At 39.6% G+C, this 72,089-nt stretch overlaps 1 protein-coding gene across 2 annotated transcripts; it reads left to right on the top strand.

The window, feature by feature from the left end:
* Positions 1-52,554: 52,554 nt before the first annotated feature.
* Positions 52,555-70,105, top strand: LRIF1 (ligand dependent nuclear receptor interacting factor 1; the record flags this gene model as incomplete). Of its 2 annotated transcripts, none has more annotated exons than XM_080690679.1 (4): positions 52,555-52,622; positions 65,726-67,199; positions 68,594-68,863; positions 69,674-70,105. In XM_080690679.1, the coding sequence occupies 4 exons, from the start codon at positions 52,555-52,557 to the stop codon at positions 70,103-70,105; spliced, it is 2,244 nt and encodes a 747-aa protein (XP_080546805.1). The 2 variants fall into 2 exon arrangements, with proteins under 2 accessions (XP_080546805.1, XP_080546804.1); XM_080690678.1 differs by having other exon boundaries at positions 69,659-70,105.
* Positions 70,106-72,089: the final 1,984 nt, after the last annotated feature.

The raw sequence follows: 72,089 nt of genomic DNA, 5'->3' as shown, positions 1-72,089 counted from the left end.
GAATAGCCCCCCGCATATACATAGGAAAAAAACTAACTAAAGAGGCAAGAGAGCTCTTTAAGGAAGTGGGAGAATTCTGCAATTAAAATTATAGAACACTGAAAAATAAATTTGTAGAGACTTTAAAGATGGAAAGACTTTTTTTCATGGTTTTGGATAAGCAGAATAAATATCATCAAAGTGGCCATACTACCATAATGGATGTACAGATTCAATGCAATCCCATATAAATAACAACATCACTCTTTAAAGGACAAGAGAAGCCAAGTATGATGGTACATGCTTGTAATTCCAGCCTTTGGAAGGCTGAGACAGGAGGATTGTGGTTTGTGGCCAGCCTCAGCTACTTTGTGAGACTGGGGGTGTACCTCAGAGGTAGAATGCTCCTGGGTTCCATTTCCAGAGAGAGAGAGAGAGAGAGAGAGAGAGAGAGAGAGAGAGAGAGAGAGAACAGTTCTTCCATATTCATATGGAAGAACAAAATACTGAGAATATTCAAAGCAATTCTGAGCAATATGAACCATGTTGGAGTCATCACAATGTCTGATTTGAAATACTATACAGTATATTTTAATACCATACAGTACCATACAGTATATTTTTATATAATAACAAAACATCATTGTATTGACATAAAAACAGGTATGTAGACCAGTAGAATAAGAAAGAAGATACAGCGACAAATCTTTACACTTATAGTCAGTTGATATTTTACAAAAGAGCCAAAAAATATGCTGTAGAAAAGAGAGCCTTCCAACAAATGCTGGGGAATGAAATGTCAACACAAAGAGGAATGAAAGTTAGACTCTGTAATGGTTTGGATCTCTAATGCCTCCCTAGCCCTCACAGAAACAAGGTAGCAGTGCTGGAATTGGGGCTTGGTTGCTGAGGATGACTCTCTGGAGTATGGACTTGGGGATTATATAAAGTCCTTTCCCCTCCATGTTCTCTGTTTGCTTCTGATCTGTGAGAAACAGAGCCCTTGGGATCTCTCTCTCTCTCTCTCTCTCTCTCTCTCTCTCTCTCTCTCTCTCTCTCTCTCTCCTCTCTCTCCCTCTCTCTCTCTTTATTTTGCAGGTGTGGGGATGGAACCCAGGGGCATTCGACCTCTGAGCTATACCACCTGTCCTATTTCCTATTCTTTACTTTGAAATAGGGTCTCACTAATTTTCAAAGGACCTCACTAAGTAGCTGAGGCTGTCTGCAAACCCCAATCTTCTGGTCTCAGCCTCCTGAATGCTGGGATTACAAGCATGCGCCACCATGTCCAGCCTCTCTCTGCTTCATGCCACCATGCCCTGCTCTTCAGTCTAAGCCTGACATGGACTGAAATTACAAAATCTCCAAAAACTGTGAGCAAGTAAATGTTCTTTCCTCTAGATTGTATAGTCAAGCTTTTTGGATCCTAGCAGTGAGAATGTTGACTGAGACAGAAATTGGTAGCAAGGGATTGGGCTCACTACTATAACTAAGTCTGACCATGTGATGTGGAGTCTCTGGAACTGGTTTGTGAAAGGAAGTTGGAAGAGCCAGAATATGGCTAGAATGTGGACAGAGGAGACTGTGCTCATGATATTTCAAAGGGCAAGGAGGAAAATAGGATAAAGGCCACACATTTTTACAATCTGGCATAGAATTTATCAACATTTTGCTCATGTCTTAAAACTGCCTGAGGCCAAATTTAAATAGGATAGACTGATTAAACTGGCAGAGGAAATCTCAAGACAGCAAAGTATCCAAATTGGATTATGAATATTGATGTCTGTGGCCAGCAAATTGAACACCAAATTTTGAGAGCAGAAAGTTACAGTGGAAAGGATGTACAGATTTGCAGGTTGGCCAGAAAAGGATGTGTAAAATTGGGGCCCAGAGAGTTGATACTGTAGAAGAAAGTAAGATATATGAAAGGGAGGAGAAATAACCAGCCATGATGCAGGTGAGTCCAGCAGTGGCCCAGATGGTAATGGGCCCAGGGGTGGCATGGATTGAGGCAGGCCCATGGCTGGGACTGAAGAGGTCTCATCAGCAGTGATTAAAGAAGGTGTGATTATCTTTACTGCTGGTGATTTTTCTATCACACCATTTCTCCCCTTGAAATGCTGGTTTTGCTGGAAAAAGGGGGTTATAGAGACCTTATCCAGATTTCAAAGGAAGACCTGGGAAGCCAGGCAATGAGTGGCATGGTTGGAATCCCTGAAAGCAAGGTCAAATGGGGCATTTTGTGAAGCTGTTATGGTGAAATCAAGGGTTACAAAGTTATAAAACTCCTGAAATTTAGAGATGCCAGAAATATGGACCAGCAACAAGAAAAGACTGCTAGTTGTGAGCTATGGAGTTGGGCTAGAAGAGCCATTATTCTGCCCATTGCAATCAACCAGGCCATTGGGGCAGCCAAGACCCCAATGCGATTACTTCCTACCATCATGTGTCTCTGATGCTAAATTAGAGCTGCAGGATCAAATGCTTGCCCCGCTGGATTTCAGTACTGTTTTGGCCCCATTCATTCTTTTTATGGCCCTTTCTCTCCCCTTTGAAATGCAAATGTTTATTCTGTTCCATTGTACATTGTACATATGTAACTTGCTTTTTGTTTTTACAGGGGCTCCCCAAAATTCAAGAGTTTACAAGGATCAGAGAACATTTTGAACCTTGTAGTTTTGCGTGATGCTGGAACTTTATTTATTTATTTACTTATTTATTTATTTATTGCAGTACTGGGATTGGAACCCAGGGGCATTATACCTCTGAGCTACACCTGCAGCCCTAGTTTTTAGTCTTTTATTTTTGAAAAAGAATCTCACTGAACTGCAAAAGGCCTTGATAAGTAGCTGAGACTATCCTTGAACTGCAATCCTCCAGTTTTAGCTTTCCAAATGCCAGTATTACAAGCATTGGCACTGTAACTTTTATGACTGGGAATTCTTGGAGATAAACTCAAAATGCATCAAAGGCATAGAAATTAGACCAGAAATCTTGTTATTGGTGAGAAAATACATAGAACCAACTTTCCAACATATAAGTTCTGGTAGAGATTTTCTCAATATCACCCCCAAACTTCAGGAAATAAAACCAAAATCGATAGATGGAATTTATCAAATTAAAAAGCTGTGTAGTAAAGCAGTAATCAAGGAAATCTTTGCCAGCTACTAATCTGATAGAGGATTAATATGTAGACTATACAAAGAACTTTAAAAACTTAATAGTAGCTTCTTCTCGTGGTTCCAGTAGGGAGTGAAAGGGGAAGCAGAAATGGGGTAGCCTGTAGGCAGAAATTAGCTGGGCGTGGTGGTGCACAGTTGTAATCCCCATGCTTAGGAGGTGGAGACAGGAGGATCACGCAGGTTCAAAGCTAGCCTTGCTGGCTTAAGAGACCCTGTTTCCAAATGAAAAGATAAAAAAAATAGGTGTCTGGGAGTGTAGCCCAGAGGTAGAAGGGTTTCCAGGAACCCCAGTAGCACCAAAATAAAAAAATAAATTATAGAAACAATACTGTTGTATATAAATAACTGATTATCCTTTCTTTGGCCTACATTTTTATTCTGTGGTGAAGTTGAGGCTTATAAGTCAAAACAAAGGAACTAACTTGCTATCCACCAGTTTGTATAGAACTCAAAGTATCTATGAATGTTTTTAAAAAATTAAGATCTGTTAAAAAGAAATCTGTTTCAGCAGATGACCAATGTCAATGCCATGTGGTGAAAATGAATTCTGACTTATTAAATGATGAACTTGTTTAAAAAAAACTTAATAGTAAAAAATGGGCAATTGATGCCAGGCATGGTGGCACATGCTTGTAATCCCAGTACTCAGGAGACTGAGCCTGGAGGATCACAGATTGATGACCCTTTGCATCTTAGTGAAACCCTATTTCAAAATAAATAATAAAATAGGCCTGGGAGTGTAGCTCAGAGGTAGAATGCCCCTGAGTTCAATTCCTAGTATCACAGGAAAAGGCATTGAACTGAATAGACACTTTTCAAAAGAAGAAATATGTATGGTCAATAAATATATAAAAAATGTTCAAAATCATTATCAGTCAGGCAAATTAAAATAAAAACTACAGCAAGAGTCAATCTAACTCTGTTAGAATGTTAATTATCAAGAATACAAGCAATATTTAAATGTTGGAGAGGATATAGGGACATAAGAACTTTTAAACACATTTGATAGAGTAAATTAATACAATTATGAAAGTTATTCAAAAGATTATAAATAAAACCACTGTAAGGCTCAGTTATCAACTCCTCAGTATCTTTTCAAAAGAATTAAAGTCAGAATACTATAGCAATACAGGCATATCCATGTTAATAGCAGCACAATTCACAATAGCCAATATGGATGACTGGATATAGAAAAAATTAATCTATTCACAAAAAATTGAACCTTAGTAATAAAGAACAAGATTATGTCAATTGTAGATGAATGGATGGAACTGGAGGATATTATGCTTAGTGAAATGAGCCAATCTCAGAAAATCAAGGGTCATATGTTTCTCTCATATGTGGAAGCTAGAGAGAAAATAGGGAACAAAGGGACTTTGTATAAATGAGAGACAAGTATCATAGTGGAAGGGGCTTGGGGGAGGAATTTAAGGAGTGTAAAAGGAGGTTTGAGGGAAGAAACAGCTCAAATAATGCAATGTTTCATATATGAACATTGAATATCACTACCAATTTTACTAATATGTATGGGAAGTGGGAAGGAGAGAAAAGTGTGATGGGATCTTGGGGAAATCACACCAAGTGTTGTGTGCATGTATGTTTTAACCACAGATATGTTGAAGGTGAAAGGACAGAAAAGAGTACTCTATAAATTGTAGTAAAAAGAAAGCAGAGGTGCCTACACTAATATCAGACATAATAGACTAAATAAAATTATTTTATAAGGAAAAATATATTAATAAAAAATTCAATGGGGAAACATACATTAATCATAAACATTTATGCACTGTTGTGGTTTAGATTTAAAATATCCTAGCCAGGCATGGGGATGCATTCTTATAATTCTAGAACTTGTGAGGCTGATACAGGAAGATTGCTGGTTTGCAGTCAACTTCAGCAACTTAGTGAAGACACCCACAACTTAGTGAGACCATTTCAAAAATTAAAATTAAAATAGGGCTGGGGGTATAGCTGAGAGGTAGAATGCCCTTGAGATCAATCCCCAGTACCACAAAAATGTCCCTATAAGCTCACATGTTAGACAATGCAGCCATACTTGAGGCGGGGCATTACTGGGTAATATGGCCATGAGGCTAGGGCCTTGGGTACCATATTTTTCCCTGGTGTCCTTAACTCACTGTATCTACTTTCAGTGGTCATGTTTTGAGGGTAATATCTCCTTGTCACACTCCCTTACACTGCAGTATTGGACAACCATGGCTGAAACCTATGAAAGCTCTGATAATATAAGACCCATTAAGACTTTCTTCCTCTGAATTATACCTGTCAGGTATTTTGGTCATAGTGATGAGAAAAGCTGACTGAAACATGGAGCTAATGCTAGAACACCAAATCACAAAGTGGAAAAAAATCAATAGAATTAATGGGAGAAATAATTCTAGAATAACAGTTGGAGACATCAATATTTTCATCCCTTCATAGCAGAAAGAACAATCAGAGATGAGTAATATAAGGCTTGAAAAACATAATAAAACAATGAGATCTTACAGACATACACAGAACAGTACTCCACATCAATGGTGTACACATCTCTCTCAAGTGTATGTTGAATATTTTTCAGGATAAACATATTAGGACACAGAGTCAATTTATTTAAAAACATTGATATCACACAAAGTACCTTCTCTAAATTCATGTGACAAAATTAGGAGTTACAATGTTTTGAATTTAGAATATATTCCTACATTTAGTGGACATAAGGTAGCAATGTTGGAAGAGGAGCTTGGTTGTTAAGGAGGGGTCCCTGGAGGTCTGGCCTTGGGGATTATATATAGTTCTCTTCTCTCTTTGCTCTCCCTCTGCTTCCAGCCTCAGTGATATGAGAGGGAAGCCTAGTGCTCTCTTCCTCTCTACATTGCCATGCCCTGAGCTCTGCAGACCCAGCATGACATGGACTGAAACTCAAAAACCTCAGCAAATTGTACACCAAATTTCAGAAAAAGAAAGTAAAGCAGAGAGATTATGGATTTGCAATTTGGCCAGAAAGGCATGTATAAAATTTGGGCCCAGAGAGGTGATGTGTGGAAGAAAGTAAGATGGATGAAAGGAAGGAGGAAGCAGTGGCCTTGATTTAGGTGGGACTAGCATTGGCCATGATGAAGATAAGACCAGTGGCAGCCCCGATGGAGCCCTGGGCCCAATGCTGGGCCAGATGAAGACTGGCCCAGAGACTGTGATTAAAGAGGGCATGCTGAAGTGGTTTCAAGAAGGCATAGAGGAGAGAGGTAAAGCCTGGAAACTCTGTAAGAAAATCACTCTAAAGAAATTTCCCCTATTATTTCTGAGATAAGAAAGCCAACATGGGAACAACTAACAATTACAGAATTATTAAGGACCTCAAGATCAAGCACCCCAAGTGGGGATAAGACCAGAGGCAGGACCCAAGACCTAGGGGCTCCAGTGACCAGGAATCACTGGCAGGCTTTCCCAGCAGAACAGAACAGCTCCCCTATAGACCCAGCAGTAGCAGCAGCATGGACCTAAGTGAAAAGGTTGGTATCTTAGGTTGGGGAGAGACAAAGGGCCCTGCACCAAAGAGGCCCAATGTTTACAACATAACCAAACCTGGTGTTTAACCATGCCAGAGACATCATAATACCTAATCTCCATTTATAGTACAAAGCAATAGTAATAAAAACAGTATAGTGTTGGCACAAAACCAAACACATAGACCAAAGGAAAAAAGACTCAGAAACAAAGCCTCATATATATAACTGGTTGTTTTTTTATAAAGGTGCCAAAAGCATATAATGGAAAAGAGACAGCCTTTTATACAAATAATGTTGGAAAAACTGGTTATCTATATGTGGATGAATGGAATTAAATCTCAACCATTTACCTTGCACAAGGTTCAACCCAAGATGAATCAAAAACCTATAAATTATACTAGAAACTTTGAAATTGGTAAAAGAAGACATAGGACCAATAATCCAACAAATGGGTACCAGTAAAAAGTTCCTCAATAAAAACCCAAAAGAAATTAAAACAATAATGAATAAATGAAATGGCATTAAATAAAAAAAGCTTCTGTGCCACAAAGGTAACCATCAAATGTCTACAGACAGAGACCCTACAAAATGGGGGAAGATATTTGCCACTTAACCCTCTGATAAAGGAGTAATACCTAGAATATACAAAGAACTTAAAGACTTAACATTAAAATATAATAACCCAATAAAAATAAACAAAACTGAATAAACACTTTTGAAAAGAAGAAATACAAAAGGCCAATAAATATATTTTTTTAAATGTTCACACTTGTAATCCAGCATTTATGAAGCTGAGATAGGAGGATTGTGGTTCATGGCCAGCCTCAGATACTTAGTGAGGCCTTTTGAAATTCAGTGAGATACTGTTTAAAAATAAAGAATAAAAAATAGGTCTGGGAGTGTGTCTTGGAGGTAGAATGCCCCTGGGTTCCATCCCCAGTACCGAAAAAAAATGTTCAACATCATTAGCAATCAAGGAAATGAAAATCAAAACTACACTGAGATTCCATCTAACTCTGGGTAGAATAGCAATGATCAAGAATATAAACAATAATAAATTTTGGCAAGGATATGGGGAAATTAGAATTCTAATACACTGTGGGACTGCAAACTAGTATAGCCATTATAAAGATTGATGTGGAGGTTTCTCAGAAGAGTAGGAATGGAACCACCATATTACCGACTGATAGCACTAAAGGAATTGAAATCAAACTATTTTAGTTATACTTGCATATCCATGTTTAGAGTAGCATAATTTACAATAGCCAAATTATGGAATCAGCCTAAGTGTCCATCAACAGATGAGTGGATCAAAAAACTGGTATAGACACACAATGGACTTTCACTCAGCCATAAAAGAGAACAAAATCATGTATTTGTAGGAACATGGATAGAAGTCAAGAATATAAGTAAAATTAACCAGCCTTACAAATGAATAGACATATGAATAGATATATGTTTTATCTTATATGTGGAAGCTAGAGAAAAATTTGAAAATAAGGATAATATCTGGTAGGAGAGCAGATATTCCAATAAAGTGTTAGAGAAGTTTTATGTAAGAAAAGAGGGGGCCAAAGATGTGTACTGTGTAACAGTTGAAATAATGCTATGTAGGTATACAAAATTACCAATTCTAATTTTTTTGTGGGTCTGGGGATGGAACCCAGGGGAATTAAACTTCTGAGCTATACCCCCTGCCCTATTTTTTATTTTTTATTTTGAAACTGGGTCTCACTGAGTTGCAGAGGGTCTCACTAAGTAGCTGAGGCTGTCCGTGAACCACAACCCTCCAGTCTCAGCCTCCTGAATGCTGGGATTACAAGCGTGCACCACCACGCCTGGCTACCAGTTCTAATCTTAAAGATATATATGGGGAAGTGGAGGAAGGGTGAAGCCTGGAGGAAAGTAATTCAAGAGTTGTGTGCATAAATGTTTATATGACTCTATATCTCAATGCATCACATAAAAGTACGTAAGAAAAGAATAGTAAGAAAAAAAAATTTTTTAAAGAAAACATGGATACCTTTCCTGATGGCAGTCAACCTTGACACTCATGTAATGCTGGTTTTGTTGGGAAAAAGGGGTCATGGAGGTCAAAGGAAGGCCTGGGAAGCTAGGCAACATGTAACAGGGCCATAATCATTGAAAGCAGGCCCAAGTAATCCAATTTGTGAAGCTGTGAGGGTAAAGACATGGTTATAAGAAAAATCCCTGAAATTTAGAAACACCAGAAATGCGGAATGACCAAAAAGAAAAGCTTCAAGCTGAGAGCTGCAAAGTCCGGCTAGTAGAACCAATATGCTGTCCACTGAAATCAACCAGGCCATAGGGGTGGGGCTCTCAAGGCCCTGTGGAGAGTGCATCTAACTATCATGTGCCCCTGATGCCATAATTGGATGTGCAGGATCTAATTCTTGTCCTGCTGGATTTCGATAGTACTTTGGTCATATTCCTTCTCCCTATAGTCCTATTTCTCTCCCTTTTGGAACAAAAATATGCCATTGTATATTGTATGCATCACTTGCTTTTTGGTTTTACGGCTCACAGTCAAGAGTTTACTTTGAGTCTAAGAGGAGAATTTGAAATTTGAGCATTTTTTTTTTCTTTGCGGGTCTGGGAGTGGAACCCAGGGACATTCGACCTCCGAGCTACATCCTCTGCCCTATTTTTTATTCTTTTTTTGAAACCAGGTCTCACTAAGTTGCAGAGGGCCTCACTAAGTAGCTGAGGCTGTCCACGAACCACGATTCTCTGGTCTCAGCCTCCTGAATGCTGGGATTACAAGCGTGTGCCACCATGCCCAGCTGAAATTTGAGCATTTAAGTGATGCTAAAATTTTCTCTCCTTCCCTTGCTTGCTCTTTGCTTCTAATAAAGTCAAGTCTGTCACTCTCCATATTTCCACTTTTCACGTACATGCCCTGAGCTCTGCAGACACAGCCAGATATAGGCTAAAACTCAAAAATCTCCAAGACATATGTGCAAATAAATATTCCTTCCTCTATGTTGTATACTTAGTCATTTTTGGACTATGGCAGTGAGAATGTTGACTGAGAAAGACGTTAATGAGAAAAAAGCTAAAAAAAAAAACATAAGAAAACTGATAGATTATCATGAAGTCACTGCAAAGAGGAAATTCTATAACTGATCACATCAAAATAAATCTTTATAAATGATTACATTAAATTGTGGAAGATTTAAATTTACTAACCTAATTTTCTTACCTAAGGTACAGTAAAAAGAAGAAATAACTAACCGGGAAGATGGCGACCGAGAAAAGCGGGGCTTAAGAGTCCCGCTAACAACCAATCTCCATTACCACAAAAAGAGTGCCTTTCATAGCCAGAAAACACCATCACCAGAAAAACAAAAAAAACCACCAGGCTCCAGAGAGAAAGCGGACTGAGAACAGAGCTCAGGGCCACAGAGGAGACACACGCGCCCGAGGACGCGGCAGCAGCGCCATACTGCCGGAGGCAGCGGCGAACTCAACAGACGGCTACAGCAAGCCAGGTGAGCCGCTGCGGAACAGCCAGGCGGGATCTTTCGGTGCAGACAGCATTTAAAGCTCCCAGTGGCTGAGCTCAGCACACGCTGCAGGGATTCAGAGTGGAAAACGAAACCAGAGAAGAAAAAATACGCCAGCCTCATGGCCAAGGGCGTGGCAGAGGCGCCATATTGCCACCGGCGGCGGCAGCAGCAGTGAATTCACCGAGTCCAGTACAGCTACATCTGCGTACTCAAGAACAGTGAGTCAAATTGCGGGCCACAGAGGAGAAATCCCAGTATTGTGCCTCCTGGGACTTGACCCAGTGAGGGAGTGGTGGTGGCAGAGATATCACACCATAGGAGAACGTGCAACCTGGCACCCCCCATAGTTTAAAGCAGCCTCTATCGACTCCCTGGGTCGGAGACTCTGTGATACAACACAGTAAAGAAGTAGTGGGGTCTGAGATAATACAGACTCGAGATCCAGAGCACCTTAAGTGAAGCCATAGTGACCCAAGGGAAGAACCCAGAGAAGGCACAAACCTCCGAAATCATGGGAAAGAGGAATAACACTGGAGTAATGAATGTGCACAACCCCACAACATCAGAACCTGATAAAACAGAAAATCAGAGATTTCTAGAAGATCAAATCAGGAAAATAACTGTAGAAATAATAGAGGTGCTTCGAAAAGAACTCAGAGAGAGCCAAAAAGAGATAAAGGATGCAATTAATGAAGTAAAGGCCTCAATTCAAAGCACAAACAACCGATTAGACCACATGGAGAACAGAATCTCGCTCTTAGAAGATGAGCAATCCAAAAATGAATGCATAGTTTCTAATCTAGAAAAAAATTTCCAACAGCAGGAATCTGACATTGAAGAAATATGGGCCCATCTTAAGAGAGCTAACCTAAGAATAATTGGAATAGAGGAGGGAAAAGAAAGTGATACCAAAGGGATCAACAATCTCTTCAAGGAAGTAATAGCAGAAAATTTTCCAAATATAGAGCAAGAGGTTGATACACAGATCCAGGAAACTTATAGAACTCCCTTTAGACAGGATCGGAGAAGAGGATCCCCACGCCATATAATTGTCAAAATGACCAATGTGGAAGCCAAGCAGAAAATCTTAAAGGCAACAAAAACAAAGGGCCAAGTGACATTCAGAGGCAAACCAATTAGAATCACTCCAGACTTCCCAAACCAAGTCATGAGAGCCAGAAGGGCTTGGAGTAACATATTCCAAACTCTGAAAGAAAACAACTTCCAGCCAAAAATTTCCTATCCAGCAAAACTTTCTATCAAATTCGATGGAGAAATAAGAAGCTTCCATGACAAACAGAAACTGAAGGAATTTATGTCTTCAAAACCAGCGCTAGAGAAAATACTCAAAGAGATTAACTACAAAGAAGAAATAGGTAACACTCACCAGAACCAGAGAAACAAGAGTTTCCATCCAACAGACAACTAAGATTGGTTATCTGTGGAGATTCATTATTTATGTTAGTCTTTTACCTATCTCTAAGTTGTATTGTTTGCCTTTATTGTTGTTAATTTTTAGGATTTCTAGTTGGAATATTAATATACCTTCAGATACAGCAATTGGAAATATTTTATCCTATTCTATTAGTAACTTTTAACTCTGTTTACATTGTCTTTGGATATACAATATTTTTTTAATTTATTTTTTAGGGAGTTTGTATATTCTTCTGTTGCCTGTGCCATTGAAATCATATCCAAGAAATCACTGCCAATTTCAATGTTGTGAGGTTTTATGACCCGGATTTTCTCCTAAAAGTTTATAGTCTTAAGATTTATATTTAGGTCTTTTATCTATTTTGAGTTAATACTTGTATGTGGGATTAGGTAAAGGTCCAATTTTATTCTTTTCCATGTAATTATTATTTTTCAACAATATTTAGTTAAAAGATTATTATTTCCACCACCAAATGTTCGTGGAAACCTTGTCAAAAATAACTTGACAATATAGGGAAGAATTTAGCTCTAGGCTTGTATTTAACTCCAATGGTCTATATATCTGCCTTTAGAACAGTACTACACTGTTTCAATTATTGTAGCTTTATATGGTTTGAAATCAGAAAATATATATCTGCTAGCTTTGTTCTTTTTCAAGATCGTTTTGGGTATCTAGAATTCATACTCCATATTAGGATAGATTTTTTCTGAAAAATAAATATATAAATATATGATAGTTTCACCTAAAAAAAACAGAAAAAAATATGCTCTAGTAAGAAAGAAAGCAAAAAGAAATATTGAAATGCTATCTTTAAATCATCAAACGCTTGGTATCAGACAAATGAAACTGTTATGTGAGATTATCATTTTTAATTTTGGATAAATTGCTATAATACTAGATGTCAACCACTAAGCCAAGCATGGGAAGGAGGGATGGGGAGAGAATGGGGTGGGGATCGGGTGGGGGCTGACTGGGCGATATGTGCATGTATGTCTACAAAAGTTTGTATCCCACTATGATGTATGAATACAGTGCACCAATAAAATAAAATTAAAAAAAAAAAAAAAGAAAACTGATAGATTATCATGAAGTCACTGCAAAGAGGAAATTCTATAACTGATCACATCAAAATAAATCTTTATAAATGATTACATTAAATTGTGGAAGATTTAAATTTACTAACCTAATTTTCTTACCTAAGGTACAGTAAAAAGAAGAAATAACTAACCCAAAACTATCAAAAATAGAAAACTTACTAAGGTTAGGGCCAAGGTAAATAAAGTATAGAATAAAAAAATAATAGATAAGCAAATTCAAATTTTTTTTGAAATGATCCACAAATTGTCAAACCTATATTTAGAAGGATTAAGAAGAAAAAAGACAAGACTCAAGTTACCAAAATTAGTAAATGAAAATTAAATTAAAATAGAAATATTACTACTAGTTCTGTAGAAATAAGAAAGTTCTTTTAGTAAAAACATTTTTTAAAATTTTTTATTAGTGCACTGTATTCATACATCATAGTGGGATACAAAAAACTTTTGTAGGCATACATGCACACATCGCCCAGTCAGCCCCCACCCAATCCCCACCCCATTCTCTCCCCATCTTTCCTTCCCATGCTTGGCTTAGTAGTTGACATCTAGTATTATAGCAATTTATCCAAATTAAAAATGATAATCTCACATAACAGTTTCATTTGTCTGATACCAAGCTTTTGATGACTTAAAGATAACATTTCAATATTTCTTTTTGCTTTATTTCTTACCAGAGAATATTTTTTTCTTTTTTTTAGGTGAAACTATCATATATTTATATATTTATTATTCAGAAAAAATATGTCCTAATATGGAATATGGACTCTAGATACCCAAAACGATCTCAAAAAAGAACAAAGATAGAAGATATATATTTTCTAATTTCAAACCATATAAAGCTACAATAATTGAAACAGTGTAGTACTGTTCTAAAGGCAGATATATAAACCACTGGAGTTAAATAAAAGCCTAGAAATACATTCTTCCATATATTGTCAAGTTATTTTTGACAAGGTTTCCACGAATATTTGGTGGAGGAAAAAATAATCTTTTAACTAAATATTGTTGAAAAATAATAATTACATGAAAAAGAATAAAATTGGACCCTTACCTAATCCCATATACAAATATTAACTCAAAATAGATAAAAGACCTAAATATAAATCTTAAGACTATAAATTTTAGAAGAAAATCTGGGTCATAAAACCTCACAACATTGAAACTGGTAGTGATTTCTTGGATATGATTTCAATGGCACAGGCAACAAAAGGGTATACAAATTCCCTAAAAAATAAAATATTGTATATCCAAAGACAATGTAAACAGAGTTAAAAGTTACTGATAGAATGGGATAAAATATTTCCAAATGCTATATCTGAAGGTATATTAACATTCCAACTAGAAATCCTAAAAATTAACAATAAAAGCAAACAATACAATTTAGAGATAGGTAAAAGACTAACATAAATAATGAATCTCCACAGATAACCAATCTTAGTTGTCTGTTGGATGGAAAATCTTGTTTCTCTGGTTCTGGTGTGTGTTACCTATTTCTTCTTTGTAGTTAATCTCTTTGAGAATTTTCTCTAGCGCTGGTTTTGAAGACATAAATTCCTTCAGTTTCTGTTTGTCATGGAAGCTTCTTATTTCTCCATATAATTTGATAAAAAGTTTTGCTGGGTAGGAAACTTTTGGCTGGATGTTGTTTTTTTTCAGAGTTTGGAATATGTTACTCCAAGCCCTTCTGGCTCTCATGACTTGGTTTGGGAAGTTTGGAGTGATTCTAATTGGTTTGCCTCTGAATGTCACTTGGCCCTTTGTTTTTGTTGCCTTTAAGATTCTCTGCTTGGCTTCCACATTGGTCATTTTGACAATTATGTGGCATAGAGATCCTCTTTCCCGATCCTGTCTAAAGGGAGTTCTATAAGTTTCCTGGACCTGTGTATTGAACTCTTGCTCTATGTTTGGAAAATTTTACTTCCTTGAAGATATTGTTGATCCCTTTGGTTTCACCTTCTTTTCCCTCCTCTATTCCAATTATTCTTAGGTTAGCTCTCCTAAAATGGGCCCATATTTCTTCAATGTCAGATTCCTGCTGTCGGATATTTTTTTCTAGATTAGAAACTATGCGTTCATTTTTGGAGTGATCATCTTCTAAGAGCGAGATTCTATTCTCTATGTGGTCTAATCGGTTGTTTGTGCTTTGAATTGAGGCCTTTACTTCATTAATTGCATGCTTTATCTCTTTTTGGCTCTCTCTGAATTCTTTTCGAAACACCTCTATTATTTCTAAAGTTATTTTCCTGATTTGATCTTCTATAAATCTCTGAATTTCTGTTTTATCGGGTTCTGATGTTGTGGGATTGTTGGCATTCATTGCTCTATTGTTATTCCTCTTTCCCATGATTTCGGAAGTTTGTGCCTTCTCTGGGTTCTTCCCTTCAGTCACTATGACTTCACTTAAGGTGCTCTGGATCTCGAGTCTGTGGTATCTCAGTCCCCACTACTCCTTTACTGGGTTGTATCACAAAGTCTCAGACCCAGGAGTCAATAGAGGCTGCTTTAGACTATGGGGGATGCCAGGTTGCATGTTCTTCTATGGTGTGATATCTCTGCCACCGCTACTCCCCCACTGGGTCAAGTCCCTGGGAGTACAGTACTGGGATTTCTCCTCTGGAGCCCGCAATTTGACTCACTGTTGTTGAATACGCAGATGGAGCTATAGTAGACTCTGTGAATTCGCTGCTGCTGCTGCTGCTGCTGCTGGCAATATGGGTCCGCTGCCACACCCTCGGCCGTGAGGCTGGCATATTTCTTCTCTGTTTTTGAGCTCTGCTCTGAGTCCCTGCAGCATGTGCTGAGCCCAGCCACTGGGAGCTTTACATGCTCCCTGCGCTGAAAAATCTGCCGAATCCCGCCGGGCTCTTCCGCAGTGGCTCACCTCGGCTCGCTGTCCGGGCTCTTCCACAGCAGCTCACCTCAGCTCGCTGTCTGGGCTCTTCTGCAGTGGCTCACCTCGGCTCGCTGTCCGCCACTCCTCTCTGGAAACTGGTGGGCTGTTGAGTACATTGGTCTGGTGCCGTCCGGTGAGATTGCCGCTGCCGCCGGCAGTAACGCACTGCTGCCAAGTCCTCAGCCATGAGGCTGGCATGTCTCCTCTGTGGTCTGAGCTCCGTTATGAGACCCCTCCTCACTGGGCTGGTGATTTTTTTGTTTGTCTGGTGATGGTGTTTTCTGGCTATGAAAGGCGCTGATTTTGTGGTAATAGAGATTGGTTGTTAGCGGGGCTCATAAGTCCCGCTTTCTCAGTCTCCATCTTCCCGGAAGTCCAGTCCAAATAGCTTTTTTTTTTTTTTTTTTTTTTAGTAAAAACAATTTATGCCGGGCGTGGTGGTGCACACTTGTAATCCCCGCGTTTGGGAGGCAGAGACAGGAGGATAGCGCATGTTCAAAGCTAGCCGCGCTGGCTTAAGAGACCCTGTTTCCAAATAAAAAAAAGTATAAAAATAGGTCTGGGAGTGTAGCCTGGAGGTAGAAGGGTTTCCAAGAATCCCAGTACCACCAAAAAAACAAAAATAAAAACAAAAACAAAAACAAAACAAAATGATTTTATTATTAATAGGTAGACAAGAAATAAATAAGCATGTTAATGACGGTTATTTTTTTTTGTTTGTTAAATAAACTTTTACTGGTGCATTGTAGTCATACATCTTAATGGGATAAAAAACTTGTGGAGATATACACGCACATATCACCCAGTCACCCTGTATCCAATCCCTAACCCTTCCTTCCCCCTCCATCCTTCCCATGCTTGGTTTCCTGATTAACTTTGATGTTTTTTTCTTCCATATATGGTCAAGTTATTATTTTTTTAAACTTTTTTATTGGTGCATTATATTCAAACATCATATTGGGGTAAAAAACTTGTGTGTACAAACATTTAAACATCGCTGATTTAACCCCTACCCAATTCCCACCCCATTCCCTCCCCGTCCCTCCTTCCCTTGCTTGGCTTAGTGATTGACTTCGATATGTTTAAGTACATTGTGTGTTTTAGAGATTTTCCTCTTCCCCCCTTCTTTCTCCTCCTTTAGGTTGTCTTGTTTGCTCCTCTATAGGATTTCCTCTTTCAAGAGTTCCTTCTATGGCCCATTTCTCCCTAACTCTCACATATTAGGGAAAGCATCTGATCTCTTATTTTTTGTTACTGACTAATCTCACTTAGCATAATGTCCTTCAGTTCCATCCATTTCCCTGAAAATGATGTAATTGAGTTTTTTTTATGGCTGAGTAAAATTCCATTGTGTACATATCCCACAGTTTTGTAATCCATTTATCTGTTGATGGACATCTTGGCTGGTTCCCATAGTTTGGCTATGGTGAATTGTGCAGCTATGAACATAGATACACATGCATTAGTTTGGTAGTTTGGTTTCCTATCTTTTGGGTAGATACCCAGAAGTGGTATTGCTGGATCAAATGGTAGATTTGTTCCCATTCTTCTGAGGATCTACTCCTTTGAGTTCTATTTCTTGCCTTATTTCTCTGCTAGAGTCTCTAGAACTATATATTTTTTTAAATTTTTTACTGGTGCATTATATTCATACATCATATTGGGGTAAAAAAAATTGTGAGTACATATGTGTACACATCACTGATTTAACCCTACCCAATTCCCACCCCATTTCCTCCCCGTCCCTCCTTCCTTGCTTGGCTTAGTGATTGACTTCAATATGTTTAAGTACATTGTGTGTTTTAGAGATTTTCCTCTTCCCCCCTCCTTTAGGTTGTCTTGTTTGCTCCTCTATAGGATTTCCTCTTTCAAGAGTTCCTTCTATGGCCCATTTCTCCCTAACTCTCACATATAGGGAAAGCATCTGATTTCTTACTTTTTGTGACTGACTAATCTCACTTAGCATAATGTCCTCCAGTTCCACCCATTTACCTGAAAATGATGGAATTGAGTCTTTTTTAATGGCTGAATAAAATTCCATTTTGTACATATCCCACAGTTTTGTAATCCATTCATCTGTTGATGGACATCTTGGCTGGTTCCATAGTTGGGCTATGCTGAATTGTGCAGCGATGAACATAGATACACATGTATTAGTTTGGTAGTTTGGCTTCCTATCTTTTGGGTAGATAACCAGAAGTGGTATTGCTGAATCAAATGGTAGATTTGTTCCCATTCTTCTGAGGATTCTCCATACTGTTTTCCAAAGTGGTTGCACTAATTTGCAATCCCACCAACAACGTCTTAGAGTTCCCACTTCTCCACATCCTCGCCAGCATCTGTTGTTTGTGTTTTGAATGATTACCATTCTAGTTGGAGTTGGGTGAAATCTCAGGGCAGTTTTAATTTGCATCTCTCTGATTGTTAGTGATGTTGAGCATTTTTTCATGCATTTATTGGCCATTTGAATTTCTTCCTTTGTGAAGTGTCTATTTAATTTATTTGCCCATTTTGTTATTGGATGCTTTGTTTTCTTAGTGTTGAGTTTCTTGAGTTCTCTGTATATTCTAGATATTAGTCCTCTATCGGTGGTGTAGGTGGCAAAAATCTTCTCCCATTCTGTTTGCTCTCGATTGAGGTTCTTGACAGTTTCCGTTGCTGAACAGAAGCTCTTCAGTTTCATGAAATCCCATGTATTGATTCTCCTTTAAATTTGTTGTGCCTTTAGGGTCTTGTTGAGAAAGTGTTTATCTGTGCCTATGTGTTGCAGTGTTGGACCTATGTCCTCTTCAAGGAGCTTCAAGGTGTCTGGTTTGATTTCCAAGTCTTTGATCCATCTTGAGTTGACTTTTGTACAGGGTGAGAAAGTGGGATTAATTTCCACTATTCTGCATATGGTTAACCAGTTTTGCCAACACCATTTGTTGAAGAGGCTATCTTTTTTCCAGTGTATGTTTTGGGCCCCTTTGTAAAAAATCAATTGGCTGAAATTGTATGGACTTGTTTCTGGGTTTCTATTCTTCTCCACTGGTCTATATATCTGTTCTTTTGCCATTACCATGCTGTTTTTATTACAATGGCTTCGTAGTATTGTTTAAAGTCAGGTATTGTGATTCCTCCTGCATGGTTTTTTGTTGTTGAGAACTACCTTGGAAATTCTGGGATTTTTGTTATTCCAGATAAATTTAAGGACTGATTTGTCTATGTCTGTGAGGAATGATCTTGGTAGTTGAATGGGCATTGTTTTAAATCTGTAGATCACTTTTGGGAGGATGGCCATTTTAATGATATTTATTCTGCCAATCCATGAACATTGAAGATCCTTCCATCTGCTAAGATCCTCTTTGATTTCTTTTCTCAGTGTTTTATAATTTTCTTTGTAGAGATCTTTTACCTCCTTGGTCAAGTTTATTCCTAGGTATTTTATTTTTTTGTGGGAGATCCTGAGTGGAAGTGTTTTATGAATTTATTTTTCAGTGGATTTATGGTTGGTGTACAGGAAAGCTTCTGATTTTTTAAGATTGATTTTGTATCCAGAGACTTTGCTGAATTTGTTGATCAGTTCGATAAGCCTTTTGGTTGAGTTTGTTGGATTTTCTAAATAAAGTATCATGTCATCTGCAAATAGTGAAGGCTTGAGTTCTTCTTTTCCTTTTGTATGCCTTTAATTTCCTTTTCTTGCCTTATTGCTCTGGCTAGAGTCTCTAGTACTATATTGAAGAGAAGTGGTGATGATGGACATCCTTGTCTTGTTCCTGTTTTTAAGGGGAAATCTTGAAGTTTTTTTCCATTTCATATGATGTTGGCAGTGGGCTTACTGTAGATTGCCTTAATAATGTTGTGATATGTTCCTTCTATTCCAATTCTCTGCAGTGTTTTTTTTTTATCATAAATGGATGTTGAATTTTATCAATCTATTGAAATGGTCATGTGATTTTTGTCTTTGATTCTGTTTATATGATGAATTACATGGATTGATTTTCATATATTGAACCAGCCTTGCATCCCTGGGATGAACTCTACCTGGTCATGGTGTATGATTTTCTTGATGTGGTTTTGAATGCATGTTGCTAGTATTTTGTTTAATAGTTTTGCATTCAAGTTAATTAGAGATATAGGCCTGTAGTTTTCCTTCCTTGAACTGTCTTTATTCGGTTTGGGTATTAGTGTGATGTTGGCTTCATAGAATGTATTTGGGAGAGTCCCGGTTTTTTCTATTTCATGAAATAGTTTGAGTAATATTGGGGTTAGCTCTTCTATAAAGATTTTATAGAATTCACTTGGGAAACCATCTGGTCCTGGGTTTTTCTTTGATGGTAAGCTCTTTATTGCCGTTTCAATCTCTTTGATTCTTATTAGTTAGTTTATGTGTTCGATATCTTTTTGACTCAGTTTAGGAAGGTTGTATTTATCTAGGAAGTTGTCAATTTCCTCCAGATTTTCCATTTTGTTGGAGTATCGTTTTTCAAAGTAGTTTCTGATAATCCTCTGGATTTCTACACTGTCAGTAGTAATGTCTCCTTTTTCATATCTTATCTTCATAAATTGGGTTTATTCTGTCTTTTTGTCAGTAAAGTTGGCTAGTGGTTTGTCTATCTTGTTAATTTTTTGAAGAAACCAGCTGTAGGTTTTGTTGAATTTCTATATTGCTCTTTATTCTCTATTTCGTTAATTTCTGCTCTAACTGTAATAATTTCCCATCTTCTGCTGGCTTAGGGGTTCAATTGTTCCTGCTTTTTAAGGGCTTTGAGGTGTGTCATTAGGTTATTTATTTGAAGATTTTCTGTTTTTTTTTTTATGTGAGCACTCAGTGCTATAAATTTTCCTCTTAATACTGCCTACAAAGTGTCCCAGAGGTTTTGATATGTTGTATCTTTATTTTCATTTGTTTCTAGAAATTTCTTGATTTCACCTCTTATATCTTCTATGACTCATTCCTCATTCAGAAGTGTGGTGTTCAGTCTCCACATGTTTAAGTTGTTTCTTTGGGTCTTCTTATAGTTGATTTCTAGTTTAATTCCATTATGGTCTGAAATGACACAGGGAAGTATGTAACATTTTTTAAATTTGCTAGTGCTCATTTTGTGTCCCAGGATGTGACCTATTTTGCAGAAGGTTCTGTGAACAGCTGAGAAAAATGTGAACTCCATTGTAGTTGGGTGAAATACTCTATATGTGTCCAACAGGTCCATTTGGTTAATGGTGTTCTTTAGTTCTGAGGCATCTTTACTGACCCTTTGTGTGGAAGATTAGTCTAGTGTTGTGAGAGGTTTTTGAAGTCCCAGTATTATTGTGTTGGGATTTATGTGTGACTTCATGTCACAAAGAGTTTGATTTATGAAAGTAGCTGCCCCTATGTTTGGGGCATAGATGTTGATTATTGTTATTTCCTCTTGCTGGATTATTCCTTTTACCAGTAAAATATGACCTTCTTTGTCTCTTCTAATAAGTTTGAGTTTGAAGTCTAACTTGTCTGATATCATAGTTGCTACTCCTGCTTGTCATCGAGTACCATTAGCATGGATTAACTTGCTCCAGCCCTTTACCTTGAGTTTTCCTATCTTTACTTGTAAGGTGTGTTTCTTTTAAGCAGCAGATGGATGGATTCTGGCTTTTAATCCATTTTGCCACTTTATGTCTTTTTATTGGGGAGTTGAGGCCATTTAAATTCAGCGTGATTATAGAGAGATAATTTTAATTCCCAACATATTAAGATCTTATTTCTGTTTGAGATACTGTTTGTTCTTCTTTGCTTAGTTGTCTGCTGGATGGGAATTCTTGTTTCTTTGGATCTGGTGTGTATTATTTTTTCTTCTTTGCAGTTAATCTCGTGGAATATTTTCTCTAGCTCTGGTTTTGAAGATATAAATTCCTTCAGTTTCTGTTTGTCATGATAGCTTCTTATTTCCCCATCTAATTTGATAGAAAGTTTTGCTGGGTAGGAAATTTTTGGCTGGAAGTTGTTTTCTTTCAGAGTTTGGAATATGTTACTCCAAGCCCTTCTGGCTTTCTTGACTTGGTTTGGGAAGTCTGGATTGATTCTAATTGGTTTGCCTCTGAATGTCACTTGGCTTTTTGTTTTTTATACCTTTAAGATTCTCTCCTTGCTGAGCGTAGTGGCGCATGCTTGTAATCCCCATGCTTGGGAGGTGGAGACAGGAGGATCACGCAGGTTCAAAGCCAGCCGCGTGCGCTGGCTTAGGAGACCCTGTTTCTAAATAAAAATATAAAATAGGTCTGGGAGTGTAGCCCGGAGGTAGAACGGCTTCCAGGAACCCCAGTACCACCAAAAAAAAAAAAAAAAAAAAGATTCTCTCCTTGGCTTCCACATTAGTCATTTTGACAATTATGTAGCGTGGGGATCCTCTTTTCTGATCCTCTCTAAAGGGAGTTATATAAGTTTCCTGGACCTGTGTATCGAACTCTTGCTCTATGTTTGGAAAATTTTCTGCTATTACTTCCTTGAAGAGATTGCTGATCCCTTTGGTTTCACCTTCTTTTCCCTCCTCTATTCCAATTATTCTTAGGTTAGCTCTCTTAAAATGGGCCCATATTTCTTCAATGTCAGAGTCCTGCTGTTGGATTTTTTTTGTAAATTAGAAACTATGCGTTCATTTTTGGAGTGATAATCTTCTAGAAGCGAGATTCTATTCTCCATGTGGTCTAATCGGTTATTTATACTTTTAATTGAGGCCTTTACTTCATTAATTGCATCCTTTATATCTTTTGGCTCTCTGAATTTTTCGAACGTCCTCTATTATTTCTACAGTTATTTTCCTGATTTGATCTTTTTGAGATCTCTGGATTTCTGTTTTATCAGGTTCTGATGTTGTGGGGTTATGGGCATTCATTGCTCCATTGTTATTCCTTTTTCCATGATTTCGGAAGTTTGTGCCTTCTCTGGGTTCTTCCCTGGGTGTCTACGACTTTACTTAAGGTGCTCTGGATCTTGAGTTTGTGTTATCTCAGTCACCACTACTCCTTTACTGGGTTGTATCGCAAAGACTCAGACCCAGGGAGTCAATCGAGGCTGCTTAGACCATGGGGGGGTTGCCAGGTTGGACGTTCTCCCATGGGGAGTTGTTACTATAGTGTGATATCTCTGCCACTGACACTTCCCCACTGGGTTGGACTGCAAATATTTTTGACCCAGGAGACTATCTGCGGAAGTCCCTGGGTGTGCAGTACTGGGATTTCTCCTCTAGGGGCTGCAATTTGACTCACGGTTGTTGAGTACGCTGATGGAGCTGTAGTGGACTCACTAAATTCCTGCTGCTGCTGCTGACAATATGGCAGTGCTGCCACACCCTCGGCTGTGAGGCTGGCGTATTTCTTCTCTGTTTTTGAGCTCCGCTCTGATTCCCTGCCAGGTGAGCTAAGTCTGGCCTTTTGAAGCTTTAGATGCTCCTTGCGCTGAAAAAAACTGCTTACTGCCATCCAGCTGTTCAGCAGCTGCTCACCTTGGCTCATTGTTCACCCCTTCTCTCTGGAGCCTGGTGGCTGGTTGAATGCATTGGTCTGGATCCATCCGGTGAACTCGCCGCTTTTGCGGGCAGTAAGGCGCTGCTGCCACGTTCTCGACCATGAGGGTGCCGTATTTCTTCTCTGGTTTTGAGCACGCTCTGAGCCTCTGCAGAGTGTGGTGAGCCCAGCTATTGGGAGCTTTAGACGCTCCTTGAGCTGAGAAAACTGCTGAATGCCACCCGGCTGTTCAGCAACCGCTCAACTTGGCTTGTAGTCCGCCCCTTCTCTCTGAAGTCTGGTGGCTGGTTGAGTGTGTTGGTCTGGAGCCTCTGGTGAACTCGCTGCTGCCGCCAGCAGTAAGGCGCTGCTGCTGCATCATTGGCTGTGAGGCCGGCTTATCTTCTCTCTGGATTTGAGCTATGTTCTGAGTCTTCCTCCTCCCTGGAGTCTGGTGCTGTGAGGAAAGATGGAGCCTGTGCTGCTCTATGCCACTGCTCTGGCTGAGGCACTGCGGACTGGTTTCTTTCTGGTGTCTCACTTTTCCAGCCCTCTTTTCCTCTATCTCTTGTATTTACAGTTTTAATTTCTTTGCTGATGGGTGTTTTCTCGCTCTGAAATGCGCTGGTTTTCTGGTAATAGAGATGATTGTTAGTGGGACTCGTAAGCACCACTTTTCTCCGTCACAATCTTCCAGGTCAAGTTATTTTTGACAAGGTTTCCAAGAACATTTGGTGAAGGAATAATAATCTTTTCACTAAATATTGTTGGCAGCTAATAACTACATGAAAAATAATAAAATTGGGCTATTACCTAACCATATACAAATATTAACTCAAAATAGATAAAAGACCTAAATGTAAATCTTAAGACTATAAACTTTTAGAAGAAAACCAGGGTTATAAAACTTAACATTGAAATTGGCAGTGATTTCATGGATATGATTCCAAAGGCACAGGCAACAAAAGAATAAACAAACAAACTTCATAAAAAATAGAAAAATATTGTAAATCCAAAGACAATGTAAACAGAATTAAAAGTTATTGATAGAACGGGTTAAATATTTCCAAATGCTATCTCTGAAGGTATATTAATATTCCAAATAGAAACCCTAAAAATTAGCAACAATAAAAGCAAACAATAAAATTTAGAAATAGGTAAAAGACTAAAATAGTTATTGAGACTTCTGGGAAGATGGCGACGGAGAAAAGCGGGGTTTACAAGCCCTGCTAACAACCAATCTCTATTACCACAAAATCAGCACCTTTCATAGCCAGAAAACATCATCAGCAGAGAAACAAAAAAATGTAATTAAAAGGGACATGGAAAAAGAGGGCTGGAAAAACAAGACAACAGAAAGAAACCAGACCACAGTGCTGCAGCCGGAGCCACAGCATGAAGCAGCTAGCGCCATTTTCCCGTGCAGCACCAGCTCCAGAGAGGAGGGAACTCAGAACGGAGCTCAGAGCCAGAGAGGAGATATGCCGGCCTCAAGCCCGAGGACGCAGAAGCAGCGCCTTACTGCCAGCGGCAGCCTCGAGCTCACCGGATGGCACCAGACCAATGCATCAACAGCCCACCAGGCTCCAGAGAGGAGCGGCGGACAGCGAGCAGAGGTGAGCTGCTGCGGTTCAGCCGGGAGGAATTCTGCAGATTTCTCGGTTCAGGGAGCATCTAAAGCTTCCAGAGGCTGGGCTCAGCACACCCTTCAGGGACTCAGAGAGGAGCTCAAAAACAGAGAAGAAATACACAAGCCTCACGGCCGAGGGCATGGCAGCGGCGCCATATTGCTACCGGTGGCAGCAGCAGAGGATTCACTATAGCTCCATCTGCACACTCAACAACAGTGAGTCAAATTGTGGCCCCTAGAGGAGAAATCCCAGTACTGTACTCCCAGGAACTTGACCTAGTGGGGGAGTGGTGGTGACAGTGATATCAAACCACAGGAGAACACCCAACCTGACACCCCTCGTTGTCTAAAGCAGCCTCGATTGACTCCCTGGGTCTGAGACTCTGCGATACAACCCAGTAAAGGAGTAGTGGTGACTGAGATACCACAGACTTGAGATCCAGAGCACCTTAAGTGAAGTCGTAGTGACCCAAGGGAAGAACCCAGAGAAGGCACAAACTTCCGAAATCATGGGAAAGAGGAATAACAATGGAGCAATGAATACCCACAATCCCACAACATCAGAACCTGATAAAACAGAAATCCAGAGATTTCTAGAATATCAAATCAGGAAAATAACTGTAGAAATAATAGAGGTGTTTCAAAAAGAACTGAGAGGGCCCCGGCCGAACTGCGCGTAGCACGCCAGACCCCTGGAGAAACCAGACCCAGTAAGACGCTGGGTTCTGGGCGGGGGTCGCGGGCTGGGCACGCCAGATGGGGCCCGGGTCGCGGGACTCTGGGCCCCAGACTGAACTGCGCATAGCACGCCAGACCCCTGGAGAAACCAGGCCCAGTAAGACGCTGGGTTCTGGGCTGGGGTCGCGGGCTGGGCACGCCAGATGGGGCCCAGGTCGCGGGACTCTGGGCCCCAGGCAGAACTGCGAGTAGCACGCCAGATCCCTGGAGAAACCAGGCCCAGTAAGACGCTGGGTTCTGGGCAGGGGTCGCGCGCGGCGCACAAAAGCCGGGGCCTGGGTCGCGGGACCCTGGGCCCCGGGCCGAACTGCACGTAGCACGCCAGACCCCTGGAGAAACCAGGCCCAGTAAGACGCTGGGTTCTGGGCGGGGGTCGCGGGCGGGGCACGCCTAATGGGGCCCGGGTCGCAGGACTCTGGGCCCCGGCCGAACTGTGCGTAGCACGCCAGACCCCTGGAGAAACCAGGCCCAGTAAGACGCTGGGTTCTGGGCGGGGGTCGCGGGCGGGGCACGCCTAATGGGGCCCGGGTCGCGGGACTCTGGGCCCTGGCCGAACTGCGCGTAGCACGCCAGACCCCTGGAGAAACCAGACCCAGTAAGACGCTGGGTTCTGGGCGGGGGTCGCGGGCTGGGCACGCCAGATGGGGCCCGGGTCGCGGGACTCTGGGCCCCAGACTGAACTGCGCATAGCACGCCAGACCCCTGGAGAAACAAGGCCCAGTAAGACGCTGGGTTCTGGGCGGGGGTCGAGCACAGGGCACGCCAGCTGGGGCCCGGATCGCGGGACTCTGGGTCCCGGCCGAACTGCAAGTAGCACGCCAGACCCCTGGAGAAACCGGGCCCAGAACAGAAAAAGATAAAGAAAAATATCTGAGAGGTGGTAAGAAAGCCGTTATGGATGCCAGGACACTGGAGATGCAGACAAAACTTATCTAAATGCACTGGAACTTATGGAAAAATTCGCCGTGAAAGAGGACTGCTATTTCTCTATATTGTTAAGAATCTCAGACATCACATATAAGGAGAGAGTTTAGCGGAGACCAAGGAAAAATGCAGTGTTGAAAGAGTTCTTCGCGATGGTGGTAGAGACTTGTATTCAGGAGAAGCAGAAACCGGATCTTACCAACTTTATTTTTTTGGAGAAATTACACCAAATGTCGAATGCTACCATCACGCATGCTTAGAAACACTGGACAACATTCAGAGTGGAAAAAGAGCCTGGGAAGGATTTGAAACGGTGGAGGCAGTGGCAATGCCAGTGGCCAATATTCGGGGGAGGCAGAGATCTGATACATTACAACTGGAACCTTTGAAATACTAACCACAGAGACAGTGATCGGAACCTGCTGAGGGGTTAGGCGGGCGCCGGGGCCAGTGGCCGACATCGGAGCTTGCTGTGAGGCAAGGCCACTACTGAGGCCTCCGTGGCCGGGATTGGAACCTGCAGAGGGGTTAGAACGATGCTGGGGCCAGCGAGCCCGGCATTGGAGCCTGCCATGATGCAAGGCTTGTGCTAGGGCCTCCGAGGTCGGGTCCGGAACTTGCTGAGGGGTTAGGCCGGTGCTGGGGTCAGCGAGGCCGGCATCGGAGCCTGCCGTGAGGCAAGGCCGGTACTGGGGCCTCCGAGGCCAGGATAAGAGCTTGCCGAGGGGTTAGGCCGGTGCTGGGGCCAACGAGGCCGGCAGCGGAGCCTGCCGTGAGGCATGACCAGTGCTGGGGCCTCCGAGGCCGGGATCGGAGCATGCCGAGGGGTTAGGCCAGTGCTGGGGCCAGCGAGGCCGGCATCGGAGCCTGCCTTGAGGCAAGGCCGGTACTTGGGCCTCCGAGGCCAGGATAAGAGCCTGCCGAGGGGTTAGGCCGGTGCTGGGGCCTCCGAGGCCAGGATAAGAGCCTGCTGAGGGGTTAGGCCGGTGCTGGGGCCAGCGAGGCCGGCATCGGAGCCTGCCTTGAGGCATGACCAGTGCTGGGGCCTCCGAGGCCAGGATCGGAGCATGCCGAGGGGTTAGGCCGCTGCTGGGGCCAGCGAGGCCGGCATCGGAGCCTGCCTTGAGGCAAGGCCGGTACTGGGGCCTCCGAGGCCAGGACAAGAGCCTGCCGAGGGGTTAGGCCAGTGCTGGGGCCAGCGAGGCCGGCATCGGAGCCTGCCTTGAGGCATGACCAGTGCTGGGGCCTCCGAGGCCGGGATCGGAGCCTGCCGAGGGGTTAGGCCGCTGCTGGGGCCAGCGAGGCCGGCATCGGAGCCTGCCTTGAGGCAAGGCCGGTACTAGGGCCTCTGAGGCCGGGATCGGAGCCTGCCGAGGGGTTAGGCCGGTGCTGGGGCCAGCGAGGCCGGCATCGGAGCCTGCTGTGAGGCAAGGCCGGTACTGGGGCCTCCGAGGCCAGGATAAGAGCTTGCCGAGGGGTTAGGCCAGTGCTGGGGCCAGCGAGGCCGGCATCGGAGCCTGCTGTGAGGCAAGGCCAGTACTGGGGCCTCCGAGGCCAGGATAAGAGCTTGCCGAGGGGTTAGGCCAGTGCTGGGGCCAGCGAGGTCGGCATCGGAGCCTGCCGTGAGGCAAGGCCGGTACTGGGGCCTCCGAGGCCAGGATAAGAGCCTGCCAAGGGGCTAGGCCGGTGCTGGAGCCAGCGAGGCCGGCATCGGAGCCTGCCTTGAGGCATGACCAGTGCTGGGGCCTCCGAGGCCGGGAGCGGAGCCTGCCGAGGGGTTAGGCCGCTGCTGGGGCCAGCGAGGCCGGCATCGGAGCCTGCCTTGAGGCAAGGCCGGTACTGGGGCCTCTGAGGCCGGGATCGGAGCCTGCCGAGGGGTTAGGCCGCTGCTGGGGCCAGTGAGGCCGGCATCGGAGCCTGCCGTGAGGCAAGGCCGGTACTGGGGCCTCCGAGGCCAGGATAAGAGCCTGCTGATGGGTTAGGCCGGTGCTGGGGCCAGCGAGGCCGGCATCGGAGCCTGCCTTGAGGCAAGGCCGGTACTGGGGCCTCGAGGCCAGGATAAAAGCCTGCCGAGGGGTTAGGCCGGTGCTGGGGCCAGCGAGGCCGGCATCGGAGCCTGCCTTGAGGCATGACCAGTGCTGGGGCCTCCAAGGCCGGGATCGGAGCTTGCCGAGGGGTTAGGCCGCTGCTGGGGCCAGCGAGGCCGGCATCGGAGCCTGCCTTGAGGCAAGGCCGGTACTGGGGCCTCTGAGGCCGGGATCGGAGCCTGCCGAGGGGTTAGGCCGCTGCTGGGGCCAGCGAGGCCGGCATCGGAGCCTGCCTTGAGGCAAGGCCGGTACTGGGGCCTCTGAGGCCGGGATCGGAGCCTGCCGAGGGGTTAGGCCGCTGCTGGGGCCAGTGAGGCCGGCATCGGAGCCTGCCGTGAGGCAAGGCCGGTACTGGGGCCTCCGAGGCCAGGATAAGAGCCTGCTGAGGGGTTAGGCCGGTGCTGGGGCCAGCGAGGCCGGCATCGGAGCCTGCCTTGAGGCAAGGCCGGTACTGGGGCCTCCGAGGCCAGGATAAGAGCTTGCCGAGGGGTTAGGCCGGTGCTGGGGCCAACGAGGCCGGCAGCGGAGCCTGCCGTGAGGCATGACCAGTGCTGGGGCCTCCGAGGCCAGGATCGGAGCATGCCGAGGGGTTAGGCCGGTGCTGGGGCCAGCGAGGCCGGCATCGGAGCCTGCTGTGAGGCAAGGCCGGTACTGGGGCCTCCGAGGCCAGGATAAGAGCTTGCCGAGGGGTTAGGCCGGTGCTGGGGCCAACGAGGCCGGCAGCGGAGCCTGCCGTGAGGCATGACCAGTGCTGGGGCCTCCGAGGCCAGGATCGGAGCATGCCGAGGGATTAGGCCGGTGCTGGGGCCAGCGAGGCTGGCATCGGAGCCTGCTGTGAGGCAAGGCCGGTACTGGGGCCTCCGAGGCCAGGATAAGAGCCTGCTGAGGGGTTAGGCCGGTGCTGGGGCCAGCGAGGCCGGCATCGGAGCCTGCCTTGAGGCATGACCGGTGCTGGGGCCTCAAGGCCGGGATCGGAGCCTGCCGAGGGGTTAGGCCGCTGCTGGGGCCAGCGAGGCCGGCATCGGAGCCTGCCGTGAGGCAAGGCCGGTACCGGGGCCTCCGAGGCCAGGATAAGAGCCTGCCGAGGGGTTAGGCCGGTGCTGGGGCCAGCGAGGCCGGCATCGGAGCCTGCCTTGAGGCAAGGCCGGTACTGGGGCCTCTGAGGCTGGGATCGGAGCCTGCCGAGGGGTTAGGCCGCTGCTGGGGCCAGTGAGGCCGGCATCGGAGCCTGCCGTGAGGCAAGGCCGGTACTGGGGCCTCCGAGGCCAGGATAAGAGCCTGCTGAGGGGTTAGGCCGGTGCTGGGGCCAGCGAGGCTGGCATCGGAGCCTGCCGTGAGGCAAGGCTGGTACTGGGGCCTCCGAGGCCAGGATAAGAGCCTGCTGAGGGGTTAGGCCGGTGCTGGGGCCAGCGAGGCCAGCATCGGAGCCTGCCTTGAGGCAAGGCCGGTACTGGGGCCTCGAGGCCAGGATAAGAGCCTGCCGAGGGGTTAGGCCGGTGCTGGGGCCAGCGAGGCCGGCATCGGAGCCTACCGTGAGGCAAGGCCGTTACTGGGGCCTCCGAGGCCAGGATAAGAGCTTGCCAAGAGGTTAGGCCGGTGCTGGGGCCAACGAGGCCGGCAGCGGAGCCTGCCGTGAGGCATGACCAGTGCTGGGGCCTCCATGGCCGGGATCGGAGCATGCCGAGGTGTTAGGCCGGTGCTGGGGCCAGCAAGGCCGGCATCGGAACCTGCCGTGAGGCAAGGCCGGTACTTGGGCCTCCGAGGCCAGGATAAGAGCCTGCCGAGAGGTTAGGCCGGTGCTGGGGCCAGCGAGGCCGGCATCGGAGCCTGCCGTGAGGCAAGGCCCGTACTGGGGCCTCTGAGGCCAGGATAAGAGCCTGTCAAGGGGTTAGGCCGGTGCTGGGGCCAGTGAGGCCGGCATCGGAGCCTGCCGTGAGGCATTACCAGTGTTGGGGCCTCCGAGGCCAGGATTGGAATCCCTCCAAGGGGTTAGACCGGTGCAGGGGCCAATGGCCAGCATCGGAGCCTGGCGTGAGGCAAGTTCACTCCTGCGGCCTCCAAGGTCGGGACCAAAGTCAGCTTAGGGGTTTGACCGGTTCAGGGGCCAGCGAGACCAGAACTGGGTCCTCCCATGAGGCAAGGCCGCTGCGTGAGCCAGCGAGGTCTGGATCAGTCCACTGAGTAGCCAGGCCACTACTGGGACCATCAAGAGTGGGATTGGTACTTGCAACGCAGCATGCACAGAGAAATATCGCAGAAAATATAAATCAGACGCTTCTCTTAATCAGCAATAACTAGGAGGAAAAGGGCAACAGGAAGAGGTTGAGCTATAGAAAGGGCCCTATAGTGAAGCAACTAATGTGACCAATCAGAGGGTATGTAATACTGGAGGACGGAGCCTCTTTAAAATGCAGGAGGTACATAAACAAATGTATCAAAGTAAATCACCAAAGATGTGTGGGATGGAGGGAGGGGGAGGGAATGGGACGGGGGGCTGGAGGAGGGCTAATTGGATGATGTGTGCTTGTATATCCCCTCAAGTCTTGTACTCCAATGTGATTGATATATGACTACAATGCACCAATTTAAAAAATAAATTAATTAAAAAAAAAAAAAACAAAAAGAACTGAGAGAGAGCCAAAAAAAGATAAAGGATGCAATTAATGACGTAAAGGCCTCAATTAAAAGTATAAATAACCGATTAGACCACATGGAGAATAGAATCTCGCTTCTAGAAGATTATCACTCCAAAAATGAACGCATAGTTTCTAATTTACAAAAAAAAATCCAACAGTAGGAATCTGACATTGAAGAAATATGGGCCCATTTTGAGAGAGCTAACCTAAGAATCATTGGAATAGAGGAGGGAAAAGAAGGTGAAACCAAAGGGATCAGCAATCTCTTCAAGGAAGTAATAGCAGAAAAATTTCCAAACATAGAGCAAGAGTTCGATACACAGGTCCAGTAAACTTATAGAACTCCCTTTAGAGAGGATCAGAGAAGAGGATCCCCACGCCACATAATTGTCAAAATGACCAATGTGGAAGCCAAGGAGAGAATCTTAAAGGCAACAAAAACAAAAAGCCAAGTGACATTCAGAGGCAAACCAATTAGAATCACTCCAGACTTCCCAAACCAAGTCAAGAAAGCCAGAAGGGCTTGGAGTAACATATTCCAAACTCTGAAAGAAAACAACTTCCAGCCAAAAATTTCCTACCCAGCAAAACTATCTATCAAATTAGATGGGGAAATAAGAAGCTATCATGACAAACAGAAACTGAAGAAATTTATGTCTTCAAAACCAGCACTAGAGAAAATACTCAAAGAGATTAACTATAAAGAAGAAATAGGTAACACATACCAGAACCAGAGAAACAAGATTTTCCATCCAACAGACAACTAAGATTGGTTATCTGTGGAGATTCATTATTTATGTTAGTCTTTTACCCATCTCTAAATTGTATTGTTTGCTTTTATTGTTGCTAATTTTTAGGATTTCTATTTGGAATATTAATATACCTTCAGATATAGCATTTGGAAATATTTTATCTCATTCTATCAGTAACTTTTAACTCTGTTTACATTGTCTTTGGATATACAATATGTTTTTATTTTGGGGGGAGTTTGTTTACCCTTTTGTTGCCTGTGCCATTGAAATCATATCCAAGAAATCACTGCCAATTTCAATGTTGTGAGGTTTTATGACCCAGATTTTCTTCTAAAAGTTTATAGTCTTAAGATTTATATTTAGGTCTTTTATCTATTTTGAGTTAATATTTGTATATGGTGTTAGGTAAGGGTCCAATTTTATTCTTTTTCATGTAATTATTATTTTTCAACAATATTTAGTGAAAAGATTATTATTCCTTCATCAAATGTTCTTTGAAACCTTGTCAAAAATAACATATTTAGTTAAAATATTATTATTTCCTCCACCAAATGTTTGTGGAAATCTTGTCAAAATATTTTGACATTATATGGAAGAATTTATCTCTAGGCTTTTAACTACAATGGTTTATATATCTGCCTTTAGAACAGTACTACACTGTTTCAATTATTGTAGCTTTATATGGTTTGAAATCAGAAAATATACACCTTCTAGCTTTGTTCTTCTTTGAGATTGTTTTGGGTATCTAGAGTCTATATTCCATATCAGTATAGATTTTTTCTGAAAAATAAATAAATAAATGAGCGATAGCTTCACCTAAAAAAAGAAAAGAAAAATATTCTCTGGTAAGAAAGAAAGCAAAAAGAAATATTGAAATGTTATCTTTAAGTTATCAAAAGCTTTGTATCAGACAAATGAAACTGTTATGTGAGATTATCATCGTTAATATTGGATAAATTGCTATAATACTAGATGTCAACCAGTAAGCCAAGCATGGGAAGGAGGGATGGTGAGGGAACGGGGTGGGGATTGGGTAGGGGCTAACTGGGCATTGTGTGCATGTATGTCTACAAAAGTATTATCTTTATACCATTATGATGTATGAATACAGTGCACCAATAAAAAAATCTGAGGAAGGAAGGAAAAAAATAAAAAAATAAAATAATGAATCTCCAAAGATTTTTATATGACCAATAAACACATGAATATCACTCATCATTATCATAATATAACTAATCATTAAGGAAATGCAAATAAATCCTATAGTGAAATACTACTTCACATTTGTTAGAATGGCTACTTAACATGAATTACCTTGCTCCAGCCCTTTACCTTGAGTCTACTACTATCTTTACTTGTAAAGTGTGTTTCTTGTAAGCAGAGATGGATGGATTCTGGTTTTTAATCCATTTTGCCATTTTATGTCTTTTTATTGGGGAATTGAGCTCATTTACATTCAGTGTGATTATTGAGAGATTACTTATAATTCCTAACATGTTAATATTTTATTTCTGTTTGAAATACTGTTTATTCTTCTTTGCTTGTCTGCTGGATAGAAAATCTTGTTTCTCTGGTTCTGGTATGTGTTACCTATTTCTTCTTCGTAGTTCATCTCTTTGAGTATTTTCTCTAGTGCTGGTTTTGAAGACATAATTTCCTTCAGTTTATGTTTGTCATGAAAGCTTCTTATTTCCCCATCTAATTTGATAGATAGTTTTGCTGGGTAGGAAATTTTTGGCTGGAAGTTGTTTTCTTTCAGAGTTTGGAATATGTTACTCCAAGCCCTTCTGGCTTTCTTGACTTGGTTTGGGAAGTCTGGAGTGATTTTAATTGGTTTGCCTCTGAATGTCACTTGGCCTTTTGTTTATCTTGCCTTTAAGATTCTTTCCTTGGCTTCCACATTGGTCATTTTGACAATTACGTGGCGTGGGGAAGCTTTTCTCTGATCCTGTCTAAAGAGAGTTCTATAAGTTTCCTGGACCTGTGTATCAACTTCTTGCTCTATGTTTAAAAAATCTTCTGCTATCCCTTCCTTGAATTGATTATTTATCCCTTTGGTTTCATCTTCTTTTTCCTCCTCTATTCCAATTATTCTTAGGTTAGCTCTCTCAAAATGGGCCCATATTTCTTCAATGTCAGATTCCTGCTGTGATTTTTTTCTAAGTTATAAATTATGCATTTGTTTTTGGAGTGATCATCTTCTAGGAGTGAGATTCTATTTTCCATGTGGTCTAATCAATTGTTTATAGTTTGAATTGATGGCTTTACTTCAATGACTGCATCCTTTATTTCTTTTAGACTCTCTGTAAATTCTTTTCAAAAGTCCTGTATTAGTTCTACAGTAATATTTCTGATTTGATATTCTGGAGATCTCTGAATTTCTGTGTTATCAGTTTCTGATGTTATGGGATTGTGGGCATTCATTTCTTTATTGTTGTTCCTCTCTCCCATGATTTCAGAAGTTTGTGCCTTCTCTGGGTTCTTCCCCAGGTCAATATGACTTCACTTAGGATGCCCTGGATCTCGAGTTTTTTGAGATCCAGGGCATCCTAAGTGATTTTAATTTGGTACAAAATGGTAGGGACATATATGCATCCACTACTCCTTTAGTTGGTTTTATTGTAATGTCTCAGACCCAGGGAGTTAATCGAGGCTTCGTGAGACTGTGGGGATGCTGAGCGGGACATTTTCCTATGGGGAGCTGCAACTAAGGTGTAGTATCTTTGTCACCACTACATCTTCACTGGGTTGGACTGCAGAATATCTGACCCAGGGAGATTATCAAAACTGTGCAAGTCACTGGGAGTGCAGTGCTGGGATTTCTCCTGTAGGGGCCGCAATTTCACTTATAGTTATTGTTTGTGCTGATCTGTAGTCCTTGCAGGTGTGGTGAACTCACTGCTGCTGCTGGCAATATGGCGCCACTTTCACACCCTCGGCCGTGAGGCTGGCTTATTTCTTTTCTGGTTTTGAGCTTTGTTCTGAGTCCTTGGAAGGCGTGATAATCTTGTCTACTGGGAGTTTTAGATGTTCTTTGCACTGAAAGAACTGCTGAATTACACTCAAATGATCTGCAGCTTCTTACTTCAGCTCCTTGTTTACTTTTTTTCTCTGGAGCCTGGTGCTGTGAGGCATGATGGAACTGGTGCGGCTCTGCAATGCAGACTGGTTTCTTTTCTGGTCTCTGGTTGTTCTACTACTCTTCTTTTTCTCTGTCCCTTGTTTTACATTTTTTTATTTCTCTGCTGATAGTGTTTTCTGGCTATGAAAAGTGCTGATTTTGTGGCAATAGAGATCGAGTGTTAACAGGACTTGTAATTGCTGATTTTCTCGGTCACCATCTTCCTAGAAGTCCTACATGAGAGTTATTTTTGCATGGTGAGATTGTGTATGACTTTAATATTTTGTGTGTTTTTGAATTTTTTATTTTTTTATTTTTTATTTTTTTTATTTTTTATTTTTTATTTTTTATTGGTGCATTATATTCATACAACTTATTGGGGTAAAAAACTTGTGTGTACAAACATGTACTCATTGCTGATTTAACCCCTACCCAAATACCACCCCATTCCCTCCCCGTCCCTCCCTTCCTTGCTTGGCTTAGTGATTGACTTCGATATGTTTAAGTACATTGTGTGCTTTAGAGATTTTTCTCTTCCCCCTCCTTTCTCTTCCTTTAGGTTATCTTGTTTGCTCCTCTTTTCTCCCTAACTCTCACATATTAGGGAAAGCATCTGATTTCTTATTTTTTGTGACTGACTAATCTCACTTAGCATAATGTCCTCCAGTTCCATCCCTTTCCCTGAAAATGATGTAATTGAGTTTTTTTTTTTTTTTGATGGCTGAGTAAAATTCCATTGTGTACATATCCCACAGTTTTGTAATCCATTCATCTCTTGATGGGCATCTTGGCTGGTTCCATAGTTTGGCTATGGTGAATTGTGCAGCTATGAACATAGATACACATGCATTAGTTTGGTAGTTTGTTTTCCTTTCTTTTGGGTAGATACCCAACAGTGGTATTGCTGGATCAAACGGTAGATTTGTTCCCATTCTTCTGAGGATTCTCTATACTGTTTTCCAAAGTGGTTGCACTAATTTGCAATCCCACCAACAATGTCTTAGAGTTCCCACTTCTCCACATCCTCGCCAGCATCTGTTGTTTGTGTTTTGAATGATTGCCATTCTAGTTGGAGTTAGGTGAAATCTCAGGGTAGTTTTGATTTGCATCTCTCTGATTGTTAGTGATGTTGAGCATTTTTTCATGCATGTATTGGCCATTTGAATTTCTTCTTTTGTGAAGTGTCTATTTAGTTCATTTGCCCATTTTGTTATTGGATGCTTTGTTTTCTTAGTGTTGAGTTTCTTGAGTTCTCTGTATATTCTAGATATTAGTCCTCTATTGGAGGGGTAGGTGGCAAAAATCTTCTCCCATTCTGTTTGCTCTCGATTGAGGTTCTTGATAGTTTCCTTTGCTGAAGAGAAGCTCTTCAGTTTCATGAAATCCCATGTATTGATTCTCCTTTAAATTTGTTGTGCCTTTGTGATCTTATTGAGAAAATGTTTGTCTGTGCCTATGTGTTGTAGTGTTGGACCTATGCCCTCTTCAAGGAGCTTCAAAGTCTCTGGTTTAATTTCCAAGTCTTTGATCCATCGTGAGTTGACTTTTGTACAGGGTGAAAAAGTGGGATTAACATCCAATTTTCTGCATATGGTTAACCAGTTTTGCCAACACCATTTGTTAAAGAGGCTATCTTTTTTCCAGTGTATGTTTTTGGCCCCTTTGTCAAAAATCAATTGGCTGAAAGTGTGTGGGCTTGTTTCTGGGTCTTCTATTCTGCTCCATTGGTCTATATATCTGTTCTTTTGCCAGTACCATGTTGTTTTTATTACAATGGCTTTGTAGTATAGTTTAAAGTCAGGTATTGTGATTCCTCCTGCATGGTTTTTGATGCTGAGAACTACCTTGGCTATTATGGGCTTTTTGTTATTCCAGATAAATTTAAGGACTGATTTTTCTATGTCTGTGAGGAATGATCTTGGTAGTTGAATGGGCATTGCATTAAATCTGTAGATCACTTTTGGGAGGATGGCCATTTTAATGATATTTATTCTGCCAATCCATGAACATGGAAGATCTTTCCATCTTCTAAGATCATCTCCGATTTCTTTTTTCAGTGTTTTATAATTTTTTTTGTAGAGATCTTTTACCTCCTTGGTCAAGTTTATTCCTAGGTATTTTATTTTTTTGTGGGAGATCCTGAGTGGAAGTGTTTTCTGAATTTCTTTTTCAGTGGATTTATGGTTGGTGTACAGGAAAGCTTCTGATTTTTTAAGATTGATTTTGTATCCAGATACTTTGCTGAATTTGTTGATCAGTTCTATAAGCCTTTTGGTTGAGTTTGTTGGGTTTTCTAAATATAGTATCATGTCATCTGCAAATAGTGAAAGCTTAAGTTCTTCTTTTCCTATTTGTACTCCTTTGATTTCCTTTTCTTGCCTTATTGCTCTGGCTAGAGTCTCTAGTACTATATTGAAGAGAAGTGGTGATAGTGGACATCCTTGTCTCGTTCCAGTTTTTAGGGGGGATTCTTGAAGTTTTTCCCCATTTAATATGATGCTGGCAGTGGGCTTGTTGTAGATTTCCTTAATAATGTTGAGATATGTTCCTTCTATTCCAATTCTCTGCAGTGTTTTTTATCATAAATGGATGTTGAATTTTATCAAATGCTTTTTCAGCATCTATTGAGATGATCATGTGGTTTTTGTCTTTGATTCTGTTTATATGATGAATTACATGGATTGGTTTTCGTATATTGAACCAGCCTTGCATCCCTGGGATGAACCCTACCTGGTCGTGATGAATGATTTTCTTGATGTTGTTTTGAATACGTGTTGCTAGTATTTTGTTTAATAGTTTTGCATCCAAGTTCATCAGAGATATAGGCCTGTAGTTTTCCTTCCTTGAACTGTCTTTATTTGGTTTGGGTATTAGTGTGATGTTGGCTTCATAGAATGTATTTGGTAGAGTCCCGGGTTTTTCTATTTCCCGAAATAGTTTGAGTAGTATTGGGATTAGCTCTTCTGTAAACGTTTTATAGAATTCACTTGGGAAACCATCTGGTCCTGGGCTTTTCTTTTATGGTAAGCTCTTTATTGCGGTTTCAATCTTTGATTGTTATTGGTTGGTTTAAGTGTTCTATATCTTCTTGACTCAGTTTAGGAAGGTTGTATTCATCTAGGAAGTTGACGATTTCCTCCAGATTTTCCATTTTGTTGGAGTATAGTTTTTCAAAGTAGTTTCTGATAATCCTCTGGATTTCTACACTGTCAGTAGTAATGTCTCCTTTTTCATCCCTTATCCTAATAATTTGGGTTGATTCTCTCTTTTTTTTAGTTAGGTTGGCCAGTGGTTTATCAATCTTGTTAATCTTTTCAAGAAACCAGCTTTTGGTTTTGTTGATTTTCTGTATAGTTTTTTTATTCTCTATTTCATTAATTTCTGCTCTAATTTTAATAATTTCCCGTCTTCTGCTGGCTTTGGGGTTCAATTGTTCCTGCTTTTCAAGGGCTTTGAGGTGTGTTGTAAGGCTATTTATTTGAAGATTTTCTGTTTTTCTTATGTGAGCACTCAGTGCTATAAATTTTCCTCTTAATACTGCCTTCAAAGTGTCCCAGAGGTTTTGATATGTTGTTTCTTTATTTTCATTTGTTTCTAGAAATTTCTTGATTTCACCTCTTACATCTTCTATGACCCATTCTTCATTCAGAAGTGTGGTGTTCAGCCTCCACATGTTTATGTTGTTTCTTTGGGTCTTATAGTTGATTTCTAGTTTCATTCCATTATGGTCTGAAATGACACAGGGAAGTATGTAACATTTTTTAAATTTGCTAGTGCTCATTTTGTGTCCCAGGATGTGATCTATTTTGGAGAAGGTTCCGTGAGCAGCTGAGAAAAGTGTGAACTCTGCTGTAGTTGGGTGAAATATTCTATATGCGTCCAACAGGTCCATTTGGTTAATGGTGTTCTTTAGTTCTGAGACATCTTTACTGACCCTTTGTCGGGAAGATCGGTCTAGTATTGTGAGAGGTGTGTTGAAGTCTCCCAGTATTATTGTATTGGGATTTATATGTGACTTCATGTCACAAAGAGTTTGATTTATGAAAGTAGCTGCCCCTATGTTTGGGGCATAGATGTTGATTATTGTTATTTCCTCTTGCTGGCCTATTCCTTTTACCAGTAAAATGTGACCTTCTTTGTCTCTTCTAATAAGTTTGGGTTTGAAGTCTAACTTTTCTGATATCATAGTTGCTACTCCTGCTTGTCTTCGAGTACCATTAGCATGGATAACCTTGCTCCAGCCCTTTACCTTGAGTTTGTTCCTATCTTTACTTGTAAGGTGTGTTTCTTGTAAGCAGCAGATGGATGGATTCTGGCTTTTAATCCATTTTGCCACTTTATGTCTTTTTATTGGGGAGTTGAGGCCATTTACATTCAGTGTGATTATAGAGAAATAATTTTTAATTCCCAACATGTTAAGATCTTATTTCTGTTTGAGATACTGTTTATTCTTCTTTGCTTAGTTGTCTGCTGGATGGGAATTCTTGTTTCTTTGGTTCTGGCATGTATTACCCATTTCCTCTTTGCAGTTAATCTCCTTGAGTACTTTCTCTAGCGCTGGTTTTGAAGACATAAATTCCTTCAGTTGCTGTTTGTCATGGAAGCTTCTTATTTCCCCATCTAATTTGATGGATAGTTTTGCTGGGTAGGAAATTTTTGGCTGGAAGTTGTTTTCTTTCAGAGTTTGGAATATGTTACTCCATGCCCTTCTGGCTTTCATAAATTGGTTTGGGAAGTCTGGAGTGATTCTAATTGGTTTGCCTCTGTATGTCACGTGGCCTTTTGTTTTTGTTGCCTTTAAGATTCTCTGCTTGGCTTCCACATTAGTCATTTTGACAATTATGTGGCATGGGGATCCTCTTCTTTGATCCTGTCTAAAGGGAGTTCTATAAGTTTCCTGGACCTGTGTATCAACCTCTTGCTCTATGTTTGGAAATTTTTCTGCTATTACTTCCTTGAAGATGTTGTTGATCCCTTTGGTTTCACCTTCTTTTCCCTCCTCTATTCCAATTATTCTTAGGTTAGCTCTCTTGAAATGGGCCCATATTTCTTCAATGTCAGATTCCTGCTGTCAGTTTTTTTTTTCTAAATTAGAAACTATGCGTTCATTTTTGGAATGGTCATCTTCAAGAAGCAAGATTCTATTCTCCATGTGGTCTAATCTTTTGTTTATACTTTGAATTGAAGCCTTCACTTCATTAATTGCATCCTTTATCTCTTTTTGACTCTCTCTAAATTCTTTTCGAAAGTCCTCTATTATTTCTAGAGTTATTTTCCTAATTTGATCTTCTAGAGATCTTTGGATTTCTGTGTTATCAGATTTCTGATGTTGTGGGGTTGTGGGCATTCACTGCTCCATTGTTATTTCTCTTTCCCATGATTTTGGAAGTTTGTGCCTTCTCTGGGTTCTTCCCTGAGTCACTACGAGTTCACTTAAGATGTTCTGGATCTCGAGTCTGTGGTATCTCAGTCACCACTACTCCTTTACTGAGTTGTATCACAAAGTCTCAGACCCAGGGAGTCAATTGAGGCTGCTTAGACCGTGGGGGGTGCCAAGTTGGATGTTCTCCAGCGGGGAGTTGTGACTATGGTATGATATCTCTGCCACTGCCACTCCCCCACTGGGCTGCACTGCTAAAATCTCCGACCCAGGGAGACTATCTGCGCAAGTCCCTGGGAGTGCAGTACTGGGGTTTCTCCCCTTGGGGCCGCAATTTGACTCACGTTTGTTGAGTGCGCTGATGGAGCTGTAGTGAACTCGGTGGATTCGCTGCTGCCACCACTGGCAATATGGCACCACTGCCACGCCCTCGGCCGTGATGTGGCCTATTTCTTCTCTGGTTTTGAGCTCCGCTGAGTCCCTGCCAGGTGTGCTGTGCCTGGCCCTTGGGAGCTTTAGACGCTCCTTGCACCAGAGAAACTGCTGACTGCTGCCCGGCTGTTCAGCAGCGGCTTACCTTGGGTCACTGTCCACCCCTCCTCTCAGGCGTCTGGTGGCTGGTTGTGTGGGTTGGTCTAGGCCGTCTGGTGAATTCGCCGCTGCCGCCAGCAGTAAGACGCTGCTTCTGCATCCTAGGCCGCGAGGCCAGAGTACCTCCTCTCTGGATTTGAGCTCTGTTTTGAGTTTCCCTCCTCTCTGGAGCCTGGTGCATCTAGGGGAGATGTAAGCCGCGCCGCTCCAGCCGCTCTGCGCTGTGGCTCAGGCTGCTCTGCACCACGGGTCTGGCCGCTCCGGCCTCTCTGGCTGCTCTGCACCGCGGATCCGGCTGCTCCGCCCCGTGGGTCTGGTCACTCCGGCCGCTCTGGCGGTTCCGCGAAGCGGCTCTGGCTGCTCCGGCTGTTCTGGCCGCTCCTCTCCGGCTGCTCTGGCCGCTCCTCTCTGGCTGGTCTGGCCACTCCACTCGGCTGCTCCGGCCGCCCCGCTTTGCGCCGCTGCTCTGACTTTTCTGCGCTGCGGCTCTGGCCGCTCCGGCTCCTCTGGCCGCTCCGCGCTGCGGCTGGTTTTTTTCTGGTGTCTTGTTTTTCCAGCCCTTTTTCTCTGTCCTTTTTATTTACCGTTTTTATTTCTTTGCTGGTGGTGTTTTCTGGCTCTGAAAGGCGCTGGTTTTGTGGTAATAGAGTTCAATTTTAGCGGGACTTGTAAGTGCCGCTTTCCTCGGTCGCCATCTTACCGGAAGTCCTGTTTTTGAATTTTTATTTCCAATATTTTCATTAACAAAGCATTATGTAGGAACAAATAAAATTATTATTAAATGTAAATTATTTTGACTTTTTCTTTCTTTCTTTTTTTTTTTTTTGGTGGTATTGAGGTTCCTGGAAGACCTTCTACCTCCAGGCTACATCCCCAGACCTATTTTATACTTTTTATTTGGAAACAGGGTCTCTTAAGTTAGCATGGCTGGCTTCAAACCAGCGAGATCCTCCTGTCTCCACTTCCCAAGAGCAGAGATTACAAGCATGCACCACCACTCCCAGCTATTTTGACTTTTTCATTTGTCTATAAAGGTAACTGGTAACTGAGTGAAGACAAATGGTATGTGTTAGGAAGTAATTGTGTTCAATTTTCCCATAGTTTATTAATGCTATATGCTAAGTATCCTTAAGCAATAGTAGGAGCCAATTAGATTATAGTAGTTTAAATTATAAAATTGCTAAGAAAGTCACCTTTCTCCATTCTACTGCATAAAGACAAGTGCCCTCTCTGACTTTTTTTTATATGTTGTACTGGGGAATAAATCTCTACCTTTGAGTTGTACTCCTACCCCTATTTTTAATTTTTAATTTTGAAACAAGCTCTCACTAAGCTGCAGATGGCCTCCCTAAATATCTGAGCTGGTCATAAAACTGTAATCTTCCTTCCTCAGCTTTCCAAGTACTGAGATTACAAGTGTGCACCACCACACCTGGCATCTGACACTTTTTTTTAAATCACTAGCAGCCACTGAATGTCACTTTGGTTTTAAGGAAATGCAATAAAGGTAAGACTTCTTTGGTCACAGCAATGATTGTGAAAACTTGGGCAGAAAAAATGACTAGGCAAATCATCTTTCAAATTGTCTAGAGGCCCACACAATGCTTATAGCCCTCTATTTCTAATAATACATTTGGGCTGATAAATGAGTAATGATAACAAAGTGTTTGCATCAGTAGCTCTTAGTCTGTAAGACTCTCTAAGTCCCATTTGGAAGAAGCCAAATCCCCAGGTTTTGACCCTGATTATTCTAAATCCTATCCTTCAAAAGGTAAATAGGAAAATAATCTTAGAGCTGGAGTAAAGTCTCAGGAGGCAGAAATGGGTTACCCAATAGGCAGAATAAGTACCTGTTTAGGGCAACAGCAAAGCAAGAGCTCCAACTAATGATGTTTTTTCTTAGAAAGAGGCTGATTAAGATTCATTTTCACATCACTGATGTGCAGTACAGGATCTGGCACATCGTAGGTACTTAGAAAAAATTTAAATGACTCTCTGATTAATGCTCCATCATTCTGAATTAGGTGCCCTTCCTTTGTGGTAAAATATTTGTGCTTTTTTAATTATAACACTTATTGTACTGAGTTACATTGAACCATTTACACATTAGCTTGATACTTGAAGCTAGAGACTGCATGTTTTGACACCACTCACAGCTCTATAATCAAGAAAAATATTAAAAAGGAATATTAATAATTGTATACATTTATTGGTCATTTATCAATCAGAGAGATACAAATCAAAACTACTCCTATATTTCACCTAACTGATTAGAATGTCAATCATTACAAATGCAAATAACAACAAATACTGGTGAGGGTGTGGAGAAGTAGGAACTCTAGTATGAGTGCTCTCCCTAACACGTGGAATCTAGGGAGAAAAGGGATAATAGGAGGAACTCTAGAAGAAGAAGGAGAAGCCATAGATGAGCAAATGACTTAACTGAGGAGGACGAGAGGGGGAAAGAGGGAAGTTTCCTAATGTATATGATGTACATTCACAAACACATCAAAGTCAATCACTAAGCCAAGCATGAGAAAGGGAAGGGGGGAAGGAATGCATGGGAAATAAGGAAAAGTTAAATGAGTGATGTATGCATATATGTCCCTACCATTTTGTACCAAATTAAAATGTATGACTACAATGCAACTATAAAAAAAACTTCATACCAATGAATCAGACAACCTGGATTACATGCACAAACCTTAAACAAAAAAACCTACCAAGATAAAATCATGAAGAAATAGAAAATCTGAGCATATATTTAGCAAGTACTAAATCAGTAGTCAAGGCTGGGCGTGGTGGCGCACACTTGTAATCCTCGCGCTTGGGAGGCAGAGACAGGAGGATCACACAGGTTCGAAGCCAGCTATGCACGCTGGCTTAGGAGACCCTGTTTCCAAATAAAAATGTAAAAATAGGTCTGGGAGTGTAGCCCGGAGGTAGAAGGGCTTCCAGGAACCCCAGTACCACCAATAAATAAATAAATAAATAAATAAATAAATAAATAAATAAATAGTCAAAATTATCCCCAGAAAGAAAATTTCAGGACCAGTGTCTTCTGTGAAATTTAGAAATAATTTAAAGGACAAGTAACATCAATTCCTTTCAAACTTTTCATAAAATTGAAGATGAAGAAATACTCCTTAAGTCATTCTGTGAGTCTAATCCTACCATGATACAAAACCCAAAGATTATATAAGTACAGATGAATATCCTTTGTGAATATTGATTCAAATATCCTTAACACAATAAGCAGCAAACCACTTGCTAGAATGCAAAATTGGCTCAACCTATGAAAATCAACCAACATAACATATTTATTTATTTCTTTATTTAGTTATCTGTTTATTTACTCATTTATTTTGTGGTGTTGGGGATTGAACCCAGGAGCTTTCTACCTATGAGCTACACCCCAGCCTGAATTTTTATTCTTTATTTTGAAGCAGGGTCTCGCTAAATTGTGGAGGGTCTCACTAATAGTTGAGGCTGGCCATGAACTTGAAATTCTTATGTTTCAGCCTCCCAAATATTGGGATTACAAGCATGTGCTACCATGCCCAGCTCAGTATACCACATTTAAAAAGGAGAAAACACCTGCTAATCTCAGTTGATGCAGAAAAATCACTTGACAAAGTATAATAATATTTCATGACCTTAAAAAGCACTATAATGCTTATAGTTTAGTAGATGAGCTCTGGCTTTTACTCTTGGATGTGACACTTTCAGAAAAAATGAGCAGAAAAATAACATGAGTTTGTCATTTTGAAGAGAAATATTGTGAGCCTTGAGTCAAATATATTAAAAAATTTAGAAAGAAGCCAGCTTACTAAAATAAAAGCCACATATGAAAAACCCATAGCAGGCATCATACACAGTCAAGAAATACTGAGCACTTATAAGAAATAAGGCAAGGATATCTTCTTTTGTCATTTGTGTTCAACAATATTCTGGATGTCCAGGTCATAGCTATTAGACAAGAAAAAAGGCATCCAAATTGGAAAGGAAGTTGTAATATTCTGTTCATAGCTGATATTAATGTATATAACAAAAAATCTAAAGATTCTGTAAATACAAGAAAGTTAGATCTAAGAAAGAAATCCAGAAAAATAGCAGCAAGCAAAGTAAAAAAAAATCAGTTCAACTTCTTTCTTTTCTTTCTGTTTTTTTTTTTTTTTTGTGGTACTGGGAATGGAACCATTTTAACTCCAGGCTACACTCCAGACCTATTTTATATTTTATTTGGAAACAGGGTCTCTTAAGCCAGCAAGGCTGGCTTTAAACCTGAGTGATCCTCCTGTCTCCACCTCCCAAGCAAGGGGATTACAAGTGTGCACCACCACGCCCAGCTAATTTCTGTACACTAACAATAAATAATCCAAAAGGAAATAAGAAATAAATTCCATTTACAATAGCAACTAAGAGAATAATATTATTAGGAATTACCCTAATCAAGGAGGTAGAAAACTTATTCAATAAAAGCTATAGAGCATTTCTGAGAGAAATTAAAGATGTAAATAAGTAGAAACACACCCCATTTGTATTGGTTGGAAAACTTAATATTGTTAAGATATTAATATTAGTCAACTTGGTTTACAGATTTAATGCAAACCCTACCATATTTCAATGAAAATAATTTTTAATTAAAATACCAATGTAGCCGGGCATGGTGGCGCACACTTGTAATCTCTGTGCTTGGGAGGCTGAGACAGGAGGATCACACAGTTTCAAAGCCAGCCTCAGCTACTTAGTGAGGCTCTCAGCAACTTAGTGAGACCCTGTTTCCAAATAAAATATATATATAAAATAGGTCTGGGAGTATAGCCCAGAGGTAGAAGGCCTCTGGGTTCCACCCCCAGTACCACTAATAAATAAATAAATAAATAAATAAATAAATAAATAAATAAATAAATAAAATACCAATGTAATTCTTCACAGATCTAGAAAATTTGGTTCTAAAATTCACATGGAAAAAATACCCAGAATAGCCAAAGCAATTTTCAGCAATAAAAACCATGCAGGAGGCATCATAGTACTTGACTACAAATTATTCTTTAGAGCTATAATAATAAAGAAAACCCACCATAATATCGGCACAAAAACAGTTAGACCAATGGAATAGGATATAAGGTACAGAAACAAATCCATACACTTATATGAATTGATTTTTGACAAAAGTGCCAAAAACATACATTGAAGAAGAGAGCATTTTTAACAAATAGTGTTGGCAAAACTGGTTATCCATTTGTAGGAAAGTGGGATTAATTCTCAACCTCTCACTCTGCACAAGAATAAACTCAAGATGGATCAAAGACCTGTAAATTAAACCAGAGAATTTTAAATTACTAGTGGAGGTTATAGGACCAATACTTTGACATATAGGCACTGGTAGAAACACCCTCAATAAGACTCTCAAATCTCTGGAAATTAAAACAAGAATTAATAAGTGGAATGATATTAAATTGGAAAACTGTACAGCAAAGGAAATCATAAAGGGTCTACAAGAGAGAGCCTACAGAATGAGAGAAGATCTTTGCCAGCTATGCCTCTGATAGAGGAATATTATCTATAATATACAATGAACTTAAAAAAAACACTAAAAAGCAAATAACCCAAACAAGAAAGGGGCAACTAAGAAGGAAATGGTGGAGCATGCTTGTAATCCCAGTACTTGGGAGGTAGAGACAGGAGTATCTCTAGTTCATGGCCAGCCTCAGATACACAGTGAAGTCGTTCACAACTTAGTGAAATTCTGTTTCAAAATAAGTAACAAAAATAGTGTTGGGGGTATAGCTCATTAGTAGAATGCCAATTATTCTACATGTTCATTTTTGGAGTGATGCAAGTCAAAACTCCCCTGAGATTTTACTTAACTCCAACTAGAATGGCAATTATTCAAAACACAAACAACAATAAATGCCAGTGAGGATGTGGAGAAGCGGTAAGTGTAATACATTGTTGGTGGGATTGCAAATTAGTGCAACCACTTTGGAAAACAGTACGGAAGATGCTCAGAAGAATGGGAATTAACTTACCATACAATCCAGCAATACTACTTCTGGATATCTACCAAAAGAATGGAAACCAAATTACCAAACTAATGTATGTGTATTCATGTTCACAGCTGCACAATTTACCATTGCCAAGATGTCCAATGAAACTAGCCAAGAGGTCCATCTACAGATAAATGGATGACAATACTATGGGATATGTACACAATGGAATTTTACTCAGCCATAAAGAAAAATGCAATTGCATCATTTACAGAGAAATGAATGAAAATGGAGGACATTATGCTAAGTGAGATTAGTCAGTCACAAAAATAAGAAATTGGATGCTGTCTCTAATATGAGGAAGCTAGGAAGAAAATGAGCCATAGGAGGAACTCTAAATGAAGGAGATACTATAAATGAGCAAATAAGGCGACCTAACTGAGGGGATGGGAGTGGGGAAGAGGGAAATTCTCTAATGCACATAATGTACTGTAACAAACATAACAATGTCAATCACTAAGCCAAACATGAGAAGGTGGAGGGGGAGGGAATGGGGAAGAAATTGGGTAAGGACTAACTGGGTGATGTGTACATGTATGTCTCCACCATCTTGTACTCCATCAAGATATATGACTACAATGCACCAATAAAAAGTTAAGTAAAAATACAAATAAATAAATAAAAAATAAAAAGGGATGAAAGTGTAGCTTGAAGGTAGAATGCCCCTGGATTCAATTCCCAGTATCACAAACATAAATAAATACATAATATTACCTCTCAAAAATAAAATAAGTAGAATGCCCCTGAGTTCAGTCTCCAGTACTGAAGAAAAATAAAAAAAGGAAATGGGCAATACATATGTAAAAATGCACACAATCATTAGTAATTTGGAAGATACAAATCAAAACTACATTGATATCCCATCTAATCCCAATTAGCATGGCAATAATCAATAATATTGTTCACAAGCAACAATGAATGCTGGTGAGGATGTGGGAAGTAGAAATTTTATACACTATTAGTCGGATTTCAAATTAGTGCAGTGGCTATAGAGATAATTGTGGAAATTCCTAAAGTAAATGGGAAGGGATCCACCATATGATCCAGATGTACCCTGGTATCTTTCCAGAAAGATTTAAATCAGCATATTATAGTGATATATGCACATCTATGTTTGTATCAGCACAATTCACAATAGCCAAATCATGGAATCAACCTAGATGTCCATCAAAGGTAAATGGATTACAAAATTATGGAATATACACACAATGGAATCCTACTCTGCAATAAATAAGAACAAAATTATGTCATTTGCAGGAAAATGGAGGGAACTAAAGAATATTATGTTAAGTAAAATCAGCCAGTCCCAGACAGTAAGGAGTCATACATTTATTCTCATATGTGGAAGCTAGGGAGTAATTAGTATACAAGAAGGACTGTAGATAATGGTGGAAAACCCAGTGGAGTGATGCAGGGGGTTTAGAGAAGGGTAGGGGGGAGGCATAATTAATGAAGGAAATACTTTCATTGATATTATGTACATATATGAGACTACCAATGCCAATCTCAATATCATGTATGGGGAAGGGAAAGGGAGGGAGCTGGGTTGAAGCTCACTAAGTGCTGTGTAAATGTATATCACTATCACTCTGAACTGTATTATGATGCAAGACTACAATGCACCAATAACAATATATAAAAAATTGAAAAACTCCTAAAAGTTGCAAGGAATCAAAAGGGGTATCTAGTACTCCCCCCAAACTAAATAAAGAATAAAATATAGGTACTCATACTTCCTGACTTCAAAACTCAGTCCAAATTTACACAAATCAAAACTGGTGGCCAGGTGTGGTGGTGCCTGGTTGCAATCCCAGCATTTGGGAGGTTGAGGCTGTAACAGGAGGATTGTGGTTCAAGTATAGCTTCAACTACTACTTAGTGAGGCCCTTTGCAACTCAATGAGACCTTGTTTCAAAATAAAGAATAAAAAATAGGGCTGGGGGTGTAGTTCAGAGGTAGAATGCTCTTGGTTCCATCCCCAGTACCCACCCCCCAAAAAAACCCCAGTGTGATACTTGTATAAAGACTAATGGAATGAATAATCCCTCACATATCCTCAAATGATTTTTGACATTCTCACATGTTCAAATGAGTTATTTGTGCATGTATGCTTCTACCATCTTTACTCCATTAAGATGTATGGCTATAATACACAAATAAAAATGATATTTTACATAAGTGAGGAAAATAGGTTTTATAAGACAAAAAACTTACATAGTCATTTGATACTTTATATTCTCAAAAGAAAGCTTATCCATTAAAGTTTTTCATATACAATGCCCAATAACATGTTTTGCTATATCTTATAAAACATATGAAAGCCAGGCATAATAGCGCATGCTTGTTATTGCTTGTAATCCCAGCATTTGGGAGGCGGAGCCAGTAGAACTGCGGTTTGCAGCCAGATAGACAAACTGAATTGAGAAACTAGCTCTACTGTTCATCAGCTATATGACCGCTGAAAGGTTATTTGTTCTGTGTTTAGATAGTTCCTTCATTTTTATATAGCAATTTTTACTAGAAAAGGGAAGTAAATAAAGAAGAGAGTTGTTAGAAGTAAATAAGTTAGTATTTGTGAAGCACTTATAAAAGTGTTTGGAAAGTATTATTATTTGGGGTTATAACAACATGAATAAAGGTGGTAATTCAAGTCGTAGACATATATGGTATCACCTGGTGAGATGGGACAGATTGGGAAAATAAAAGGGTCAGTTATCCAGATTTAAAGAACTCCCTTATTGGACAAACCCTCAAAAGGCACTGAAACGGAAGAGGTAGGAGAAAGCCAGGCATGGTGGCACATGCTGTATTCCCAGTACTTGGGAGGCTGAGACAGGAGGATTGTAGGTTTGTGGCGAGCTACTGTGTTAAAGATTATCCTCTTGTAAGAGTGCTGTCTGTGAGAAACAGCCCCCTCCCCTTTTAATTGGTGAATTGTAATCATACACTGTGAAAGTACTGAGATGCAGGAGCCTGCTTAAAGGGTTAATGAAGCAACTCTGGCTCCTGAGAAGCAGCTTGTAATGCCAGGCTGGGAGACAAGCAGACTTTCTCTAATCAGTGAGCTATGAGTCTTGCCAAATGGCCTTCAAGGTTGGGAAGCAGCCCCGGCCCTCTCGTTAAAGGTCCTTCCCTGCATAGACATCTCTCAGGAAACTTATTGGCATGATAAACTGCTTGAGAAGTGATGAGCAGTCACAGGAGTTCTTACTATTAAGTGTAAATCAAAAAGTTGTTTTTTTTTTTGAGACTAGTCCTTTGGCTTTACTCTCACACAGATATTGTTACTAGTTAATTCATCTAAAACCTGCATCCTCTAAAGCCAGCCCTCTTCTTATAAAATTAAGATGTTGTTGGGATATTAAGAGATAAAATTAAGTTAGAGAAAACTTGCAAGCTCCTGCTTCTGTAAAACTGCTTCTGTAGAACTGTTTGCTTATTCCATACCTGCTTTGTTAATGTTAGAAGAGTTGTTTCTTTTATGTTTAAAAGTAGAAAACTCAAAGCCTGCCTGTGTCGCTCCCTTGTCTGGGCTCACACCCGGTACAAGGGAGATAACATCCTAACATCCTGTCCTAAGCTTTCTTGAATCTGGGCTCACACCCGGTACAAGGGAGATAACATCCTAATATCCTTTCCCAAGGCCAGCCTAGGGACCAGGCACATATCTTGAACAAAAAGAGATAACCTTCTTGGGCGGATGACGTGGGAAGGTGACCTCCAAATCCTGTTGCTAAAGTTAACTGTACTGTGCATTCTTTTGAACTGATTAGCTATACTTGGTTATCTTGTGAACCTATTGGATGTACCCCACGTGAATACCCCTTCTGCGACTATAAATGTAGAGCTTGAAATGTGGTCCAGGTCTCTTCTCTGAGGACTGACCCGTGTGCTGGTTAAGGAGATTAGACCCTGGCATTGCCAGTTTCTGCAGCACTGCAATAAACCCTGCCTGTGATTTACAGCTTCTGGTGAGTTCTCTGTTGTTGGTGAAGGCGTGTCTCTCGGACCTTAACACTCTCCCTTCAACTGTGAGAAGTCCAGGTTCCTCCCACTTGACTCTGAGAAGTCAGATCCCTCCTGCTCTATTTACACACTGGATTACTTGTTTCAGTTTGAATGCGGAGAAACTAGCCCCGTCGTGTTTCAGGTGGTGCTAAAAACCCACAGACTTACAAATCTTTTGCATAACTTGCATACACCTCCCCTATAAGTAATACTTTCCCCTATCTTTTGGTGTTGGCACCACTCTTATCAGCCCGCCTGCTCCCCTCCTCTCCTTCTTCACTCTAATACCTATACCAGATAAAACTGAATATTCGAAAGGACTCTTCCAACACTTTACCAGCCTCAGCCAAAGTATAATCTTTACCCCTTAACTGGAGACTAAACCTAATTATCTGACAGTGACTTAACTGTAGTATTCTAGAGGTCTTTTTTTTGCAGTACTGGGGATGGGACCCAGGGACATTCTACTTCTAAGCTACACCCCCAGCCCTAGTTTTTATTCTTTATTTTGAAACAGGGTCTCCATGAGTGGCAAAGGGTCTCACTAAGTAGCTGAGGCTGTCCGTGAACCGCGATTCTCGTGCCTCATCATCCCAAATGCTGGGATTACAAACGTGCGCCACCACACCCTGCTAGAGATTTTTGAAAAGCTATTTATTTTTTGCTATCCAAATAAAAGTGGCAAAAAGTTTATATAGAGAATGAAAACTTTAGAGTACGAATGAATCACCTAATATGACAATAAGTGACAGTTTTGACTGAGGCGTGAAAAGAGGAGTGGAGGAAGAGGACTAGAGACAAAGCTTTAAGGACAAAAAAAAAAAAAAAAAAAGCAAGACACCTTCAGCGAAGCACCGACAATACATCTCTAGGCATAAGCAGGCGTCTAATATTTTCTGCGCCACGAGCGTCGGTACTAAAAAATAATCCCTCCAATGTCTTTTGAAACAGACAAGAGAAGAAAACCTAACTACCAAAGAAGAGAGAAAATTCACGATTGACCCCGGAAACATTCTATTTTGCGTAGGCGTCGGGAGACTGTTCTTTTGTGATTCGTTCTTTGATCCGGAAGAAGAGGGAGCAAACCCGACTTCCGATTGGAGTGCATCATAAAGGCGGGGCGTCAGCGAGCCAGTCACCTCAGCAACCGGACGTGACGATCGCAGAGCGCAGCGCCGAGCTTCGCCCTCGCCAGCGGCCTCGGTGGGCGGGGCCGGCAGAGCGGAGCGAAGCCTCCTCCCACGCAGCCCGCCCTGTTGTGGGCGGTGCCACGCAAAGCCGGCCTCGCTCGCCCGCTGCGGTTGGCTCTGGGGCGATGACGTAGGCCGGGGGTGTCGGAGGCTCACGGCGATTCGCTGCGAGCCGCGGGAGGGCGGCGCCATCACCGCCGCATTTTCCTGCTTGTGTGTGAGGGGCCGCCTCCCTGACGCGCAGGGAGCCTCTCTGGAGCGGCTGTGCCGTCCGCCCTCCGCCCAGCTCCTCCGGCACAGGTCCTCGGCCCCACTTTCCCCACTTCCCCGATGCGCTGTCCTTTCTGCCCCCACTAAAATGTCCAATAATCTGCAGAGGGTCTTCCTGAAACCCACAGAAGAAAATTCAGGCAACGCTTCTCGCTGGTAAGTACCGATTGCGAATGGCCCCAGCGTCCGCCCCTCTCCCGTCTCTTAGCAGCGAGAGCCGAGTCCGCCCGCCTGGACTCAGCAGCCAGGCGCGGGCCCGCTGGGGCGGCGCGGACCGAGAGCCGACAGCCCCGCCTCTCAAGTTTGATGGGCCGACGGAGTAGACCTCCACGGGAGAGGCCAGGCGAATCATCATGGCTGACGCGCCTGCGTGACCAAAAGCTTCTCGAAGATTCTTGCACAAGCAGAAAAACTCGCCGCTGTCGGCCCGGATTAGCAAGTGCAGCCCAGGGGGCGCTGTGTCGGCGGCGAAAAGAGGCGTTTTAATTGCGTTAGAAAGGATGTACAGTTGAAGAAAACTTGTTCTAGGACAAAGAAATGGAATTTTTTAAAAAAAAGTTTCAAATGATAGCATTTCAAGAGAGAAAAATAAAGTCATATCAGTCCTTTCGGATAGCATATTTGAAGTAGGTGTAATGAGAATGCCATCTCGTCAAATGCATATATAAAAGAATATTTGGTGTGAGATTCCAGTATTTTTAGAAAGTCGTTCATCTTGGTAAATATAGAAAATAGATAATAATTTAGTTTTGTTTAAGATTTATTAAAAGAAAATGAGAACTGCAAAATGTTGAGTATTTTTACTTGTATTTCCTATCATTGGTGGGTGTCCTATATGTGGTGAAAAAGATTAAGTCTGCAGAAGAAAAATCAACAGAGTATGGGAACTCAGATGGAAAACTCATTAACAAGAAATTGTGTTTGAAGAAAAGCAGGCTACCTGATGTTAATCCCAGCTTTGCTGGATTAGTATTTGTAATGCCACGCGCCTCAATTTCCAGTCTGTAAGTAATACCTGAGATATTTTAAGATTTAAAAGAATATATGTAGAAGTCGTGTAGAAGAATAAAGCACTTTTTAAATGTTAGCTATTATAAGCATACAACTTTTAATTTTGTGCAAAATTTAGTCCAGGACTTGGGTTTTTTTCATCTCAAGGTAGATGCAAAACCTGATTGTAAAGAAGTAATTGTAACTGACTTATTTATTCATGTTGAGTCTCACTATGTTGCTGAGGCTGACCTTGAAATCCTGGGTTCAAGTGATTCTCCTTTTTCAACCCTAGTAGCCCAGACTACCAGCACTTGTTAGGGCACCCTGGCATAGTGGTAATTCTATAAAAACATGCGCTGAGCAGGGTGTGGTGGCACACACTTGTATTCTCAACATTTGGGAGGCTGAGACTGGAGGATCGCAGTTCATGGGACAGCCTCAGCCACTTAGGCCTTTTGCAACTCATTGAGATTCTTTTGAAATAAAGAATAAAAAATATGGCTGGGGGTATAGCTTGGAGGAAGAATGCCCCTGAATTCTATCCCCAGTACTGAAAAGAAAAAAAAAAAAAAAAGCCCACACACAAAACACTGCATTAAGTGCTGGGTGTGGTGGTGCACACTTGTAATTACAGTATTTGGGAGGCTGAGACAGGATTGAGGTTCCTGAACAGCCTCAGCTATTTAATGAGGTCCTTTGCAACTCAGTGAGACCCTGTTTCAAAATAAAGAATAAAAAATAGGACTAGGGGTGTAGCTCGAAGTTAGAATGCCCTTGGGTTCCAACCCCAGTACTATAAATTTAAAAAAATGTGCTGCATTATCAAAGGAAATAGTCATAATAGCCAAAACTTTGAAGCATCGCCCATGAAAATATTACAAGTCGTAAAAAGTGCCAGCTTTTCGCATGCATAGTTTTGTTGATGTTTTGGGAATCAGAGATAATGCTCTGTATGTAGATAGGAAAGTGGAATTACTTTTTATGATTTCTCCTACCTTGTTTTAGTATATGGATATTTAATGTCAGCTTACCTAGCATAATTTTTAGGCAATACATTTTAGGATTGCATTCTTTTCCAAGAACAGATAAGAGAGATTTTTTAAGATACTTTAGTTCTTCAACTTTTTTTATTCAGCTTCGAATCTTTCTGGCTATTTGTGGACTTTTAAAAAAACATTAAAATTGAATTATGTTTTGGTTATATTAATAAGTAATTTCAAGTTCATTAACTCATTGATTTATGCATTGTTTATGTTTATATGTATTAATTTTATTAAATAATTGAGGCTTTACATCACTTACTTGAGACAGTTACCAGCAGTCTTTCTGAAGATATTTGACACTTTGTTAATTCGTTGCATATTTGATTTTGTTCTATTTCAAGAGTAACAGTATGTGCAATGTCCAAATATGATTATGTAAATAATGATTAATGCTACCTCATTTAAGTTTATTGAAGTTTTTTATTTTTTGATATTTTTGATGGTACTAAATCATTATTTTTTTTCTTAAAATGGTTGTGACTTTATTTTCTGTAGATACTTGAATTTTTGAGTTACTGCTCCTTTTTAAAAAAACTTAAGTAATGTGGTATAGAATCTTTAGTTTTTGAAGTATGTAATTTATACAGGCATAAAGTGTAAAGCCAAAATTTAATCCTAGAAATGCAAGGAAAAGAATCTGAAAGATATTTGTAATAGTGTCTATCTTATTTAGACTCGCAGAGTATATACTATGTATGTGATAGTTAGTGCTAAATGAGGAGACCAAAGAACGGGAATCACTCATAGAAATTTAAAGATTCCCATGAGAAATCTTACAGTCTATTTAGGGGGCTAAAGGAGAGCTGATACATAAATTTTATGATAGCATTTTGCACAAGGTGTTGTCAGAGAATACAGAGATTTCCAAACTTATTTTTCTTTCTTCCTCCTCAGAAAAAGAAATACTCAGTTTTTCCCTGGAAATTGATGATAGTAACTAAAGATAGAGCACATTTATAGGAAAAGTTTTGGAAGATGCTGAATTAGGAACTATCAGTTTTTCAATTAAAGATGAATGCAGATATGTTTAGTCAGAATTGGTTAACAAACTGTAAGATTTATTACAATTGAAATTTGCTTGATTGTGTATTATAAGCAGGATAAATCTTAAGAGTTTGGTTCTCTTGTTAAAGAAATTAGACTTCATTTGTTGGAGATTGTCCAGAGGATTTTAAGAAAAGGAACGGCATGGTTAGGTGCTTATTTTAGATAACTGATGGCAGTGTGGATTTGGGGGTGAGGTCAACATATAAGGATTCTACTTTCTGGTACCTTGTCAGAGATTCTGAGGGCTTGAACTAGCTGATGTAGAGGAGGGGTTGGATCCAAAATAGGAGAATAGGCATTAGGAAGATCTTGATAGAGAATTGCAATGAAGAATGAGGGAATCAGTTATAATGCCAGAGTTCTGGATAGAAATTGGTTAAATTAATAGAGATGAGGAGCATGTAAAGCAGTCATAAAGATATTTGAATTTGAAGTTAGGTAGGGTGAGAGCTGAAAATACAGACTTCGGAGTCATTAGTTTAGAGATATTTAACAAAAGCCTGTGATTATACATTACACAATAATAGGACTTAAGATATGTGATTGGCAAAAGGCATCTATCCTCTCTAAACCCTTTGGTTTTAAATTTCCAGCTAAAATTAGTGCTCTTATCAGGTGGCTTGGTCTTGTTAGAAAGATAATGTTTCAACTGCATTTGAATTTGGGGACCCTGTTTTGGGGTTATACTAAAGTAAATACAGAAAGTGGATAAGATTGCTCAAGAAGAACATGTAATTCTGCATAAGTTATCTAATGTTTCCAAACCCTCAATTTTCTCAACTATGAAATGTTAATGGCTTTACTCACTTTGCCCACCTGTTAGGATTAGAGTTAATGACAACTATTATAGTAACGTATCAATTATTTACATTATATTAAGTGGTATATGTTACTGTATATGAAATAATATTAGATATTTTCATAATATTTGTAAGATAAAACAGGGTCTCCTCGTAGTTGAAAATATATTTTGCAAAAAGTATACAAAATATTTATCAGAACCTGGCATGGGGCACATGTCTGTAATCCCAGTACTTGGGATGCTGAGACAGGAGAATTGCAGGTTCTAGGTCACCCTCAGCAATGTAGAGAGACTCTCACCAATTTAGCAAAATTCTGTTTCAAAATAAAAAACGAAAAGGGCTGCAGTTGTAGCTCAGAGATAAAATATTCTTGGGCGCAATTCCTAGTACCAAAAAAAGTGTTTATTAGCCTCCCAATTATTATTATTATTATTATTATTATTATTATTATTTTTGGTCTAGTACTGGGGATGGAACTCAGAGGCATTTTACCTCTGAGGTACACCTCTAGCCTTATTTTTTATTCTTTATTTTGAAACAGTGTCTCACTGAGTTGCAAAGGGCCTCACTAAGTAGCTGAGGCTGTCTACGAACTGCATTCCTTCTGTCTCAGCCTCCCAAATGCTGAGATTACAAGCATGTGTCACCATGCCCGGGTAGCCTCCTACATTTTTATCATTTCATTTCTAGTATGTGCATGCCTCATATAAATATTAGAATAGTCAAAAATATCAGAAATATATAATATTGTCAATATATTTAATAGGCTTTATTTTTCCTCCTTGAGATTACAGCTCACTATGTTACTCAGGCTGGTCTTAAACTCCTTGGCTAAAGTGATCCTCCTCCTTCAGCCTCCCAAGTAGCTGATCCTCCTGCCTCAGCCTCCCAAGTACTAGGTTTTCCTGCTTACTAGGCCTTTTTGTTTAAGTTCTCATCACGTTTTCAAAATATCTTATTCAATCAGCCCAAGCAATTTGGCAAGATCCTGTCTCAAAATAAAAACATTTTAAAAGCTGGAGGTGTAGTTCAATGGTAGGACCTCCATCACCCCCTTCAAAAGGAATTTATTCTTCTAGATTTGATTGAAAGATAATAATGATCAGCCCCTAACAGTTATTTCATTTTCTTTTCATAGTTAAATTTATTTTTCCCATTTAATAAATGAAGAAATAAGAGGTTTGAATAAGGCTAAGTAAGTTTTCGGTCAGTCAAATGGTAAGTAGAAGAGACAGGATTACAAGCTTACACATTTCTAATATATTTCTCTTTTCAAGGCTCTTCTAAGTCTGTTTTCAAGTATATTTTTTCAGTGTAGATTCTCAGTTCAAATACCAGCTTGTTTACAGTAGTTAGCATGCTGATAATTATTGGGGTTTTTTTTTGTGTGTGTGTGGGGGGGGTACTGGGGTTTCTGGAAGCCCTTCTCTGGGCTACACTCCCAGACCTATTTTTATTTTTTTGGAAACAAGGTCTCTTAAGCCAGTGCGGCTGGCCTCGAACCTGCGCCATCTTCCTGTCTCCACCTCCCAAGCGCGGGGATTACAAGCGTGCACCACCACGCCCGGCTTCTGATAATTATTGTTTTAAAATGACCATGCTAGAGCATAGAATGCAGAATTTTATTCTAGTTTTTATTCTGACATGAGCCAGCCCAGTATGCGTGCTGTGTTATTGGGATTGAACTCAGGTGCATTCTGCCTCTGAGCTATACCCCTAGCCCTATGTTTTATTTTGAAATAGGGTCTAAGTTGCAGAAGACCTAAGTTGCTGAGGGTATATACATAAACTTGCAATCTTCCTCTTTTAGCCTCCCATATACTGGATTACAGGTATGCACCACCATCACTGGCCAATATTATCTTTAAGAAAATAGATTCGTTCTAGGATTTTAGTTAATCTCATAAATGGAAGGTTACTTCTAGGTTAGAAAAAAAAAGTATATTGATTGAAGGAGTATGAATTTCACCTTGATTTATTAATAATTTTCTTTCGGTTTAATACTTGGAATTCATTTCTTTTTATTAGGAAATCATCGATTACCTTTTATTATAATTTGTAAGATTTGTTCAGCAAACGTTGTTTAAAATGTCTATTAATGCTCTGTTAGATGCCAAGAATATTGATATTAATAAGATAACCTACCTTTAAGGAATCTATGGTCTCTTGGAGATTATGCAACCCCATAGTGATATATAGACTTGGAAGAAGCTACCTTTTCCTTCTCCATTAGGAGGAGAAATGGAGGGAGGAAAGGAAAAACATCTAATGATTAGCTATGAAAATAGAATGTGCAATAGTAATTTTTTGTATGAAGCAGAAGTATGGAGGCCATCTAATGGAGTATGTGGATGAAGCATCTGCATAATTTGTTTAAATACCATGTCAGTTAGGACATGCTTCTCTTGCACAAAAAATTATAAAGGCATGGGTTCTTGGGTTCTTGAAGCTTCTAATTTGTTAGGCAATTTTTTACTGATGAAGTATATATTTATACAGAAGGAAACTAAAAAAAATGCATTGAGATAGTTGAAATGGTGATTAGAACTGTATCATTTTTGGGTATTTCGAAGGTCTACTATTCTTGGTAGTTGAAGAACTTTAAAATTATTGATAAAATCTTTTGCCTTGAGTTTCCATGTTGCTTGGAAATACAGTATTTTATTCATTATTTGTATTGATTTTTGTATGTTTTTATACTTTTATTTATACATTTTAATTTCATATTATAGTGAGATTCAAAGTGAAACATAAAATACATGCACACATAACTTGGTGTATTTTACTCCCTATCCTAACCTGCTTCCTCTTCGCCCCTTTCCATACATGTTAGTGAGATTTGTATTAATATGTTCATGTATGGACATACCTTATTTGAACTATTCCTTTCTTCAAAACTTGTTTCCCCCTCCTTCCCCCAGTATCCATTATTTTGGTGGTCTCATTTGATTGACGTTTCTTTTGTTTCCTGTTTTTATTTCAGTTTTCACATAAAAGAAAAATTATAATCTTTGACCTTATGAAACTGGCTGATCTTACTTTCTATTCATTGTCCTGCAGAAGACATAATTTTGTTCTTTATGACTAAGTAAAATTGCTTTATGTGTGTATACCACATTTTCTTTGTTTATCTGATTTTATTCACTTTAAAAAATAGAGAGTAAGCCGGGCGTGGTGGCGCATGCTTGTAATCCCTGCACTTGGGAGGCAGAGACAGGAGGATTGCGGAGGTTCAAAGCCAGCCTTGCTGGCTTAAGAGACCCTGTTTTCAAATAAAAATATAAAAAAATAGGTGTCTAGGAGTGTAGCCTGGAGGTAGAAGGGTTTCCAGGAACCCCAGTACCACCAAAAAAAAAAAAAGTAGATAAAAGGCAATAAATAGATATTGTATAACTCCTAGCATTTGTAGCACTAGTAGAGCTGCTTCAGGGATTTCAGTGTTGAAATAATGTGAGTTTGAGTGACTGATAGATATTTCATGGAGAAGATGAAATTTGAACCCTGTTTTATGTTTTTGGAGAAGAAAAACAGTTAAAGGATACTTATAAGTAATGTACCTGGCATACTACAGAATAGAAAAGAAGTCTTTCTAGTGAGAAAAGAGATTTCTTATAGAGATCTTGTAGATGGAATTGTTGTAAGGATTGGTTGTAGCTAGATTATATATGGTTTTCCTGTCAAACTGAATTGGTGGTGGTGTGTATAAAATAAAGGACTCCACAGGATGAAAACAGTTCATCTGAGAATACATACTAGTCAGTGGTATTTTTTTCTCTCTCTTTTGGTGGTACTGGGGGTGGAACCCAGAGGTTTTCTACCTCCGGGCTACACTCCCAGACCTATTTTTTATTTTATTTGGAAACAGGGTCTCATTAAGTTGCTGAGAGCCTCTCTAAGTAGGTGAGGCTGGCTTTGAACCTGTGCAATCCTCCTGTCTCAGCCTTCTAAGGGCAAGGATTACAAGCGTGTACTACCATGCCCAGCATCAGTGGTAATTTCAATCAGAAAAACTAAAGCATCAGAGCAAAATATAGAGATGAGATGAAGCTTGTTAGATACAAGGTGATGACAATTCATCTGGAGAAGTGGAAGTTTGCAATGGCAAAGAAAGAAAATATGTTTAAGATCTGTTTAATAAAATAACTACACATTTGGTAATCTATTCAGTATAGATTTTTCTACTATTTACCTTTTGTAAACGTGTACGCAGTGTGCTATGGGTATGTCAGAAGTGATTAAAGAGGATTCTGATGATAAGTCAGAGATAACTAAGTGATATAAAATGTTATATGACCTGGAAAGTATGGTTGCTACATGTTTGGGAAGTAAAATAAAGTGCTGTTTTTTAATAGAGAGTATTTAACTTGTTGAATTTAAAGAGATGGATTTAAATGAATGTGTTTTGGTAAGATATCATGGTATTGAACTGAGACTAATATTGAGGCTAGGAATAAAAGGAGTCATTATTGCAGAGGAAATGAGGAAAATAGTTCACCATGAAAATTAATACAGTCTTTAATTGAAGAATGTCTTGAAGGAAAAAACAGGGTAAAGAACATAGTTTATCTTGGCATGATGGCACGCACCTGTAATCCTAGTACTTGGGAGGCTGAGACAGGAGAATCATAGATTTGAGGACAGCCTTAGCAACTTAGGTCCTCAGCAACTTAGTGAGACCCTAGTTCAAAATATAGAATAAAATAGACCTAGGGTTTTATCTCAGAGGTAGAATGCCCCTGGATTCAATCCCTAGTACCAAAAACAAACAACAACAATAACAACAAAACTGTACATTGGAGTATAATGGTTGAATACTTAAAATGCAGAAGAAAATGATTAAGAAAGAGAGCATTTAAAAAGTCAAGACACACAAATCATACTCAGTGGGAACCAGAAAAAGAAAGAGGTTCAACAAAATTATTGATTCAGGCATACTGCTTTGTCAGTTCCCATTCTTCTAGCTTATATGTTGAAATACTCACACTATGACTTTTGTTGGCTTGGTTTGGTGCGGGGGATTGAATCCAAGGCCTTGTGCATTCTAAGCACATGATCCATTACTGTGCCCTCACTTTATTCTTTTATCTGGGCCTCTAGTACAGTAATCTAGTCTAATAAACCCTTTATTTTCTCCATATTTTAGTCTTAGTCTCTTTTCTTTCTATTTAGTTTAGATTTTATATTTTACCATTTAATAACTTACCAATACTTTTAATCTTTTGCTTCTCTTTAATTTTTATTGTATTTTTCTGAAGCCACTCCAACGCTGGGTCTATTCAGCAATATATTTTCTCTTTGCTTATGTGTAGTGAGAGAAGGAAAATCTCACAAGAGCATGGTTTGGTACCACAATAAATTTATGATCACTGCCTCCCCTTTAGGTCACTAATATTACCTGGCAACACTAAGCTCAGCTTATTCTTTCACAAAGAGTTTTCAAATTTTTGACTCTCAAATCTCTCCCTACATTTGTTATTTTTAGCAGATGATACCACACCCTTTTTCATAATGAAAATAAGTCATCAGATCAGAATTATAACTTTGTAACAAAGCTATATACCTTACCTGCAAATGTACCTAATCTTTTCTTCAGTTGCAACGGAAGGAATTATTTCTTCATCTATCTTTAATGTTCAGTCCGTCCACCTGTTTTTCTGGTACCCATTTCATACCTTTGTCATTGGTCCTTTCCTTTTTTTTTTTTCAGTACTGAGATTGGAACCCAGGGACATTCTACCTCCAAGCTGTACCCCAGCCCTATTTTTTTATTCTTTATTTTGAAACCCGGCCTCAATGATAGGCAAAGAGCTTCACTAACTAACTGAGGCAGTCTGTGAACTTGGATCCTCCTGTCAGTCACTCAAATGCTAGGATTACAAGTGTGCACCCCCATGCCCAACTTCTTTCTCCTTATTTACCCATTTCTTCCTCTTAATGACTCACAAGCGTTTACTTATGCTCTGGTTCATCTAAACTAAAAAAAAAAAAGAAAGAAAAATTTCTTCTTTTACCCCATTTCAGTAAGCTTTGCATCTTTCCTCTAGTGTATGTTTTTAATCTTCATTCTTCATTCCCTCAAAGAAATATTTAATATAATTGCCCAGTTTTCTTCAAATCTTCTCTTTTGACTTCTCTTGCTTTAGAAACAGTGTGTTTTTCCTCCCTAAATGTTAGTTTCTATTCTTTTGTCTTACTTGTTGAAATACTCCCACTGTAACTTTTTTGGGCTTGGTTTGGTGCTGGGGATTGAATAGTTGAGTAGGAATAATGGGAATTCACTAATGTTTTAAGCAGGGAAGGAGTTTTAATGTGCTGAATGAACCTAAAGGGAGAGGGTAGAAAAGACTGAAGGTGGAAAGAAATCACTTATGAAGCTATAGTAGTGGTTTAAGCCAGAGATTGAACTAGAGTGGTCATAGTCGAATTGAAGAGTTGAACAGGGAAGTTAAAGCAGTACGTCAATTTGACTTTTTGGTGGATTGGATAGAGGAAATGAGAAACAGAATTTATATGTTCTGGTTTAGTCACCTAAGGTGAATGAGCCAAGAATTTGGGAGGGTTAGGTGAGCAGAGATACTCTGGCAAAACTGAGTTTTAGGAGCCTCTAGCATTCTGAAGGGAAATGTCAAGGGGAAGGTTCACATCTCAAAGAAGCTACAGATATAGATATTGAAGTTATTGCTATATCAGTGATCATTTAATAATTGAAATTATTTAAATAAAAGAAAATATCTAGGAAAGAATACAAAATAGGGAATAATTATATTGTTCAGATAGGATAAGCTGGCAAAGAAAATACTTTAAGAAAAGAAAGCATTTTTTAATTCCTTCAGTCATTTCATTTATCTTAATGAAAATTACTTATACACATTCATGAACTCAGTAGTATTAGGGCTAATGGGTTGATATATCTGGGAAGCCATCAAACACTTTTTGTAAAGAGCCAAATAGTAAATATTTTAGGCTTTGAGAACTATATGATGTCTGTTGCAACTACTCAACTCTACTGCAATAGCATGAAAACAGCCATATGTTAAATATTTTTAAAATGAATTTTTGTGATGATAAAACTTTATTTATAGATACTAAATTTGAATCTCATAATTTCATACCACTAAACATCCTTTTGATTTTTTTCATTGGTTTAAAATACTAAAACTATTTTTAGCTTGTGGGATGCACAAAAACAGAACAGATCAGATTTGGCCCGTAGGCTGTAGTATATTGACTCAACCTGATGCCTAAACTATAACAGTCAGTATCTTTGCAATTAATGAATTAATGTTGAATAAATTCTCATTTATTTCAAATGTGCTTTTTTAGAGGGAGCAGGGAAGTGATGGAGGTGAGTTTTCTTCAGTCTCTGAAAGCAAGAATCCAAACTTTTTTTGAGCTTATGCTTCTCTTTGAAGATTAACGTTTTGTTACATGTCAACATAAGATTTAGATGTGCTTACCAATGCCCAGAAGTCTGTTTAAAATTTTCTAAGGAGCCGGGCATGGTGGCACACACTTGTAATCCCAGCGTTTGGGAATCTGAGACTGGAAGATCGCAGATCGCGGACAGCCTCAGCTACTTAGTGAGGCCCTCCGCAACTTGGTGAGACCCTGTTTCAAAATAAAAAACAAAAAATAGGGCAGGGGGTGTAGCTTGGTGGTTGAATGCTCCCGGGTTCCATTCCCAGGCCCACAAAAAAAAAAAAAAAAAAAAAAAAATCTAAGGATATAATGATGTTGATTGGTATTCAAAAGTCTGAAACTGAATTCCAGTCCTTGATGAGATACAGAATTTTGGGCATTGATTTTTATTAATACTATATGCCCGGCTAATACAATAGCTTTTTAAAAATGTACCTATAGGTAGTAAAACACATCTTTACACTTTTGAGAATCATTATTGTTATTATTTTCCTTATGAGCATCATTGTACTTAAATGTCTTCACATTTTTTCTTTATTTGATCATAGCCATTTACTGTCACACTGAGTCTAGAATGTAGACTCTCACTTATATTAGAATTTAGCATGACTGACAGTTCATAAACATAAAAACACTGATAAATGTATTATAGAAGGATTAACTGTTATAATGTTTATAAATTTATTATGAAGAAAGTGTAAGGATAGTTAAATCGGTCAGAGATACATCTTTTGAAAAGTATCATTTATGCTTAGACTTGAGTTTTATGAAGAATTGTCAAGGTGGGGGGAGAGTACCTAGATAGAGTGATAGCATGTGTGATGCCCTCTGTCCCATAAAAGCTTAATGTTTTCCATGAACTGAAAGATAGTGTTAGGTATAAATAACTTGAGAGTCTACATTTAAGTAATCCCCAAATAATTATACAAAATGAGTATATATTGACTTTTCTAAAAATCTGGCAATCTATATTATGAAATAGCTCATAGGAGTGGGGACTAAAATTGGCTAGGTTAAAAAAAATTGATTTCCAGTGTCTTTTATCTTCATTGAGAACTATTCAGCTAAATTGCCATGGTATTATATGAATAGATTGATAGCAATTGATAGTGAACTAACAGGACCAAGAACTATTTAGCACCAAATCTTAAATGTTGTTGAAACAAAAAAAATCAAAGCTGGGTGTGGTGGTGCACTCTAGTAATCCCAGTACTTGGGAGGCTGAGACAGGAGGATTTCAGGTTCACGGCTAGCCTCAGCTACTTAGTGAGGTACTCTGCCACTTGGTGAGACCCTGTTTCAAAATAAAGAATAAAAAATAGGTCTGGGAGTGTAGCTCAGAGGTAAAATGCCCCTGAGTTCAATCCCCTGCAGTGCAATAAAGAAAAAAAAGAAATAAAAATCAAAGAAGAAAGATGTTCTTACGTACAAAGATGTGTTATACTAAGATATCACCATATGTCTTAAGCAAAAGGAAAAAGACAAGTGATAGAACTTGTAAGTCAATGTCATTTGCAAGAAGATAAGTTTAGGATGAAAGGATTGAGATAAATAAGCATAAGTAGTAAAATGAGAATCCTCAGTAATAGTAAAGGAGGATGACAAGAGAAAGGAACTCAAGGAAAAGGAGACGTGATGCTGATAGTTTAAGAGAAATCTATTCTGGATGCATTATGTTATATATATAGGATCAAACCTCAGAAATCTCTACTTTTAATTTTAGGAGTAAATGTTAATATTTCATACTTATTTTCTAATTCTATGAGATATAAACAAAAGTTAACTAGTCAAAATACTGTTTTGTAGTATTTTACTTTTAATAACTCAAGTAGAAAATTGTATGTTTTTATTATATTTTAATATTTTTAAATAATATTTGCAAATGTTTGTTTTAAAATAAAATGTATATACCATGTAGTATGTTGTGTTTATTTACTCAAAATGTTCTTTTAAGTGTTTCAGGCTGCATGTACCAAGTAGTTCAGACGATTGGCTCGGATGGAAAAAATCTTCTGCAATTACTTCCAATTCCTAATTCTTCTGGAAATCTTATCCCGCTAGTTCAATCTTCAGTCATGTCTGATGCTTTGAAAGGGAATACAGGAAAACCAGTTCAAGTTACTTTTCAGACTCAGATTTCCAGCTCTTCCACAAGTACATCAGTTCAATTGCCCATTTTTCAGCCAGCCAGTTCTTCAAACTATTTTCTTACAAGAACAGTAGATACAGCAGAAAAAGGTAGAATTACTTCTGTGGGGACTGGAAATTTTACTTCATCAGTTTCTAAAGTTAAGAGTCATGGTGTGACATTTGCTGTTCCTCCCTCAACACAAAATGATTCATCCTGTATTGTAGTCAATACCCAGAGTCTTTCAATGACTATGAAGTCTTCAGTTTTGCCTTCTGGGCATCATTTACAAATTCCAGCTCATGCTGAAGTGAAATCTGTACCTGCATCATCATTACCTTCTTCAGTTCAGCAAAAGATACTTGCAACTGCAACCACAAGTACCTCAGGAACAGTTGAGGCCTCCCAAATACCAACAGTTATTTATGTATCTCCTGTAAATACAGTGAAAAATGTAGTTACCAAGAACCTTCAAAATATTTACCCAAAACCTGTTAAAGAAATAGCAAAACCAGTGATTCTAAATACCACACAAACAAGGAATGTTGCTGCAGAGACAAAATTAAAAGGTGGTCAGCATTCTCAAGCTGCTCCAGTGAAATGGATTTTTCAAGAAAATCTACAGCCTTGTACTCCATCTCTTGTTCCTGTTAAGTCTTCAAATAATGTGGCTTCAAAGATATTAAAAACTTTTGTAGATAGGAAAAATTTGGGAGATAATACTATAAATATGCCACCACTGAATACCATCGGTCTTAGTGGGACACAATCCATAAGTGTGCCTGTTAAAGATAATGCTTTGGTTATGTTTAATGGGAAAGTCTATCTTTTGGCTAAAAAGGGGACAGATGTTTTGCCATCACAAATTGACCAACAGAATTCCGTTTCTTCTGGTATTCTACCAAGAAAAGACACATCACAGGTAGTGAGTTCTAGTCCAGTCACAGAAATATCTAAAGAGGTTGTAAATATTGTTTTGGCTAAAAGTAAATCTTTACAGGTGGAGACAAAATCACTTTCAAATATCCAGCCTGCTTCCATGGCTTATATAAGGGCAGAGAAGAATAAGAAAGTTGAAAAACCATCTACCACAAACCCACATAATATGCATCATTCCAGTAACTACTTAAAAGAGAGTAAGACTTTATTTACACAGCCAGTCTTTCCAGATGGATTTAGTACAGGACAGAATGCCCCCAGAAAAGGAAATGCCATCCAGAGCATAGAGAAAATAAATTCCTCTGTTGATGCAACAACTGTTACTTCACAACAGTGTGTTTTCAGAGACCAAGAACCAAAGGTAATTTTCCCATGTCAGGGTATTTTATATATCTATATGAAAATTTTTTCTTTAATTCTCAAAGTTATCTATGATACCTCTTTCTTCCCCTCCCACTCCCTCATACAAACATACTTAAGTCAAAGCTTTTATCTTAGTAAATATTTGTAGAATATGGTTGGGAGAGTCCAAGCAGTATCTTTCTCTTGAATCATTTGGAATGCCAAATCTTTAAAACACCGCCAAGCAATAGGGGGGAAAATAAAAGCACAGAAACACAAGCTGTAGAAGAATTTGCAAAGGGTAATATGACTGTAAAGATTAGTAAGGTTGTGTGTGTGTATACATACATATACATATGTGTGTATATATGTGTATAAATACACATATATTAAATAGCCTAATTTTAGCATATGAAAAGAGAAATATGCATAAAGGATAGCTGAATTGTGGGAATTATTGTGTGTGTGTTTGGCAATGGTGAGATATTAAGCATTTTAAATTTGTTTTTAGATACCATGGAAAGGGTGGGATAGGGCCAGTCAGTAACTTTCAGTCATTTGTAGAAATAGGATCTTGTCAATATTTTTGGTGGGGTTTCTTTTTTTTTTTATGTTTCTTTTTCCTTTTTTAGCCCTTCTTTCTGACTCTGCATTCAATTACCCAACATACCCACTAGTTACCCTTCTGTTCTTAAGAATGTTTGTGTGAGCTGGGCATGGTGGCACACGCTTGTTATCCCTGCGCTTGGGAGGTGGAGAGAGGAGGATCACGCAGGTTCGAAGCCAGCCTTGCTGGCTTAAGAGATCCTGTTTCCAAATAAAAATATAAAAATAGGTCTGGGAGTGTAGCCCGGAGGTAGAAGGGTTTCCAGGAACTCCAGTACCACCAAAAAAACAAAACAAAAAGAATGTGTGCTTACTAAATATTTCTACCCACCTTATCTTTGTTTACTTAGAAGTCGACTTAATAATGTCACTATTTCTTCCCTTCAGTACAGAATCCATTGAACTCCAGAGATGTAAGGAGGTAAATTCTGATAAGTATACAAAAGTATACAATTAATGAAAGACAGGACAAAACTATAATTTTTCTAATGTAACATGATTATTTTTAAGTTGCTGTTAGTCTCTATTCTCATTTCTGTTGCTTGAGAATGGACTGCTTGTTACTTTTGTAGTGTAAAAATTAGAACTTGTTGGGAAGTGTTTTAAGTTTGTATTTTGTTAAATTCATGTTTTGACTGGGTGGCAAGGTAAAGATAAACCCTTAAAACATGATGTGTTCTTTTATGGAAAATTAAATAGTACTTTTAGTAAATAAACAGATCAATGTGTATAAAGGATAGTTGAGTTGCTAGTTTGATAAAATAACTTGAATAATTAGCAGCATTGTTTGTGTTTTCTTAATTCCAGATTCAGAATGAGATGGCATCAACATTAAAGGCAGATTCTCAAGAAAGAAATGACAAGAAAGATTCTCAAGGAAGCAGTAATAAGCCATTATATCTGAAGAATGATGATGAATTTAAAAAGATACTTGGTCTCACTAAAGATTTAAGAGTGTGCCTTACTCGAATTCCTGACCATTTGTGCTCTGGAAAAGGTTTTGATTCCTTTAGCAGTTTGGTGAAGAGTAATACTTACAAAGAAAAGTTGGTGGTAAAAGAAGAAAAAAGAAAACAGGTAATTTTTAAAGTGTCCTTTGTAGGTATACAAAGATACATAAATGTATTCATTTTTTAGTTTGGTTTTTAGCCTTGTGCTAATATTAATGATTACTACTAAATTGGCAAATGTAATATGTCTACTGTACCACAACAGTGTTAAAAAGAACCATATGCACAGGTAATCTATCAACAGTGAAGACATTTTTATTCACCTACTGTCTATTTTTATTGTAATACAGGAAAATGATCATAGCATTTCAAACAATTATCCTACTTTGAAGATTTGCTAAAGGAAGTAATTCAGTTGTAGTAGAACATATAAGCATGCAGGTATTCATTGCAGTACTATTAATACCTTAATGCAATCTATATAGTCTATAGTAGTGGTAAGAAATGTCCCTATAACTTATGTATTCTCATTCTGCTTATGAATACATCATTACCTAGTATTCTGAACTTTTTTTTTAATGAAAATCTCCCATATATAAGCCTACTTTGCAAAGGAAAATAAATAAAATCAAGTGTATTTCACAGGTACTTCCTAAGTGCTGTTATTTAGGTTAGTATGGCTCCTAGTACTTGACTTTGAGTATGACTGTGTGAACTAAGATTTTTCTCAGTGGATATGATTAGGATATTGCTATTCATTTTGGTACCACCCAGTGGGCTCCATTTCCTTTTTGCCATAGTTGTCCAGAATAAATTTTATTACATTGAGTTTAATTGCTAAATACTTACATCTAAAAACCTTGTTAAATTTGAAAGTACATTTTATATATACATATATGATAATAACTTTTTTAAATCTTACTCAACATTGCAACAGCATTTGGATAAGAAAAGAAAAGCAAAAACCATTAAGAAGATGAATCACACAAAGAAGAGAAAAACGGAGAATGCTTTTAACACAGTCATAAATGGGGGAACTAATTCCACCAGTTCCCAACCCCTTAGTATTTTACCAACATCAGATGTATCAAAAAGTAACATTGTAACAAGCCACATCAAAACTGCAGAAGACACAACTGAGTTGGAACATGATTCCCACGAGAAGCAGGAGAGAGGCACTTTGAGTTCATATGCAGCTTTTGAACAAAGTCATTCCTTTAATAAAAATTACACTGAAGATGTTTTCCCAGTGACACCACCAGAATTAGAAGATACTGTCCGAGATGAAAAAATAAGAAGACTTAAGCAGGTGCTGAGAGAGAAAGAAGCGGCTCTTGAGGAAATGCGTAAGAAGATGCACCAAAAATAATAAAATGTCCCCTATTTAAAGACTTTAATAACTTTTCAAATAGACTTTTGTGTAAATACAGTAGTCCCCCCTTTATCTGCCAGGGATACATTCTGAGACCCCCAAGTGAATATCTAAAACTGGAGATAGTACTGACTCCTGTATGCAACCACTAATACCATGATAGTCACTCTGATGACTGAAATAGCTACTTAAGTTATAATGGTGAGGTAGCATATAAAGCAAGGATATGCTGAACAAAGTGATAATTCATATCCTGAGCAGGACAAAATGATACTTCATTATACCACTCCAAATGACAGTTTAAAATTTATGGATTATTTCTGGAGTTTTCCACATAATAATTTTGGATACCACTTGACCATGGGTAAATGAGACCAGAGAAAGCAGGAGAAAGACACCTTGAGTTATAGCAGATTTTGAACAAAGTCATTCCTTTAATAAAAATTCCTTTAACATAAAAAAACCACAGATAATGAGGGACTACTGTAAGTTAATTACAGATGTATTCTGAAAGTATATTTGAATATGAAACTTGCTTTTTCATCAATTATAAAATTTTATTTAGAATACAGAAAAGTTGGTTTTACATATGACCTGTGAATAGTCTATATGGAGTATCTGAACTGTTGTAATAGATACTTTTCTCTGGAAGTAAAATTTTTATATTTTTCTATGATTTTAACTGAAATTGCCCAAGTTTGAATATTTGTACAGGGCTTTTGTTATTTTATCTGTAGGCAAATTGCTCAGGTGTCACTCCACAATATATAATTATTGTGTACTATTGAAATTCTGTACTCCCAAGAGAGAAATTGATCTGTAAACTCTACCACTGATTTTGGATATGTACCCTTTTGGTCTACTTTCCATAAAATGATACCTTTTACTCTCTTGTTATTTGTATTTCATAAAAGAAAATGTATTACAGCCTTATTTAATATTTAAGCATTTCACAAAGTGAGACACTTGTTTGGCAATGCTACAAAGTTATTTTATATAATTCAAAACAGTATTTGAAATTCAGGTTATCTGATATATTCTTGGTGTAAAGCAATGTGTTATAGGCAGCAGTGCCCATTATTATTCCCCCCACCCAGTATATGTATGTATGTTAAATAGATTGTTTTAAAAATAGATCTGAATAGTGTCACATTTAATACTTTTTAAGTTGTAAAATGTAGTTTTTCTTAATAGAGGCATAGAATTTTCTGTTTCTATGATTTGGGTGAGTTTGAGAGTAGTGTGGGGATATGGATTTAGAAAGAAGCAAAGGTTATTTAAAATGATTAACAAATCCTTGAGGGAAAAATGAGAAAATGTACAGTGGCAACAAAAAGAATTTAAGAAAATACTGAAGAGTGAAATCAATTAGATTGTGCTGGCTTTTAAACATTTTTAATAACCAGTAACTTAATTAAAATATAATTCACATATCAAAAAACTCCCCCTTTAAAGTAGTTTTTATTATATATTCATTAGTGTGTATATATTGATATTATTAACTTTAGAACATGTTCAACATTCCCCAAGCATTCCATTCCCATTAGTCATCCCAGTCCCTATCCCTCAACTAAGCAACACCATTTCTATAGAGTTGTTTGTGATTTCAGATATATGAAATCATACAATGTGATTTTTGTTTTCCTCTTAGCCTAATGTTTTCAAGATTATCCATGTGGTAGCATACATCAGTACTTCATTATGTATTGCTGAATAATATTCTGTTGTATGAATATATATTCATGAAATAGAGCATCAGTTCCAGAACTCCACCCCAAGGACACCAAAATCTGTGGCTATTCAAGTTCCTAACTAAAATGGCATGTAGCATTTGCATATAAGCTACTCATATCCCTCTGTATACTTTAAATCCTAGGTTATTTATAATGCCTAGTACAATATAAATTCTTTGTAGATAATTTACTGTATACCTTAGGGAATAATGATAAGAAAAAGAAATCTAAACAAATTTATTGCAAAC

The sequence above is a fragment of the Muscardinus avellanarius genome (assembly GCF_963383645.1).
Source record: "Muscardinus avellanarius genome assembly, chromosome: 3".
In the NCBI taxonomy this organism is placed as follows: domain Eukaryota; kingdom Metazoa; phylum Chordata; class Mammalia; order Rodentia; family Gliridae; genus Muscardinus; species Muscardinus avellanarius.
Note: the sequence above shows the minus strand (reverse complement) of the source record. Positions and strands in the feature narration are given on the sequence as shown.